Source organism: Pelecanus crispus, chromosome 3, assembly GCF_030463565.1.
Source record: "Pelecanus crispus isolate bPelCri1 chromosome 3, bPelCri1.pri, whole genome shotgun sequence".
In the NCBI taxonomy this organism is placed as follows: Eukaryota; Metazoa; Chordata; class Aves; order Pelecaniformes; family Pelecanidae; genus Pelecanus; species Pelecanus crispus.
In genome coordinates, this window is record NC_134645.1 from 28,785,105 (window position 1) to 28,857,193 (window position 72,089).

The window sequence follows — 72,089 nt, forward strand, 5'->3', positions numbered from 1 at the left end:
GAGATTATCTAAACACCAGGTTCTTAATCCAAAAAGCAAACTGGGAAGTTGAATATGCAAGAACCAGATGAATCAATGGGCTACTCTGAAGACTTGAATGGACTGCAGCAGATTCAGCTGTTGACGTGCTCCTTGTTGCATCATATCTGGTCACCTGCATGTAGAGAGCTGAGCACCCAAGTACCAGCTCACCCAGAAATCACTATTTACCCCTGTAAAAGTAGGACGGACCAGTGATTAAATCATCATAACTTGAACTCCCCGTATGCCTTTGATGAGTGACTTGGCTTCTAGATGCCTCAGCTCTTCATTTTCAGTAACACTGTCCTACGAAGAGGGATGCTTTAAGAACTGGAAAGTATTAGAAGTGCTAAATGTAAAAGCACTACGTAAAAGTTTGCTATTGTTTTTCCATCTATTTAGGCATTGGTGGTGTTGGATGTATCCCAACAGCATTGTGGAAACAGTAGCTCCACATTTGGAAGATCTGTTTTCAGGAACACCTTGCTGTTCTAGCTATGGAAATGGATCCTTACTGTCAGTCCCATAACTGCTGATTTGAATGGCAACAGGATCACAAATATAATTCAGAGACAGTGAGTGGTACAAATTATTAGAAGTTAGTTATTTGTATTTTACATCACGTCTTCACATTTCTGCCATGAGCATTTCTCAATCTTTGAAAAGCTAAACATACCGGCCCCAAGCCACAGAGTTTGTACTTTATTGTATGACTTTAGTGTTGATTAGCAGAGAAAGGACAGAGGAAATTAGGTATTGAATTTAGACCCCATTTTCATTTGCATGTACTATAACTGTCATGGGACTTAAAAAAATTCTCCCATTTCAGATAAACCTGTATCAAGTGCTGTTGATTTCAGTGAGAATGAACTATGCTTGGCATTTTTTTCGGGTGCCTCTCAGCACTCGCCACAGTCAGACCATGACTGGACATACAAGGAGTTACATCCTCCAGTCAGCCCACAGATTTGACCATAACTGCCATCTGTAATTACTTGTCATCTAAACTAACAATGTTCTTAGATGAAGTGGTCCTTTGAGAAATGGATCAGGTTAGGTCCACATTACCTGCATTTGAGACATGATAGATGGGTCTTCCCTTTGCACCTTTGGTATGTGGAACAAGTGAAATAATAGCACATTTGGGTCCCCTGTGCTGAGGTGCAGCTCTCCCATGACATCCCAAGGCATTAGGCAGAGTGGACGGGAGACTTTCAGACCTATCTTCCTCTCCCAAAGTAGCTTGTGCTTCTCTTCTGGAACACAGTTTCTGAAGCAAGACTGAGCATTTCCAAACCAGTGAAAACTTCCTGCTGTTCTTTTCCATTCTGCAAGTCATTTCTCACAAGCCACCTGCTTTGACTTTGGCATGTCTTTGGCATAAGGACAGTCTGGTTAGATGTGGGTTGGCACCAACCTTGTTGATTAAACCAGTGCTCTCTGAAAAAGGAACTGCTCAAAAGGAAGTTTCCTTGACCACCTATAGTTTAAACAGGTTTCTTTTGCACATCTAAATTGCACCAGTTATTACATAGTAGTAAAATCACATCTAGAGAGTGATGTATGACTACACCCTGGGACAAGTGCCACTCTGCCACTGCTGTGTGAACTTGGAGAAACTGAACTTAGAGAAATGGACTGGGTTATAAAAGTTGGATCTGACTGCTTTGTCTGGGGAGAGGTGAGGGACGGAAGATGAGAGATACACCCATCTTGTGCAACAGCTTCAGCAGCTATTTACTTCTTTAGCAGATCTTCACAAAACAGAAGCTATTACTTTATAGATCCACAGACACACAAGTAGCTGCACTTGCACCATTCGTCCCTTTAAACCCACTGGGATTAATATATACAACTAACTTCAGTCCCATCAGTGCGCTCAACTTGGTTTTTGTGAGATTGCTCACACCCATGCAATTTCAATAACTGAAAGACATCCCAGACATCAGGAATTAAAAAAAAAAGGCAATCACTTCTTGTTACAGTAGTCCTCTCTTAGCAAATACTCATAAATTTAAATAGTTTAGAATTGAAATCACTCCTATCCTTTAGTTTTTATTCATCACAAATTAAAATATTTGCATTTATTTTCATTCTGAGCCTCCTACTCACTTCAGCAGAATACAAATCTGTACAAAGGGCTCACGGATACATAAGCAATATTGAATGTTTTCTCCTTCTTTTAGGATTTGGTTAATCAATCAATCATTTATTTATTAAATAAAGCTCAAAGCACCAAAGCTTTTTTTTTTTTAAGAGACTATTCACTCTTCCCCCCCAGTTTCTCAGTTACTCATCTAAACAACACGCAACTCAAAAATAATGAGGAAAGGTGTGGAAAGGGACTATCTTGACCTCTACATTTTTCACAGACAAGATGTGTTGAACGAATTTCATCTGCAGGGCTGCAGCAATTATGTATGAACTCACAAGCAGTGCACTCCGTTCCTGTTTATTTTAACCCAAAGCAGTCAAAGTATAGGCTTAAAGCAACCAGCATCCCACACTGATATCACCTGGCCCCATATTCAGCAGCTGCACCAAGAAGGGCCCTCATGACAGCAAAGAAAGATTAGGATCCTGCGGCCAGCCTGCCCTTTGGAGGGGGCATAACACACCTGAGAAAGCAAGCAGAAAAAGGAAAGTAGGGAAAGCTCCATGAAATGTCTTTCTCATATTTCTCTCATCCATATTCTTCTGCTTCATTTTTTATCTGGAAAACGCTCGCCTCTCTGGCAGCCACGTGTATGGTCCAGCACATTCTGAGCCAAAAAGAACAAGGTGGAGACAGAAGAGTTGAGCCAAAGGGCACTTGCTGTGTGATCTGGGCATGCAGCAACTGCTGGCTGGCTAAGCCAGAGCCCTTTCCAGTTCCCCTTCACAGTGATGGACACTTCATCCGTGCAAGGGTGAGCCAGCAAGAGGCACAGCACGGCAGGACTGCATCAGACCTACAGCTGGTGCTGCCTCTGGCTTCTTGGACTTGCATGTGAAGGTAGAAGAAGGTAGGTGAGCATGGGCAGAGGAAGCTAATGCTGAAAGGAGTAAGAAAGGAAGCTGCGCAGGGCCTGGAAACAGTGAGAAAAAACCACCTATGGATGCCAGGGACATGGGGTAGGAATGCCTGCTTGCAGTCAGCCAGGCAGTGAGTGTACTGGGAGAGCCCCACTGGCCTTAGAGACCTGCTCTTCTGGGCATCTTGGGCTGGCAGGGCCAGGGGAGGAGCAACAGGACTGGACCAAGCTGAAGCATGCCAAGGCAAGCTTTGCTGGCACAAACACAAGGATTGCCTTTGTGGGGGAACAGTAACTTCTTACACTCAGAGGGGTCCAAGGAACAGAATCTGGAGCACATCAGAGAAGGCACACCTGAGAGGTTGTGCATGGGAGAAGAGAGATGGAGAAGGGCAGGGGGACATCCCAAATTAATATATAAAAGTAGACAACGAGGCCAAATCCAAACAAATAAATAATCAGAAATGCTGCACCAAGATGTCATCTGTGGCCCTTCCTTACTTCATTGGGCTTTGGTGGTGTGAGCCATTACCCAAGGACTCACTTTTATCCTCTTCTGGCTGGCATTTGAAGATGACTCTGGCTCTGATGAGCCTGAAAAAAAAACTTCCTTTCATCCACAGTAGGCTAAACTTAGTGGAAGAACAAGTAAGAGTGTAGCCTGATGAGAAAATAAGTAGTGAAGCACCTTGTGACTGGGTGGCATCTGCTGTGCCTGGGAGCGGGGTGGTGAATCCCATGGCCCAAGCATCCTCTAGTAGCATCCACCACCCTTCCAGCCTGGCACTCACCACCACCCCCTTCAAACACCAACATCAAGCAGTTTGCCCTAGCTTTCTAACAGACATCTAGTAAACACAAATATTTTGGGAATAGTACCAATGCCAGTAAAGAGCTATGTAAGGAGCTGTAACCATATTTCTCTATGGCTATAGCAAGCTTGTACCAGGAAAGTTTTGCCATTGCCTTCTGCAGGGTTGAGAATCGAAAACCATTTGGATGCGCATGCAGCACCTATCTGGCACACCATCTCCCTACTAATTAGGGAAGGCAATTATGTGAGGGCCATTCACAGAACATAGCCCTGGAGCAAGTGATCAAGCTCTCGTTTGGCACTAACCCAGAGGAAGGAACGAAGGTCCATACCAGAAGTCCTGAATTCCAAGTGTGCAAACTGAGAAGCTAAAGGAAACAGCGAAGTCAGCTGGAGAAGAAAGTGCAGGGATTTAAGTGGAAGCTTTTTTCACCCTTAAGTCAACAAATACCTGGAATTCCCATTTCAGCCACACAAAAAACTTGCAGTGTTCCAGGCATAACTGTGTGAATACATGTCTTAGAAGGACATTAGCAATAATAAATATAGAGAATGGTAATAACACCACATCAGGAAAGACTCCTCAGCTAATCTGAGTCAGAAATTATAGAGAAAAATAAGACTAGCCAAAAGTTACAGCAACTTAAACCACAGAAGAAAAATTACCTCTTACGTTCCTTTCTGCAAGGCAGCAGCTTACTGGTGCTCAAGTCCCAACCAGGAGCTGCACCACTCATTTGGAAGGTGGAAGACACAAATCCAAAAATCCCCTTCAAGCAGGAAAGGGGCCAAACCCAGTCTAGTCTCCCTTCCCTTCCCTTCCCTTCTTCTTTCCCCTCTTCTTTCCCTTCTTCTTTCCCCTCTTCTTTCCCCCGAGGAAACTCTCGAAAAAACAAGAACAAGCTTGCAAGGGTTTCTTCCTCCCAAGTGATTGATAGGGATTTCCAACTCCAGATCCTGAATGGATGCAGCTGTTTGCCTCCAGCAACCCCACTTTAGTGTGAGCTGGGCTTCATATTCACACCACTGCCCAGAGCTCCCTGGGTGGCTTTTTATACAGTTTGCATAATTTGGGATCGCTTCTTCTGGGTTGTGTAATTCCTTCCGTGAGCTTTACAAGAAGCTTACACACCAGACTTTGGAGATGGGTGCTGCTGTGGAGATCAGGTAGGTAAAAGCTAGGCAGAGAAGTTTGGTATTGGCTCCAGCTCTTCGCCCTCAGGTGATACTACTGACTTTTGCAAAAACAAATCACAGCTGAACCCAGGTAAGACATGGAAGAATTGAGGTCAGTCACCTTCTGGACCAGTTCCCAAGCATTACAGTAACTCCCTATCCACACCAGTGAAGCACTACTGAAAAAAAAAAAAAGAGGAGTATGAGGTTAATCACAAATAAACTGACAGTGCCTGTCATTCAGAACTTGATTCCGATCTCACTTCATGTTGGTGTAAATCAAAATGTCTTTCATTTTTCTTGTATCTCTGCCAGTAATCATTAAAAGGTTTTACAAAACAATCTTTCTTTAAGGCTACTAGGCACTGTATATTCAGGGAGGTAGTCTGTTTGTCAAGATGGTTGAAAACATTCATATTTCTGGATTTTGGCCTCACAATGCAACACACACATCTCCTCCAAAAACATAATGTCTGCTCTAGCTCATTACCTAAACAGCTGACAAGCTCCATTAATTTGGCATTGAGTGGGGGGAAAAAAAAAGCTGTATACTTTGTAAGTCGTATAAGGACAAGCAGAAAACATTCCTACATGCTTTATCAGTATTAAAGCATTTTCTGACCGATGGCCAATTACACAACGTCCTGCACCCTTGGAGAGAATCACCCTTGGAAATATTGACCTTGAAATAATGTAACCCTACTGGATGTCAGTGGGAGAAGTAAGAACGTGAACAAGCTGAGGATGGCTAACACTATTCCTTTTTGAAATGAACACTAAAATTTGAAATTATTGTTCCCTTGTAAGTCTACATATCTTTGGCTAATTCAAGAACTTCTACATTAATGAACTCCTAGAAAAAAATTATTAACTGCTTTCCAGTCCACTTCATAATGTTTACCAAAAAATACTATTTTTTTAATCAATATAGTATGGGCAGTTCTGATTTTTTATCAATAGATTGTGAGCTATCATTTTTATGTAATGAACTTGTATTAACTATTAAACCAATATTTAATTACTGAAATTACTGCAGTCTTTTGAGACTCTCCCCTATCCATCTCTGCATTGTCAAAATCACACAAGCTGGCCTGTGTTATGTAGCAAGTGAAACTCGATGTAATTGCAGCCCTTCTGAACCTGAAAAGTCCACAAAATACTTGAACCAAAATCTCAGGATTTAGGCAGCATGCCATTATTTTTTTCATGCACTATTCCAATATCATGGAAATGGCGAAGTGTAGAAACCCCAGTGGAATTTTACCAGTCTGGCCACATCTAGTGTTAGAATCAAAAATACCCATTTTGACTAGGACCATTAAAAAGAGATCAAATGTGCCATAGATTTTTTTTTTTCCAGGGCGACATGCCAAAGCACAGAGTCAGTAAGAGCATACACGTAGATAAAACGAACAAGGTCGGATGCAAAACTGCTTCTTACCTTATGAACTTCTGACGTCACATTTTGATCTCATTTGCAGCAATGTTAATCCAGAGTTCAATCAAATTCAAATTTATGCCATTATAAACGAGAGCAGAATTTGGCTCTTAAATTAACAGCAGCTAAGCACAACAGATCTGGTTTCGCTTGGAGTGTTTTTAAGCTCCTGATAGAAAGACAGCTTTTATGTCTTTAATAATCCCTTCTTCCTGAATTCAACGAGGTAAGCACCAAACACACACTTAGAAGTGCAGGGCTTCCTTCATTTCTCATGATGGCTTTAATATATTTTAAAATAGTTTCTAAATCAGTGCATAATACATGCTAGAAGTGACAGAGGAATCAGGCTCAGACCTGATTGCAAATGGCTGTACCACCCTCTTTTGACATTTTGAGACAACAGACAAAAGAAAAATAAGAATGTGAAAGAGTCTTTGGAAGAGGGACTGAAAAACTACACCGTACTTAATTATTGGATTTATGATCCAACTGACATACGGATTACTGGATCAAAGATCACGGGTGTTGATGCCTAGTGAATAACGCTTATTAAAACTCACCCTAATTCAAACTTTATGCAGCCTTTAGGCTTTTGCTGCATAATGTGTACACATATAAATTCACGGCCTGCCTTTTCAGCTCAGTGCCCCTTCCAGGCACTCAGACGTTCTTGCAAACGAGAAGCCCCACTAGCCTCATTTACACCTGCAAGTGTATGCTCATATACAGTTATAAATAAGTAAGACTTAACGGATGCATCAGTCAGAGAACTAATACTACTGCCCAAGTGAGAAAACTCCCCACTCCCCTCAACTTCCCTAGTTTACTTTGACCTTCCCCCGCAGCTCTGGTCCCACCGCTGAGACCCCAGGGTTAGCTCCCCACCACACTCACAGCATCCACATAAGGACACGTAATGCTCACAAGACGGTCACAGTCCTCTAATTCATAAAGACGCATGCACTAACCATATGACATCATATTCACGAAGAACCAACAGCTCTAGCACTGCGTTGAAAGCATGCACAGTGAAGCGCTGGGGCAGAGTTACGCTCGTATAAGCACCCGATGAGAGCCAGACTCTTTTCCAACTGCTTATGGAGGAGCCACGGGCTTCTTTCTCTCTCAGCATCCTTCCTCCGGGCTTTACTGGAGGTAAATCACAGGTTTATATGCCCTGGCCAAATCCCTTCGCAAAAATTTAAGATTTTTTTTTTTTGTCAGGAGCTGCCACAGATCGTAGCGCAAGACTGCCAAACGAACTGGGAAGAGAGAATCGATAATTAAGTAATTGGCTAAGTAACAGAGACCCGCTTTCTATAAACAAACTCTCCTATTAATCAGTACTTAGGAGGATGGATGCAGTCCAAAGGTAGTTACTACTTGCTGCTTTGCAACTACAGTGACATATTTTTCAATAATGTCTTTACAAACACATTTCTTTTTGGAGTTCTGGGCCTGGTTAAAGCAGAAGACAGTGAAACGTTAAAAATGTGGTAAAAAAATAAAGTAATAGAAAGGAGCAGAAGGTTTGTGTTAAATTTGAAGCAGTATTTGACTAAGCTGGCTCAGTCATTGTCAGGTCTAATTCAGCTGTAATTACCATAGTTCAGCACATTAAGCAATATATTAGCAGGACTACAACAACTATTCTGGGATGTTTTGGACAAGGCAAAGTTAATCTATAGGATAGAAAATAATGAGCCATTTTAGGCTTAGTTCACTAAACAGTACACAGAAAGGTACTTCAGCTTCCCAATACCACAGTGAAAAAAAACCCCATGCAGAAAGCAGTTGTTCATCTGTTTTATATGGTAATTCAGTGAACAACGGGAAGCACCTCAGAGCTGAGCACAAGCTCATGCGACGGCATACTGCCTGTTACCTCTACACCATCCTTGGTACAACACCTACCCTCAGGATGAAGCATGCACTCAGGAACGATGGGATATGAGTTACCATTGCATCATTATAAGTCTGTCTGCATGAAGGAGTCTGAAGCCAAGAAAGCATAATTCATCATGACAGATGTATGCAGCATCAGACATTTCTAACGGAGTTCGGGTGGAAGCAATACCGGAGCATCTGCGGGCTGCTCTGCTCTTCAGGCAGAAAGCACAATCCGTGGCAGTGTACATGCCCACTGTTATCTTCTGGAAACTAGAAAAGCATATGGTATAGCAGATGCTGCACTATCATTTCCCCCCTTGGACTCTGTTAAGGGCATTCAGCTAATTGTAACACCATAATTAGCTGTGTTCTGTATCTCAAAAGCAATTTTTTCTACACATGAGTATTCCACTGGCACTACTTCTCTGAGGAACTGTAAAAAGGCATGTTAAGGTTAACAAATGGAGAAAGAGAGGGAAAGACAGTAAATTAGAATAATTGGCCTAAACTGGGTCTACCACGAGTGCAAGTTACGGGTTGCTCCAGAGCGAAGCGGGCCGGCAGGTTCCAGCCCTGCTGTTACATGTCAAAGCGAGAAACCTTGTGCCAGCTCCTCTGAGCCAGATCTCTCAGTCCTTGCTCCGTCAACCCCACATTTCAGATCAGTGGGAGATCCAATGGAGTAAGGACTGCGGGGTTTTCCTGTTTACATTTTTCACCCGTGCAGAACAAACCTACAACCTACAGCTGCAGCCCTGGCGGCTGTTATCGCTCCTGCAATTTCTGCGTGCAGAAGGGCTCACGTACACTTCTGCACAGCGGCCTTGAGGCAAGGATTCAGGAAAGCACTCCAGCACGTGTAAAGCAATCCCTGCGTACGCCAGCGCTAGAGCAGGAGAATAACATCAGGCATATCTTTAATTCCCTGCAACTTCAGTCAAACTTCAACACATCAAAGTTAAGCTCCTGCTTAAGTACTGCCAGAATAAACACGGTTCCCTGAACTGTAAAATACATGTACTGCCACTCACTCTTATTATATAGCCATGGATGAATGTAGGTGTAAAACTATTTGTATGTGTAGTTACAGAGCCGTATAAGGCTCCTCCATATACAAACTGCTGTTACTCCTGCATATGTGAATTTAGGTTAACACCATGTGCATATATGCCTATACCTATGCATAATTACTACTTCATTTTGGACAGATACTAACTCACGACCAGATGTGCAAGTCTTCCTAATGACTGTGTCTTTCCATCAGAAATAAAGCTTTTTGCTTACAGTTCTAATTTAGGTATTGTAAAAATAATAGGGCATCAAAACCTTTGTATGTATATGGCTAACACCTCTTAATGATAGTTTCTGGGGAGGGAGTTTCAGGGACAGGTACACTTGGGGGGGTTAAATTTGCTTTTCCCTACAACATGTACAAGATTCCCTGTGACAGCTTAGGAGAATTAGTGGGCTGAATGCAGATCAGGGGGCTGAATGCAGTCCGGGATGTATGATTGTCACAGATTATTAAATGCTTTTTGCAGTTGATTGCAAGATATATACTCTGTACACACATGGGCATAAAAGCGCATAAATAACAAACTGTTTTATAATTACACGGCTAAGTGTGATGCTCTCCTGTCCCCTGACAAACTTGTTCGAAGGGGGAAGGGAAGGCTCAGAGATCTGATATGTTTTGTTATCAGCATAAATCTAGCCCTCAGTGAGCCTTAAGTCACAAAACACCTCACAGCCACTGACACTTTGCTTTGAGGACAAAATACTGAAGGTAAGGGTAGACAATTGCCCCGACAGCCTGCGGTATATTGGCATTACTGCCGAAGATGCAACTGCAGCTCATACCCAGACCAGCTTCAAGCCAGCCGGCTCTGGCAGGACGGCGGCAGCACCTATCTCAGCGCCCAGGCGTGACCAGCCACTTGCGTGTGGCACAGGCACAGCAGTGCCACCGCTCCGGCGCTCCTGGCAGGCACGGCACTGAGAAGAACAGTCGCGTCCTCAAACACCACACGCTGCTCTAACACCCTTCTTGATGATATCCTCAAAGGCGTCCGAGCGTCAGCGAAATTCTGCCAAGTGTTGCAGATAACGCGGGCAACCCACGGCACCTGCCAGGCAAAGAGTGACAACAGGTGTCACTCGGCGGTGCTGCTCCCCACGCTCTTCCAAGATGGCTTGTCAAACAAGTTTGGGGTTTTTTTTAAAGATGCACTCTTTTGCCTGGCTTTGGGAGTCAGCTTTGTGGACAGACAAGGTATCTGGCAGCAGGGAGTTTGCTTCCTGATGTAAAGTCTGCATGCAGCTGATTCAGGAACCAAATTGCTCCTTGGGAACCATCGTCTTAGCAGGAGGAGTCTCAAGAAGGGACTTCCTTGCTTGCCCTCTGGCTGTCTCCTTCCCAAACCAATGTATATGAGCACATGTAACTAACACGAGAATATAGACAGATTTTTCCTCACTGCTTGCTCTTCCTGTAGGAAACCAAGCTACAGGACCCCAGATGCCTGCTAACCGCTCATGAAACACCCAAGCTGAGTATTGGGAAAGGGTCAGCAGTACCATACGGACAGACCTCAAGGAAATTACACTTCACATAAGCAGGTCCTCCCAAGGGCACAATGTTATCCTACATTTGTCAGCTGGCACGGTTCAGTCGGCCTCTCTCTTTCATAACCCCACCACTTTCCTTCATTTCAAAGGTGGTGGGGAGGTTGGGAGCCGGAGGACAGATCAATATAAAGGCACATGCTAGTTGGAATTAGGTAGACCATCCGTCAGAATAACCCTGCTGTAGTGGTGGAGAAAAAGGGTATGCCAAGCACAGCAGAATAAAGTGATGGAGTGCACCTCATAACCATTGCAAGGTCAGAATAAAAGCTAACATCACTATCAGTTAAAGTAGAGCGGATGATGCTGAAGGAAGAAGGTTGAACGGATGGTAGCGCTCTCGAGAGGGACAACAAAGCAGGACTTTGTCACCCTACCCCCTGCGCAAGACTTGGTTCCAGTTCCCAATCCAGATGGACACAGGTCATGCTGTTGACACCAGACCACGGGAGTTGCTTAGCGCTTGCTATCTCCACCTCCAAGTCCCCACTGAGAACACAGGGCTGCGCCCGGACCCCACAGGTCTCACACGCTTCATTCCTGTCTCACATTTTAGTCCTGAACACTAAAACCTGTAAAAGGCTTTATTACTTGATTCCATGATTTTAAAGCAACAACTGGAAGAGTTGTCTCAGGCAAAACCCATGTCATGCTGGGTCATTTCCTCCTTTACTCTTTGACTTTTTCCTGGATACACTTGAAGACAGAGGTAGCTTTTGATGACGTACCCATACCCTTATACTTAGTTTGCAAATCCTGCTCTGGGGAGCAATTATCTTTTTTGGTCGTTTGCTCCATCACTCGCCATAAATAGGGTCCTGATTTCTAACTATAGCTTCTAGAAGCTATAGTTGTAGCAATAAATAATCATAACAACAACAGCAATAATGATAGTTATGTGGAAAACAGTCCCCTACAAAATGAATGGACCTTTGTGAAGATAAGTAGTCCTGAGAACATGATTACTTCTTCCATGCAAAGGGTATAATTGATCATAAAGTAACAAGGCACGCACCCTGAAATGCCTCTCTCTGATCAGTCAGCAGGCAAATTATAATCCTTCATCAGCGATACAGCAACTGTGCGTGGAGCCGTAAGAGAGCGTTTGACGGGGACATTTGTATCCCAACCATTCCCATCCACTGAGGCTGCTGTATCTGCACAACAAGCATTTACCCCGTTAAGGGAAACGCGATGTTTTTCCCCAGACGCAAACTCTCAAAGCAGTGGATAGCCAGACAAGCGGGAGTTTCCAGGGCCCGCACCTCCACCACCTCAGCTTTCACGCAACGCAGCCTGGCGCAGAGTTGAGCGCGCGCTCTGCGCCGACGCCGCCGGCCGAGTACCCCCTCTAGGAACGGAGAGCATCGCTTGTGCCCCCGATCCTCCAAAGAGGGGACCGTGGGGACTGAGCTGGCTACGGAACTCGGGGAAACCACAGGGAAGTTTCCGCTTGACGCCTGCAGGCTTTGCATCCAACTTCACCGCTAACAGCGCGCTCGGGGAGGGCTGTTGCTCCCCGGGGAAGCCCTCGGGGGCCGGCAGCGGCTCCCCCGCGGCGGAGGGCGGGGAGCCCGCCCCGGGGCGGGGGCGGGAGGAGCCGGGGGCGCCGGCCGCGTCCCGCGGGCTGCGGGCAGAGGCGAGAGGAGGCGAGAGGAGGCGAGGCGCCGCCGGCCATGGTGCCCGCGCTGCTGCCCCTCCTGCTGCTGCCGCCGCTGCTGCCCGCCGCGCCGGGCGCCCGCTGCCCGCACCGCTGCGCCTGCAGCCAGGGCGCCCTGCGCTGCCCGCCGCCGCCGCAGGGGGCGCTCCCCGCGCCCGCCCGCGCGTAAGTACCGCGGGGCGCGCTGGCCAGCGCGGGGGGGGGGGGGGGGCGGTGTTACCTGCGAGGGGGAGCGGGCGGGGCGCCGGGGGTCTCCGCGGCGGGGGTGAGCGCCTGCTCCGCGCCCGCTGCGCGGGTCGGGAGGGAGTACGCGCCCCGCGGAAGAGCCGTGCCTTTCCCGTGGCCCCTGCGCGTTGAGGCGCGCCGGCCCTGCGCTCTCGCCGGCGCGGCGGTGGGTTTGGAGCGTCACCCCGTCCCGCGGAGGTGGGAAGATTCGGGTGGGGTGCTTGCGGGCTGAAGTTTTAGGTGGGTTTTGAAGGGTGCCGTGCGCTGGATGGGCGCTGAAAGCCTGGCAGCAACCCGGGGGCGGCGGGTTTCTCCTTAGGAAGAAGATGCGCATCCTTTTGGGATGTCTTCTCAAGGGGCAAAACGTCGCGCTCTCAAAACCACGTGCCGTATGCCACCAGCCTCAGCGACACAGAGCACTTGTCTGAACTTTCTGCATTCTCCCGCCGTGGCAGGAGGCTAAAGCTGCCTTTCCGATTCCAAAACCAGCACCTCGTAGTGGCCTAGATAACTTGGAAGAAACCCAGTTGAAAGGTTGATATTTGGTCTTAAACCTGCCAGTTCTGGGGTTTGTTTTTTTTCTTTCGCAAATCTGATCAACTTCTCACAGCCTCTTCTCCCAAAGCTTGTGCAATTTAATGCCCCCTATATTAAAGCATCAAAATCCTCCTAGTGGCGCTCGTTGCCTCTTTTTGAGGTCCAACTCACTGACAAGTTAGTGGCCAATCTTTTTTTCCCCTCTCTGGTAGCAAAAAAGCTGCTGTGAGTTTTGACAGCTGTTTGGATCTCTGTAGGGTGGGCTGTCATATCTTTCTGCCTAATGCTCCTCTGGGAATTAGGATTAAATTATAACAACAGGGAATCACAGGCATTCCCTTACCCCGCTCCCGCACCATACTCCAAGCTCATGATGTAGTAGACCAAACCAAATACTTGATACACATAGGTATTCAAGTGGTGTTGTGTTGTTCACAGGCTCAATTACAGCACTGATGTAAACAGTCATGGTGTCAAAATACAGGATTAGACCACCAGCAGTTAGCACAGTTGCCGTTTCCAGGATCCCTTGGTTATCTGTGCATGAATTGAGCTGGGGTTTTCTTATTATGCCCCTGTTGGTAACAAAGCCTGTGTTTTCTATTTTCATCTGTTGTTTGTAAATTTAACATGCTCTTGAAATTCCCCAGGGATGATACTATCCCTGATCTCCTCTGTCCTTTCTGCCTAGCTCGAGAATTGATAGGAGCAAGAAATCCTGATTTGTATTAATCTAGAGCCATGTGAATCACTCCTCCAAAGTCAGTGTTTAGAAAAACCTCTGTCCTGAATTTGTTTCCTCCCCATTTCCCTGTGTTACCTTAGTGTCAGAGAAAGCAGAGCCCATGGATGCTGGAGAGACTCTCCATAGTTATTGGAACAAGCACGTTTCTTCCCCGGTGTTCATGCCGCACGCAGAGCAGGCAGTGGATTGGTCACATCGAGGATCCCTGCAGCAGTGGAAACAAATGGGGAGGTTAGTTTTTGCAGGGATCTAGCATGTTTATTAGGACGATGCCCATCGCAGCCCAGAGAGGTTATGAAAAGCTCTAAACTTAGGTGATTTTTTCTTTCTTTTTTGGTTTACTCTTTTGTTTTTGCTTTTTCTATCTATCACCCCAAGAAGAAACCACATCCCTACCTCAGTGATCAGGTTAAGACAGATAATGGGCTTATGGCTGCTGTCAATTTTGCTTCACTCAGATCAACAGGGCTAGATGATGGGCAAAATAAGATAAGAATTTTTCCCCTCAACCTTTAATATAACACTTCATCTTTACAATTGTACACAAAGTTCAGCTATTAGGCTGGTTGTACAAACCGACTTTACAGTCAGAAAAGAGTTTGATCAAGATTCTGCTCAATAGTCCTACAGAGAAAATATTTACACTTAGATGTCAAAAAAATCCCTGTCTTTCAGTCTGCATTTGCAGACATGTCCAGCTCCTTCTACTTCCAGGCCACATCCAACCTGATTTATATTGAACCTGGAACTATACTATTACATTTCCATGTCTTTGTATTTTTTGTTTAATAGCTTACATTCATCGTACAATTACAAAGCTGTACAGATGAATGTAGTCTCTAACCCTACAAGTGAACACATATTCTTGCTCTTTTTTTTAGTTCTTATTCAACCTCTTTTACTTTCCTTTCACCTCTTCCTTTGATTTTCATACTAGTGTCTTCTTATCCGCTTAGCTGTTGTCTTCCCTCTTTCTTGCTCTTCCCACTCTTACTCATATGGCTTTTCCAGCTTTGTTGGTACTGACTCTCTCTCTTTCCATACTTTACCAATCTTTTCAGCCGCCTTCTCCCCCTCTGTGTATGAGAGACAAAGCAAGAGAAAGTTACTTTTGTCCCCTTATAGTCACATCTGTACCTGTGTGCACAGGGGAACTGCAGTGCACTAATAATTTGGGAAAAAAATGCTTCTCCAGGTTGTTCCAACACAGCTTCTGGGGTGCCCACATCCTTCCATTGGTGCCACCATAACACAGAAACCAGACCTCAAAGAAGTTCTTCTTACTAGTATGGTCGGTCATGAAAATAGACACCAATATGTAACGCTAGCTATACCTGAGTAATTCAAGTCCTGATGCTGTAATGAGCTGTGCTTCCAAATGTATTTTTGATACTTTGTTATGTCCCAAGTATATATATCCTGTAGGGAATTTCAGCCATTTTTCTTTACCCGAGTTATTCTTGCCATGTCGTATTATTGCTGAAAGAGTTTTCAGAATGATTAGACTTCCAACAGATTGCAGAATGATGTGTTTTATACAGTCCTGAATTGACCATATTTTTCTCAGGCTCCTGTTTTTAATTTGGACATTACACAGACACTATGGAAACTCCGTTATCCAGACACCTTTGTATGTCATTTTGGCTGTAGCAGCTATGCGTCTTCGTAGTCTCAACAGAAACATCATCTTTAATACACCATTCTATTTTGAAACAAAACATGATTTTCCTTCTCTTGAAGTCTCATGTGTACTTTTGGCGTTTTTAGCAAGGTCTAAATGGATAGGCACCCAACTCCAGTTGTACAGTAATGGGCACTGGAAACCTAAAAACTTTCTGCCCCTTCAAAAACCTCATTTCATAGTGAGGTTCACTTTGCTGTGCCTGAGTGTGCCCCTGTATGCAGGGCTTCTGCAGTAGGGTGAGTGGCACGTGATTAGGCACCAAATTACCAGATACCAAATCCAAAACTTTGTGGCAAAAGCCTGAACAAGTAGACAGTTCTACTATGTCTTCACTAAAGGCATATTTGGCTCTTTTGGATTGACAGAGGAATTCAGTTTCAGGGCCAGTGTCTTTCATAGGAGATAATGTATCACCCATCATCACCTAGCAGAAAGTATTCTTTGGCTGCTTCTGTGATATATCCAGCATCACAGTTCACATGTCAGGTAGATAATGCCAGATATACAGGGCTTTAAAAATCAATGCCAACACTTTACATTGCCCCCAGAAACTGATAAAAATCCTAGGAAAATGTTGGGTTTTCAGTCTTAGTTTCAATCAGTATTCAAAATCCTTCCAAGTTAAGTCCAAGAACACCACAGAATAAAATGTTTGCCACTCCCAGCAAGAGTCTACCTTATGCATTCACCTTTTGGGCATTAGAAATATGAGTAATCCTATAAAATAGAGACACTAAAATATAAGAGCCAACCCACCTACAGTAAAACGTTCATACCTATTGCTATAGGGCCTGTAGGGCTTGTGTTTTTTTTTAATTTATTATCAGTTCAACTGATCACTTTTTGCAAAAGGTGAATTCTGTAATACAGAGATTTTCTCCAGAGGTGTGAGGGGGCTTGGGCTTTGATTCGTCATCAACAGGACTGCAAGCGGTCCTGAGGTCTTTGGGCATCTAGACCACTCAAAAGCTTCTCTTAGAACTTGAGTGTATGTGGTAGCACAGGAGCAGAAGATTATCTTTTAGCGGATAAAAATTGTTGTCAAGTTGAGTCGAGTTGCCTCTGCTATATCCCAGAAGCAAAAAAAGGACGATAGTGGGCTTATGCCACTGTGTCCTTGGGATAGAGTGCCCTATGAACATTTTCTGAAGAGCTCTTACTGCTCCATCTATACATTCACAGCAGGGGAAGCAGAAGGTGGTTTGCTCTCGTGGTGCCTACTGGTCCCGGTATTCCTAGTAACAGGAAGATAACAATCCCTGTGAAAAATCCACTCTAAATTTATGACTTCAAAACAAAAATACAGGAAACAAATGCCAGCTGAAGAGAGAAGGACAGTATTTTAGCTATCAGGCAAGGACAGGATTTGGTCAATCTAGGTGCTGTTCCTGTCTCTCCAGATGTTCTTGGATAGTCTTACACGTATTTAGCCTGGCCATTTCAAACCTTACTGCCTAGAATGATGTACCTTGAAAACCAATCTTGATTTACAGAACCGCTAAGGGTTGGTGAATGCCAAGAAGGCTGGCTGGCTCCCCACTCCTTTCTGTCCATCCTTTCTCCAAAGGATGAAAAGTCCTGCAATTATCTGGAGCCGCAGTATTGTCAGCTGCTGAATGGCAGGAATGAGTACAAGCATACAAGTTGTGATTAACTATGAAAGAAACATTACAGTTTTTCTTAAAAGTGCAAAAGTTCATCCTTTAACTAACAACACTCTTTCAAACTGGTGTTGGTAACTTGTATTAAAGATGGATGTGTCCCTCCTTGCATGAGCTATAGAAGTCAGGCTAGTAGCATGGGCAAGTTAGATGTATAAAAGCTTTGTAGCTTTGTAAAACCCAGTTTGTTCTTTCTTTTTTTGTCAAAAGCTTCCTCAGCTCTGAGAGATGAATAAATGGTCACATCTAAGCATCACAATCTGAGTGCTATCAGAAAGAAATCAATATTTAATTCCTGCCAGTACCTGCTTGAATTTCATTGTGTGCTATCAAAGGCATCAGTCATGTTCAATAGCAGAGACTTCAACACATGAGATAAGGCCTCGCTTTACTCTGCGCTTTGGAAAGAATTAAGCCTGCAACAAGCAGTTCAAAACTCTATTAACCTAAATGCTTATACATATACATAGGCTGGACTGTGCTCAGCAAGCTAAAGGATCTTCTTCAAAATGTTTTTGAGTATAGAAAGACATCTAAATGAACATGTTTCCCTTTAACATAGGCAGGGTTTGAGATACAAACCACAAAGGTAAAGTGGACAAGAATAGGGATGGGAATATTCACCTTTTTGGTGAATTTAAGACATCTTTAGCAATGTGGAAGTGTCTGTGCGTGCTGCACCAGTATTTCAAGGATTAAGAGAGAAGGCTGATTATGAATTGTCATTTTCCTTTGTTCTTGCTGTTTTGTGAGATGCTTAATGGGATGAGGTAATGTCAATGCAGATGAGTTCACAGTTCCAGCTATCAAGGTGAACTCATGAGATTTAAAAACCAAAAACCAATGAAGTTGAAATACAGAATGGATTAAGTGCCGTCATGCAGTTTAACTACAGTATGTATTAAAAGTGCTGGGTCATCCCACTTAAATTTAATAGCGTAGCTGAGGTGGCTAAGCTCAGAGCACCGTTGCCAAAGGCTTTCTGCAGGCAGGGGGGGCGGGTCACTCTGAGCCACGCATTAAGGGACTTTACAGCCACCACGCTGCTCACCGACACGTCGCAGGGAGGTAGGAGGCTCTTGGGCTGAAGATTTTGATGTAATTAAGAGGCAATACCTGGTTTTATGTTTTGCGCTTTCAGTCACGTTTCTATTTCTTTTGTAAATGGCAACATTTTTTTGCAGTTGAACAAAAGGTATGTTTTATTTTGCAAGCAGCTTCAGCTGATGGTGCAGTTATGAAGAGGTTCCTGCTGCCAGGGTTATAGAACAGTAATTTCTCAGCTTCTACTTTTTACTACTTCCTGAAGTTGTTTTCCTTTTGGCTCACAGTATCAAGCCCTACTGCAGAATTACCTCTACCTGTCTGTCCCCTCAGGGGAAAATACATTTTTCAAGACACATAACTTAATTTAACCAAACCTCACGCACAACACAACATGGCAGCATCCATCTAGAGACAGGTATGACCCAACCACAGTGGCGTTAAAAACATATATATCCTTACAAGATCCCTATTAGGTAAGAAAGCATTGTTATTCCCAGTTTACTGACAGGGAGTCAAGGTGCAAGGAAACTAAATTATTTGCCCGAGGTCATACAGACTATTTGGAACGTAGCTAGGAATTGACTGCCAGGCTCCTTAGTACATCTAGATTTGTAACGCCAAGACACACGTATATGTGACAGCACCATTATATTGTGTGGGCATGACATATGTGTGTATATATATAAAAGATACATATATATCTATTAAAAAGTTGATAAACATTCTAATTGTCTTCATATAAAGGATTATGCCAACAAAGAAAAAAAAGCAAGTGTCCTGGTTTCAGCAAGTTATATGAATAGCACAGAAACATTTCAGTCAGCAAACCTTGACGGGGGGTTTTAAGGATGGGAAACAAATGTCTCTGACTAGATATTTGTAATTATAAAGCAAAATGGAGCAATTATCTGTTTGCACAGAGATAACGTCTTGAAATATGTTAAATATTTTCCTATGGACATTATCAGGGAGAGCATGGTCATAGCTAGACAAATTGGCTGGTAAAAGTACTGTGATTCAGATGTGGAGTAGAATGGTAAAATACAGATCTGTCTCCCACATCATTAGTAACTTCTCAGTCAGAGTAGTTAAAAAACTAAAAAGGAAAATTTACAGTTGCTTTTTATCAACTAACCACACTGATGCAATTTGTTTAAAAAAAAAACAACACAAACCCAAAAATCCACCACATCAGGCCTGATTTGGATCTTTTCGACACTTGCACATAGCCAGAACATTGCCAGTGAATTCAGGGTGCCGCACTGCAACGCTACAGGGATGCTGCCGAGAGAAGAACATGGTCCAGAGAATGCAAAGATACTGGTTTATAGAGAAAAAGCTTTACATGAAAGCCACTTTTTCTGAGGAACTAACTTTAAATAGCCTATAGCTTCCTTTGACTGTGAATGTAGCAGACCAGTTCCATCGGGCTATTAATTTACTTAATAGGTTATGATTATTATTGATTTGACAGTGATTAGTCTCAAAATTATGCTGTTGAGGAACTGACCCAATATCCTTTGAATTCCATTTAGCTGAGATCAATGGTAAATAGATCAGGCCCCAGAGGTACAGAGAACTGCAGGCAAAATAAAGTAGCTTTATGCTTTATTGTTTTCCTGCCCACCATAATGGTACAATCTGTAAACAAGGAATCCCCATGCCTTACAATCCTTTCCTCCCTCTCTTCTTTTTTCAGGTCATTTACTCACCTGCCTATAAAAGTAATCCCATCGCACGCATTTGAAGGACTTAGAGATGCCTTCATCATGTAAGTTGACAACATTTTCCACAGGCTTTTCCTTAATGTTTTGCTAGAAATTCTATCATAAGACTCCATCCCAAATAACATCTTTTTACAATAATGTGAAAATGTGTTGCTAAAACATACTATTGGTGAAAAAACCCCACTGGAGAAGGATAAACATAGCATTTCTTTTCTTATAAGCAGTTCATAAAAGATTCTTTGAAAAGGTATGATTTTCAACAGTTGTTTAACAGATCACATAATGAAATATTAACCATGTTGGAGAGAATTGGATACAGCTTAATAACTGATGATAGGTGCTTTTTGATTGGCAGAGGAGATAGATTTCTGTCATAAAATGTTATCACTCCCGTGATAGCTACGGCATTCTGTGATTATACATTTATGTAGTACCCAAATAAGATATTTCTTTGGCATTTTGGACCAAGAGATAAGCTTGGCAAGGGATCAGTAGGACTGAACCTTTTCTTGGAGCTTTCGGTTTACAAGCGCTGTAATTTTGCACACCAGGTCCGTGTTGCTTTCCCTCCCTTGGCTTTGCACCTATTTTCTGTCAAGGACTCAGACCATAAGGCTCGTCTGACCACTATTCTCCTTATTTCTGTTGTTATTCCAGCTGAAAGATGGCAGGCTTGAGTCACCTTTTTTTTTTTTTTTATATTTTGTCTGCATTGAGTGCTCTCTAAAGGACAAAGTTGATGACACACTAGTGCAATGCAAAACAGGGGAGTGACCTCTCCCAGAACCTAAGCAGCAGCACCAATGATGACACTTTTCTTTTCAAGGTGCACTTTTTATACTTCTCTTCACCGATGAAAAACACAGAGTACATCAGACATTAAAATATATATTAGATGTTACATAATTTATTTTCAAGGAAACAAAAAGAGAAAGTAGGAAACCCTTTCACGGTGCATTCTTGAAGGCAAAGACTCAAAGGATGAAGATAATGCAAATGCCTGAATAGACTCAACTGGACTAGTTCAGCTTTTAATGCTCATTGGTTAAACAATTTTGGCCAACATATGTGTTCCTGTAGCTCTAACAAGCACAAAATAAGCTACACTGCTGCATGTGTTCCACTGCAGTAAAGTATTATAGTACAATCCAATGGCACTTTATTCTTGCATTCACGTGCATCTGAACCATTAATGAGAACCTACCATTTTCAGATGGGAGACCAACCTAAATCTACAAAGTTTCTCCTACCTGTATGACTTGAGGCTTAACTTTCCCAAACGGTATGCATATCCCGTTCTTCACAGCGAATGTTTTGTTCATTGACATTTTCCTTTCCATAAAGAGAATTTAATTGATTACTTTGTGTCCTTTTAATGTGTCTCTCCAAATTAACAGTGTGGAAATCAATGTATTTGTCTGAAGTAAATCTATAGAACACTTCATAATTTTATTGAGATTCAGTGTTACTTTGAAGAATGCGTATTTTTAAATTATAAATCTCTAAATCATCTATTTGACAACTCATCACCATCTGCAAATCAGATGATAAATTATTCTCACTGCCATAAGTCATTCCAACATATGTAAATGGTAAGCCAGTGGCAGACAGGAGGGATCCCACAGAAGGACCATATTTCAGACCCAAGACTTTAAAAGAGTGCGAGCAGGCACTGATCCCTCCCAGCCCGCAAGTCTCTGAGGATCAGGTGCCCAGCAGGCTACTTGTTCTACATCCATCTTTCATTTCTGAGTAACTAGTGCAATACCAAAAATAACAATTCCACCGAATTCTGATTATGGAAAAGATCATTAATATTTCTGTAGGAAATACATACATGTTTAATATATGATTTCTAGTGTGCATCCCCCTTTGCCACTGCAAATGAAAAAAAACAATTCATTCTGGTCTAAGGGTTTCTGTATCAACATCAATAGGAATTGTTTTCTCGTAATTATAATAGAAATGAGATAACTCTCAGGACTGTAACAATACTGACTCTGATTTTGTAGATGCGTTCCAGTTGTTAGAAAATATTTTTTTCTTGACAGTGTATAATCTTACGTTTAGTTTGTGTGCCCTTCCAGTCAATTCTGTCAAGAGAAAAACACTGTTTTGAAGACTTTTCCCCTACATATGCATCAATATACACCATTTACTTTCAGGAGTCAATTTTGTGTAGCCCCGTAAATAATAATCTAGCAGGCATTTAGCAAGCATCAAAAAAGTGGATTTTTCTTTCTCTATATTCAGCACTGGCTATTATTAACTACATGCGTGGAATAGGAGCAGCAGTACATCAAAATCCGACAGTGCCTACAAAAACAGTCGTGTTGGTCGGTGTAATGATGAGAAAGAGCCACTTCCTTTCAGTTTGCATGCGTGTAATGAAAATGGCATTTAAATCCAAAATTATTCATAAAGTGCGCTGAATACATATTTGTGTATTTCTGCATCTGTGAATTAGATGACCATCACCCTGATTTAATAATAGTGTAGGAAGCACTGTAAACATTCTCTGCATCCTTGCGCATGCAAATAAATTCACTACGCAGGACCGATGATAGGAGTGAAAGGTTCACAGGCTTGGGCTTGCTCTGTTTACATTAGTTCTGGCCCTGAGTCACTACCTTACCTACAATTTACTGAGAAAATGGAGACTGTGTGTTATGGAGATACTTATCCCAAAGGGTTGGCATACCCCTTTGCCAAGACAGCAAAAGGCTGGTCTCTCTCAAACCCTACTGGCACCCGCGCTCAAGATGTCTAACATGAGGCATAGACACTGCTGCCAAACAAGAATTGGTTTGGGGGGTTGAACAACTATGTATAAAAGAAGGAATGACAAAGTGGAAAGCTGATTTCTGGTATCTTTTCCGTTAATGTATTGCTTTGTGGCTGCCTTTTTCATTATAGTGAAATCTCTCAGAGCGACTCCCTGGAGAGAATAGAAGCGAGCGCATTTGACGGCCTTCCCACTCTGTCTGAAATGTAAGCATCAGTTAAAAAAAAGGCATCCATGTCGTGATTTAGGATCATCAAGGAGTAAACAGTCTGCAGAGAAGTATTCTTGGACCAAATCTTCCTCTGTTACTTCAGCTGGCTTTGGATTACATCTACGATGAGAAACATTTCTCTCCAAATTATCATATAAAATAGCGAGCACTCTGTAAGGTCTAGCTGCAGAGATCTAAATTATGCAAAGACATCCATGTGTAGAAAGTCCCAGTGCTTTCAGTGAGCTCAATGACAGGAGCGGAGCTCTGTGTCTACTTCTGCCGGCACTGTCGAGCTTTCTAAGCGAGGAAATAATTCGAAATGACAACAGATGAGAAAAATCTTCCTTTTTGAAGATGCGGTTTTCAAAGCTGTACAGTATTTAAATACAGCTGCTTAGTATGCACAGCTCTTCTTTTGAGTGCTAAAATATTGCTCAAACACAACATGTACTGATTTTAAACTTGACCTGCGTAGCACAGGCATTAGAGAGAGAGTGAGTTAAAGCAATGACTAGGAGAATGCTCTGAAATATTTAGTGAAATTTGAAACTACAAATCTGATTCAATATCTCATTACTGCCTTTTTCACACAGCATGATCAGCAAGTGGCTTAAAAATGGTGCAACTGAGTGAGGACAAATAAGTCTGGTTTGGGCTTGGTTTTTTTTTTCCCTTGTATGTGAACTCCATTGAAACCGGTTACTTGTTCACACAAGCAAGAGATACAGAGTTATCCACCTCTGATTGGGTCCAACTTCCACTAGACTCAGTGGTGGGTTTAGGGAAGGAATAAAGGATTTGATTATGGATAGCTTGTCATTTGCCTGTCATTTGCCGAAACCAAAGAGCTAAGCAAGACTATTAAAGAGCTACAGGAGGCTAGCAAGAAAACCTGTTTGAATCTTGAATGCTCTACATCCCTCACATTGCATGATGTCCCAAGCTGCACTCACAGCCACTTCTAATGGATGATCAGGGTAGGTGGGTTCAATGTAGTTCTTGAACTCTTGTTGCAATTTCATATGCTAAAACCTTTAAATTTTGTAAATCATGCATAGGGAGGGAGCTGGGCTAGAGCTATTGGGCTTTTATGCAAACATACAGGTTTACCACATAGTGTAGCTGCAGAAAGTACTCCTTTATTGAGAGGATCTCTCCCATTTTTTGAGCAACCACTAGCAAACAGTATTTCTCTCACACTTATCTCCATCTCCCAGTTTCTGCAGATCTAAGCAGGTATCTGGTGCTACTCGCCACTGCCCTAATAAAGACCATGGTGCTCTAAGAGATTAAACCATCTGCGGAACTGCCTTTCCTGGCTAGGCAAAGCATCCGTAATATCATGGAAACAAGGGGTGATGCAAAGGGATCTGATTGCAGGGCAAGGACCAGGAATGCACACACAGGTGCATAGCTCAGGTTCCTTGCTCAGCTCCACCTCCAAGACCACCTGTTGGAGGCACAGTCACCGCGATGGTAGCACGCTCATGCCTCCGAGCCCCTGTGGTAAAGCAGCAGCTCAGTGCACTAGGCACGCCCCGAGCCCGGAACCAGCAGACGGCAGCAAAATGCTAACTCCCACCAGTAACCAGGATATCCAAAACAGATCATCTCAGCTCAGTGAACTGTGAGAACTCAGGAGCTGTTATCTTTTCTCAGCCACCTAACAATTAGAGGCCATTTTTATTACCAATAGTGCTTCAAAATGTACTCATGGTATATTTTTACAAAGTTTGTTCACAGCAGGAGACCCTTCTGCCATATTCTGCACTTGACTGTTTTCTGACAAGGCCAATCACTAGCAAAATTCAGGACCCTCCCAAATGTATAATGATTATAATACTGAGATACTTTTCCCTCATTACAGATTAATCCTGAACACAAAAAATCTGTTGCACATCGAGGATGGAGCATTCAGAAACCTTCCAAGGCTAAAATACTTGTAAGAAAGATTTCTGTTTCTTTTCTGTTTGCCTTCTCCACCCCCCCGGCCCCACAAAGGAGTCCACAAATTACAGAAAGGAGTATAAGCAAAAAAGAAGTTTTTCGCGCATTACAGTACACTAAAAGTATATATATCATTTACGATAGCTTTAATGTGCAGTTAACCAATAGTGAGGTCTTTCAATAGGCAAGAAAATAAAAGTAACCCAGGGCAAGGCAGCAATGGACAAAACAGTAGTAAAGTCTGCAAATTAGTTCTGCTAAGTGCTTATTTCTAGAATAAAGCTTTCAGGTAGACAAGGTGCTATGCAAAAGGGGTAACTAAAATCTCTTTCTTGTGCTTAATGTAGAGAGAACATATGCTGCTTCTCCAGGACACTGCTTGAGGATGCTACAAAACTTAGTTTTTACAGGTCTTACAAACACAATTGGAGACTACCTAAAAATTATTATATTTGTCACTCACCTTTTAATAAGTTATTAAACTTGTACCTACCGAGTTGGCTTCTTGTTGCATCCACTCTGGTAATCTTTTCTCCTGTAAATAGGAATTATGCTTTTCTCTAGGAGCATTTGTAACACCGGAATAAGGCATTTTCCAGATCTGACACAGATCTTCTCATTAGAAGCTCATTTTATTTTGTAAGTAGAGACCCAACCTAACCCAGCTATGAGCCTTTTCCATCGCGTTCCTGGATCACTGACAAAAATACCCTTTTCTTTTTTCCTCCCAAAGGGAGCTCTGTGATAACTTGCGTATGACAACTATACCACAAAATGCTTTCCAGGGGATGAACAATGAATCGCTGACACTGTGAGTAAAATAATCCTAGTTCCAGTTCCTTCTGTGAGGATAACACTTCCGCATGAGGAAAGCACGTTGACTTTATAAAAATCTTGAAATTAAGCTCCATACAATATATGTCTGTATTGTGAGTTAAATTTGAAACGCTTAGGAAATAGAGGGGTGTTCTTCAAGCTGAAGAGCAGGGTTTTATCCAAAAGCTAACTTCACTTAGAAAAGAAAATAGGAGGAGGAATCCAAATCCTTGTCTTCCATGCAACATTGTTTTTAAAATTCAACCAACAGGACATAAACTCCAAAAGCTGCGCTGGAGGCCAGAGTCTGTCTCTTCCGCTCACGGATAAGGTTTCTTCAACTCGTGTTTTCAGGGTACTCGTACCAGGCTGACACTACTGATCTAACGCTGCTGAGCTTCAGCTGCACAGGGTCCCTCTGAAGAGGAGGAAGGGGGAGGACAAATTGGTACAAAGTAGTGATGTTTGTTCTTACCCTGATTTCTCTTGACTCAATTTACATTGATTCCCACAAGTCTCCACACACCAAGACTTTTCCCTTTAACAAACTGTAGATTCATTGCTACAGCCACCTGTGAGATGGGTAGGCTTGATTGCAAGTGAGATGCCCCACCCAAGGAGCACAAAAAGCAGCAGAAAGCCAAGGCAACATGTCATCTGCCAGCACAGCAAGAACCGTGTGTGGATTTTGCAGCGCCCTTGTCCTGACAGAAACTTCCACAAGGAAGTGCTGAAATAGGAAAAAAATCACAGACTGAGCCTCTCTGCAGGACATGGCTGAAATTGAGGTCTCCTGAGGAAGGACCAGCTGAGCAACAGAGTGCAGCAGCAGGCCACCTACTTTGTGTTGTAGCCACAAACACCAATTTGGATGCCCATAAAGCCAGCCTTTGTGGACCAGGCTGACATTTAAAAGGTAGTACACATCCAAATAGGGAGCCTTGTCTTGACACAAGTGTGTACCAAAACCCCCACACAAAACACCATGCATATTTGCACCCACAAATGAGCTGTGCACACAAGCAAGTACTGCAGTTGGCTGGATTGGGCCCTTCACCAGGCTGTTGTGCTGGCATGACAGTAATTTTGATACAGATTTTATGTATTGACCAATACCTTCTGAAACCATTAGAGGAACTGAGCATAAATGTGACTGAAGACTGCTACTATGTGATGTTAAAGAGGAGCAATCGCTTAGATTAGGGCATCATTTCATCTTATGAGCCTCTTTCCTACTGGCAAATTCTCAAAATAACCAGCAAAATTATGATTTTGTTAATGGTGCAAGAAAATGAACATACAAGAGATGGAGAACGGTGCTTACAATTTTTAGTCTAACTCCAAAAGTGTATTAAATGGGAGGGAGTCTAACTCAGGAAACAGCCAAGGATCATTTTTCTCCCATCCTTTTGTGATAGGGAGCTTGCCACAAGAAGAAAAGAATTACCTTATCAGCAGCTTCCTAATTGTAGAGCTACACATTAACTCCACCCCATGCAGTTAACTGTAATTAGCTGAAGTAATTCCAATTGTTGCAGCGTGGTGAAACAAGTAATCTATGAAGGTGTAACGTCAGCCTGCAGTAATGCTTTGCACTACAAATAGCTAATTCAGTCTTTCCAACAGTTAGTGTTTCATGTGGATGGGGAAATCGATCCTATGTATCACTGTGGTTTTTAAGAAAATCACTGATTTCAGCATAGTGCTGAGAAAGACCCTTTCTTGTATCAATTGTATCCAGGCGCTCCCCACATTTGCAGCTTTTCTTGGGAGCAGGTTCCATAGCCCCAGTTTCCAGTCTCCAAAAAACAAATGGAAAAGCAATAACAGAAATCTTCTTTAATTTATAAACGGCACCAAATTTTCTACTAGGGTTTAATATTAGAGAAAAAATACTATATACAAATTATTATATTGAAATTGTATTGGAAACATGAACTTAATATCACAAAGAGATTTTTCTCAGTGAAATCAGACCAGTAGGTTAGATCTCCTAATGAAGAAAAAGAGCTGGACTTCAGGTGCAGCCTTTACGTATCTGGCCCCAGGGTGGGGAATCAAGAACCCAGGGTGGCACCAACAGTCCCTGTGCAGCACAGGGCACAGGGAGGTTTCCACGGCACAGATCAAGCGTGGCAGCAGTACTTTGGAGGAGCTGATAGCTCACTGTGATGCACGACTCACCCCTGCCTCTCTGCAAAACCGTCTCTTGGGCTGCTGGAAGATTTGTCTGTCTGCAGAGGATCTACAATCCAGCAGCACCCTCTGGGCTTTAGAGTTGCTTTCCTCTTCTCTAGCCCTTGCAGTCTTCCATTTACATGTGCTGACACCACAAAATCCAGGTCTTCTGCCTCCAGGTTGTTGTCTGCGTGCCAGGAGCTTACCTGGAATAATGTCTTGTTTCTGGATCCCAGCCCAAGGTAGGCACAGGGGAACCCCTCAGAGGAGGGAGGATCTGTATGTAAGCAGAAGTTCTCTTCAACAGCTAAATAGAAAGGTGCTTAGCAAATTTAAGCTGCAATTTTATCTCAGAGTTAACGTAAGTTGTGCAATAGTTACCTATGTTCTTTAGAAGCCAGACCCTCTAATCATTAAAATGAATGCAGCATAAAGATTTGAAACCTGTAGTACGTAACATAATCGTCTTTTCCAAATCTTTTTCCCCTACATGTTTTTTTTTAATCCCCAGCAAATTATATAAAAACGGATTCGAAGATATCCACAGCCATGCCTTCAATGGGACAAAGCTGAATCAACTGTGAGTATGTTTCCCCTCCCCAGTGTTTTTTTTAAACAGTAAATAATAGTTCAAATACAGTCAAAGGCTCTTCCTTCAGCTTAACTGGCTGTGTCTTGCATTTCCTGATATCCATTAGAAAACTACGTATTTCAGTGTCATTGCAACTCAGTTGTTAATCCTGCAGCACTTACTGCTTTTCCTGAAATACCGTCCCTTAGAATGCTCCAGTTTTCATGAGAAAAGCTCATAATTTTTAATAAAATCGAATAAATTGTTGAACGTAGCAGCAGTAGCAGAAAGCTTGAAACCGTAGCCCAAATGGAGGAACCTACATTTTACATCGGGAAACGTCAATAGTTTTATCACTCACACACTCTGAGACTAGCCTCTTGGTTTGGGCAAAACTTCTGCTGCATTTTTGTACACTGCTACTGCAGTGAAGGAACCAGACTGGTTGGTCCTGGTTTAAGCCAAAAGAAATTGGAAATGATCCAAATTAAGTATAGATGGTAATGGTCTGATGGCATACATGGAGGGAAAGGTCGCATGAGAAGTACGAGCACTCTCAGGCCAGATATTGGAACAGCAGCCACTATGGTGGAAGAGGGGATCAAGAGGAAATAGATGGGAAGAAGAAACCAAAAAAGGGTTATTTTAAAATAGAGATGTAAAGAGTTAATGTTTGATTCCACAGAATCCTGAAGGACAATAAAAACCTCAGGTGGATACACAACGACGCCCTGAGAGGAGCCACAGGGCCAGACGTCCTGTAAGTATCCACCGCTCCGTTACCTGGGCTTATAGGTGTCCCACGGGAACTGTGCTGTGCTACGTGGGCTGCATCATCTCTGCAAACGCGGGCTTTGAGTCTGGAAGGAGACTTGATCTCTTGCCCTCTGCTTGTAAAATGGAAACATGTCAACGAGATGCCATGAAATTACAAGGCAGAAGGCTCAGTTTGCACCATGACGAATGCCTATCAGCCAGTTCTAGCGTTGGCATTCACCTTGCCCCTTAGATACTTCGTCCTTTGCTTTATTTGTGTCAGATCCTCCTGGTCCTGCCCCCGTGCCTTATACTCTGACATTACCAAGTAACTTGTCTTTTGGTAGGATGACTGTTTTTACAATACATTATTCTAGAATTTCATTATAATAGTGAACTAGCTGATTGCATGCTATAAGCCTGTGCTGAATAAAACACATTATTATCATCCTTATGCTTTATTAATCAAGTACTTACTGGAGGGCTGCACTGGCTGTAACTCCATGCAATAAAACACAATGGGTGACTCTGTAAATAGCACTCTGTGCCGCATGTGCCATTTCATTCCTTTTATTGGTGCTTTACAGTACACGCATTAGTAGCATCACTTTCACAATTGTAGCCTTTTTTCCCCTGTTTAATGGCCTCACTCTGAAAATCCTTGGTCATGTTGATGGCCTTTCCTCACACAAACAGCCCCCCTGAAGCTACTCTCAAGCCAAACCGCTTAAGTTTGTCTTGGCAAGAATGATGGATTATTTTATGTGTTTTAATTAATAACCATTAATTAAAAGATTCCTGGCCAAGAGAGCCAGGAGGGTGTCCTACCTGTTAAGCTGGCTGTCGAGTCACATTTGCCCACTTTCTCTCCCTTTCCCTGACCTAAAGATCCATCCTTGCTCCATGCACGGTGGCTTTCAAACAGAGAGATCAGTGCACAACCCCTGGCACGGCGGATTTTGATTTTTCCAGGACAAAGCAAGCTTCTTGCCACACTGGGGTTCTTGGGCCGTGGGGATGCTCTTACCCCGCTGCTGTGTACTTTTGCAGACCACGTTTCTGAGCTGGGTATCAGGTGCTGAAGTGGCTTTGCAGATTTAGACCTTTGTGAAAAACCAAGTCGCTGTTACCTGCCGTCATGCTTTGGTGATATTTTTATATGTATGAAAAGAAAAGAGAATGCTCTTTTTATTTTGCAGGGATATTTCTTCAACAGCGCTGGAGTCCCTGCCTAGTTACGGGCTTGAGGCCATTCAAGTCTTAAACGCAACGTCATCTTACTCATTAAAGAGACTGCCACCGCTGGATAAATTCAGCAGTCTTCTGGAAGCCGTTCTAACATATCCTAGCCACTGCTGTGCTTTTCGAAACCTAAGGACAGAAAAGTAAGTCCGAATAGCACATTATTGTATTGCAGTACTTCAGAAGCTCCAAAATGGCAATTCTGCTTTATTCAGCTCACGAGGTTTGATTATCCTTATTCTGGTTACAGGGAAGCTGTGGTACGTAGCAAGGCCTCGCACAAAACAACAGATCTCTGCTAAAGCCAGGAAAATTATTTCTATTTATTTTAGAACAGAAACGGATCTCATCCTGTGCCCAGGATCTGCCAGCAGGAACATTATTCTAAGCTTGCTTGGAGCTTACGTATTTCTTGGTATCTCAATAAAAAAAAGTCTACTAGCACATGGAAGATATATCTCCATCAATAGCACATTGTCCCAGAAAAAAAAGGCAGCCCTTGTAGCCTTTAGCAATGTAGCTTATTTAATGTAGGTCATATGATGACCTTATAGAAAAGGCAAGCTTTCAATTACCCACCGAAATAAGGACCTGACACAAGCCTACAGAAAGAGGTTGCTCAGTTTAGTTGCAGTGCTTTCAGATAACAAGTCAGTATTATTCTTCCTAGAATTGGAAATCATGGTGCAGAGAGCGCTTCGCATCTGCTAATTTGGGGCAGTCACTCTGAGACAACTGGAGCTAATTTTTCAGCATTTTTCTTTCGAAGAGATCAACTCTCAGTTGGCTTTATGCAGCCAAAGCAACTCCAAATGAGTTTAGTTGAAGCTCTGAGGATGCACGCTTCTCATCTGTCTCAAATGAAGGCTACAGAAAAGATGTACTGAGCAGTCATTTGTGGGAAGCCTGATCTGTGTGACTTGCATGCCATCGCATCAGGGCTGCATTGCAAAGGCAGGAGTAGAATCCAGTTCTTTAGGGTAAAATTAGGGGTGATGCTATGCTTTTTCTGCCTCATTTTACTAAGTGGTTCCTGCTCCTCCAAGAGTAGAGCAAAGATCCTCCAGTCAAGGGTTTCCATTGCTACTGAACTCTGATTCAGTCCCAGATCAAGTCTCTGAGTGTATTAAATGCAGAAGCAACTCTGGGACAAAAAAAAAAAAAAAAAGTTTTATTCATTCTGATTAACATAACTATGTTTCTGATATTATATTAATTTTCAGGTGCTTGACTTTGCAACATGATCATGCTCTAAAAAAAAAAACAGAGGTGCTTTAGTAACTCACTTTCCTATATTTAGTGACTGTTTTCTTAGTAAACTGGAAAAAAGAAACCCTGAAAATTGAGAAACTAGACTGCCCTCCTAACTGGGACATCAGCAGGGTTCAGAGCAGTGCTGATGCAGTACCTATCTGCACAGCCCTGGCCGCTGGAAAAACCTGTACAAGCAACAGGCTGTCATCTTCTACGTGACCAGCTACTACAAAGGAACGAGAGACAGATCTCTGGCTGTTTTCCTTGTCATCTACTGATGACAGGAGAAGACCACGGAGACTGAGGCCTCCGAAGACCTTCCCAGGTTACACAGGGAAAAGTCTTCATGTGGTTACAAATTCTCATGGTCACACAGCTGCAGCCTGTTTCTGTCTCCTTCTACCCCCTTCTGTTGCCCTGTACTCTACATACAGTCATCCCACCCAGTGTTTACTACCCCTGTCCCATATCCCCTTCCTTAGCACCTATGGACTGCACTCTCTGATCAGCGAGATCTGGTGACAAGGCCTTTAACATATATCTGACCTAGCAAGCAGGTTCACTTAAGTTGGCATCACAGACATTAGGGAAATAAAATCCTCAGACCAAATATTCTTGAAATTTCTGGGGTACAATTGTGGTGTACTCATTCCCTGAGCCATGTAAGAGAGGTAGAAGGTAGCATTCAGTTCCCTAGACTTTCTTCGACTGGCCTGAATGTGGCAGGGGGGAAAAAAAGCAGGTTATACCAAATCTTCAAAAAATTACAAGAAAAAACAACTTCTGTTGCAATCCCATTATTTATAAGCATCATATAGAGCCTTAGATTGGTATCTTATTTCTCTCATTATACATAAAACTTTCTATAAGCTTCCAGGTGTCTGATCCTCTTAAGAGTACACAAAAGAGAGCTCAGTGATTTTGCCAGCTCTTTCTACTGTCGCAGCAATAAGGTCAGACAAAGCCATTTCCATTCCCACTGGTAGAGTGTCTGGCTCATACTTTCAAAGCCTCAAAACCAGAGATTTTGCCCAATACATTGTCTTTCAACTTGTACTTTTCAAACTGCTTTACTTCCAGCATGTAAAGTCTACCCAAACGGTTTTTAAAATAGAGTATCAGGCCAGCTTCCCAGCATTTGTTAACATGCACTTCTCTAAAAGCCAGCATAACTGCTACCATTCATACTGGTGGGGAATCTGGCCCACTTCAATATTTCATAAGGCAAAGCAGACCTTTTAATTCCAGCTCAAGTTATTTCACTATAAAAAAAATATCACAAACAGTAACCAAGCTAAAAGATCATACTTATACATGCCAAGAGGTACTTACTGCCTGCTGTCACAGTATTTGAAGCCTTCTCCTCCCCACTTCCAGAGGTGTATGTGAACGTTCACACTGCCATGAGGCCAACTCTAGGTTCCCTTACGTGTCTGTGAAGATCACTTGCAGAGAAGATGAGAATTGGGCCAAAATCCAGACTGAAACTCAACTTTTTTTTCATCCTTCTTTCAGACAAAATTCCTTGCTTTCCATTTTTGACAACTTCTCCAAAGAGTGTGAAAGCACCATGAGAAAACCACCTAATGAAATACTGTAAGTACCTCTCTGCATACAGATGCTGGAAGCAGCAAATACGGACCTCACCCTCCTGCTGTTCATGTGTTTTTTCTAGAACAGCATGTCTTTTGCTGCCAATACAGTCACCCTTACAAGTTGCACAGTGGTAATTTTACTATCATTAAACAGGATTTGTGATTTTCAAAAGGAAAGGAAGAAAAACGTACTTTCATGAGCTTTACTTATGCCAGCTTCTCTTCTGAATTCTTGAAGGACTTTCAAAACAGTGATTAAATATTTAAGAAAGTTAATGGCCTACATGGAGACTTGTCATGCCCCGAGATAATTGCAGTTGTTTGTGTGATTCTAAGAAGAACTGCTACTGTTAATATTTTTTTTTTTTTTTGCCTATAGAAAGGATAATTAAAAGTCTGCATGTCAGTAGCTTTCCATGGTAGAAATACAGTCTGGAGATGAGGAGGCTGAGGGGAGACCTTATCGCTCTCTACAACTACCTGAAAGGAGGTTGTAGTGAGGTGGGTGTTGGTCTCTTCTCCCACGTAGTTAGATATAGGACAAGAGGAAATGGCCTCAAGCTGCATCAGGGGAGGTTTAGATTGGATATTAGGAAAAATTTCTTCACAGAAAGAGTGGTCAGGCATTGGAACAGGCTGCCCAGAGAGGTGGTGGAGTCGCCATCCCTGGAGGTGTTCAATAAATGTGTAGATGTGGCACTTTGGGACATGGTTTAGTAGGCATGGTGGTGCTGGGTTGATGGTTGGACTGATGATCTGAGATATCCTTTCCAACCTTAATGATTCCTAGTTTTTACTTCCATTAAAAAATAATCCAGCCACCAAGCCAGGAAACATGAAATTATTACTCTACCCTTAATTGGTTTAGTGGTGGACTTGGTAGTGTTAAGTTAATGGTTGGACTGGATGATCTTAAAGGTCTTTTCCAACTTAAACAATTCTATGATTCTACAGTCCCCGAGTTAGAAGTTTGATGACCCCATGCAACTGGTTTACCTCTTCTAAATGTGTCTTTCCATATCATCACAGTTCTGTTTGACAGTGTTCAGTGGGACAATGAGAAAGGCTAACATCAAAACTGTTGGCCATGCTGGATGACACAGGCTCTAAAACAGTATTTAATGGAGAACTCTAAGGATTTCCTACTATCCATCCCTCTACAGCTAAATGGGAGACCTTGGGACTTCTCTTCAGCCCTGAGGTGGGGTCAGGGCATGGCAAACTCTAGAAAAACGAGATTACGGTCACAAATTCCAACAGCTAAATACAGCTGAAATGTGATTGATCAATTAGGAGACTGACTTCCTTGGACATTATCTCGTTTGCTGGTTGGCAAGGCCTCCTACACTTGCCATTTGGTTTATTCAGCCTTTTGTAAAGCAACAGCTGCCTTGATTCTCTTGTCACCACTTCTCATTCGCTTCCTGCCTGCAGCATCTTTGAGTGCCTCACTTAGTCAGTCCTGTCCAGTCCACTCCTAACTGCAAAAGTGAAGCACTTCAGGACTAGAAAAAGGCAAAGTCCAGGCAGTCAACAAGACCAAGAATATATTGCCTCTGTCAGGGTGGCTTTGGGGAGAAGCAAGGTGAAGCAAGGAGGTAAACACATAGATCACGTTATAAAGGCAAGTGAAGTGACACTCCAGTGAGGAATATGATCACGCAAAGCACCAGTGCCTATGCCAGAGTAATCCCCCTGCTTTGGATTAGCATCTATTGCACTCCTACTGTGCATTAAATAGTCTGCCCAGTCTACTGGCTCCTGAAGCTTTTTGCTTTGGTAAGTCCCAATCCCAGCAATTCTCTGAGCAGACATTATATTAACCAAATGGAAGTAAGGTCATGATTCATGGGCTGAAAGGCTGCAAGTTGAAAAGTTTAGGAACCACAGCAGAAATTGGCCGAAAGTCTCTAGCTCTTATTAGAAAAAAAACCAGCTCGCATATGGCCATGTTTACATGGCGTCTCAGAAAATCACCATCATTTTTTATTAATAAATAGAGTCAAACATATTCCCTGCTCTTCCAGTTTAAGCCAGGCAAGTAAAAGCAAGACACCGGGCAGTTTTTCATGTAAGGAGAGAAGAGTTAGGATAACAAAATTGGGAAGTTATTTGCCCAACACGGATAGCTGAAATGCAGCTCAGCCAGTTAGGATCCTGCTCCAGAAAAATAGTTAATACACATGCTTCAGTAGATACGGAAGTTTAAGCATGTATTTAAGTTATCCCAAAGCTACCAATTTTCTCAAGAGCGGTCCTCAATACAGATGCTTTCCAGGTCTCACACCACAGATTGAGTGTTTGCCCACCAAACATTCACAGTTGGCATGACTGGATAGTTGTGCAATAGTACCTGTTCTGGCAGGGAATCGTAAGGGACAGTGCTTGTTTTTAAAATGTTTCTTCTTTGGTAGGCTTATCCCCACACTATTGATGACCTGGAGACAGATCTATTTTAAGCATCTAGAAACATTTATAATTAGGCATTGGGTCCAGTCGAAACTTAATTTATTCCAAGCCATCAACATTATCTAGTTAACCATGCACTTCTACTCCTCACTTTATAATACCATGAACATCAAATTCCTCAGCACTTCCCAAGTCATACGTAGGCTCAGGACTTTGTTTGGTAAGTGCGTTTCCTAAGGGAGGTAAGGGTGCACAGTTAAAATCCTTAGGTTATTTTAGTTTGGCTTCTGTAACTGTCTGATAAACCTATCCGATAAACCTATATGCATCAAACCAAGTGATCCATCAATTCAAGTGTTACTGTAGTTTGAACTGCAGTCTACTGGCAGCATGAGAAAGATGGCTCACTTACAAAGCAATCAAGATAAAGTACTTACAAATAAGTAAGTTGTGTAAGAAAGCATTCCTGTGGATGTGACTGTGACCTCTGCTGCTCTCCGAGGCTGCTACCCAAACAAAAGGCATCCTGACAAGGCTTCATTGTATGTAAACACCCTGTAGAAACACATCTAGGAAGTAACTGTTTTGAAACAACTGTTATCTGTTGTATTTTACAAAAGAGTGCAAGAAGCATGTAACAAATAGCTCACTTCTATTTGTGGGGGGTTGGTTTTTGTTGTGTTTTTGGGTTTTTTTAATAGTTACAGAGATTACTCTTTCAACACATCACTGTGGTCAGCAGAAAAGAACACGTACCTGTTTGTGACAGATGAAGAAACCTCTCCTTACAGCTACTCAGCCATTTTCGATGACAGCGAAATGACTGGCTTCGACTTTGAGTATGACTTTTGTCAGCCTAAGATACTCACATGCACTCCAGAACCAGATGCATTTAATCCCTGTGAAGACATCCTGGGATACAGCTTTCTCAGGGTCCTGATCTGGTTTATAAACATCCTTGCCATTGCTGGCAATTTCACTGTACTCCTCGTTCTCATAACTAGCCATTACAAGCTCACCGTTCCTCGCTTCCTCATGTGCAACCTCTCCTTTGCCGATTTTTGCATGGGACTTTATCTACTGCTCATTGCTTCTGTTGACGCCCAGACAAGCGGTCAGTACTACAACCACGCAATAGACTGGCAAACAGGCAGCGGCTGCAGCACTGCCGGCTTTTTCACCGTGTTTGCCAGCGAGCTCTCAGTGTACACGCTAACGGTGATCACTATAGAAAGGTGGCATACGATAACCTACGCCATGCAGCTGGATCGAAAGCTACGACTGAGGCATGCCGTACCGATCATGCTCGGTGGATGGATATTCTCCATTTTGATAGCAGTGCTGCCTCTCCTAGGGGTCAGCAGTTACATGAAGGTCAGCATTTGTTTACCCATGGATATTGAAACGGGTCTTTCTCAAGCCTACATACTGCTGATCTTAGTGCTGAATGTTGTTGCCTTCATTGTCATTTGTGCTTGCTACGTTAAGATTTACATAGCTGTTCAGAATCCAGAGCTGGTAGCTGCTAATAAAGATACCAAGATTGCCAAGAGAATGGCAATACTGATCTTCACAGATTTTACCTGCATGGCCCCCATCTCCTTTTTTGCCATATCCGCTGCCTTTAAAGTACCTCTCATCACAGTGACAAACTCCAAGATCTTGCTGGTTTTATTTTACCCTGTCAACTCCTGCGCAAACCCATTTCTCTACGCAATTTTCACCAAAGCATTTCGAAGGGATTTCTTTCTGCTGATGAGCAAGCTTGGTTGCTGTAAGAGCCGAGCAGAGCTTTACAGGATGAACTACTTCTCTGCTTATACCTCCAACTGCAAGAACAGCAGCTCAGCCCCAGGCCCCAGCAAAGCCTCACGAGCGTTGCTGCTCTTGTCGGCGTTAGAGAAGCCGTATCCTGCAGTACGAGACACGATGTCTTGCAACAAAAATTAAACCGGAGCGCCAGTAGATGCGGCACTTCGCAAAGCCAGCTGTAATTATTCTAGTGACTAGGGATTATTTTATAATATCTTGAACATTTCACAGTAAATAAAAATGCCAATCGATAATTCTTATGCAATGTAACTGTTCTGACGTTCAAAGTGATATTTTCCCCTCTTCTTCTTTTATAATGGTACGCATGGAAGGTGACTATCAGGCAAAACTCTTCTTTGGGGGGCACCAGGGAAGCCCAGGAGTAGTCAAGGTGCTCTTGAAGTTAACAGGTACTGCAGCGACTGCAGTCTGGCTCCTTTTTCTCCAGATCTGCTTCCCTGGGGCATTTAAAGCCTGTCTGCTACCTTTCATGCCTTCTTTCTCCATTCTTATCAGCTGTGCTGGAATTGCTGGGTTAAAGAAAGGGGCACTAAACTAGATGCCTCCCTTCATTTCATCAACAGAAACTTCCAATTACACAGCCACCTACACCCGGTTGAAGAACAGTGTTCAAGCAGTAGGTTGTAAAGATATCACCAAGGAGAGAAGCTGACCTGGTGAACCTTTGTTAATAGCAATTTCACAGTTTACATTAGATCTCAGTCTGAGCTGGTAGGTAATTTACTTAAAAAAAATTAACCCATACACAACCATGTATGTTCTGGAAATCACAAGAGATACAATAGCTGTAAAACCCCACCTGCTGCACACAGGACTGTATTTTGTGTATCATACATGCACACAACACGTGTCACATAAGCTGTAAAGGCTCCCTCTCAGCAGCAGGGTAGCTGCTGCCTGCACAGGCAGATAAGTGCTGCCTTGTTTTCTCCCCAGGGACAGTCTGATGATTTTCATCTGCCCACTCTCTGGCATCACCAGAGCCTCTGGCATTTGGGATGCGCTGGGGACTCCTCAGCACTCGCAGTCCAACTCTTGTTCCCAGCTGATGAAGCAGAATAGTTACTTTTTAGTGACTCTGTTTTCCCATAAAAATCTTTTTCTTTCACCATGCATTGCCTAATGCTAGAGAGATCTATATTTGTGGCTGCATTCCTAATTTAAGTAAGAATTGAGCATTCCTTTGTTATTGCAGTGCATTTACTCTGTCCGCATAAAACAAACTGTCACCCTTACGCAGTTCATTTGCTGTGCGCCAACACCACACTGTATTAAAGTTGGAGATTCAGATGTGTAAGCTCTTACATGCATCATATGGGCCAATCAACCTGTACTGGGTGACAAGCTGCAGACTGCATTGAATACTAGGCAGGAGCCCTGCGGGAGTTCACCCCAGGCACGTCCTAAGGAGGCCACGTTCTGCACTGCCTGGTCTCTTGAAAATGCGGGGCTTAGTTATTGCAAAGTTCACAGTCCTGTGGGCAAAAACAGATGCAAAAGCTTCAGACTGCAGATCAAGCCTCTTCTTAGGTTGCTTATTCTTGACAGGTTGGTTATGTTGCCTCTGATGGGAGGAACACGAGTGTTTACATTTCATCAATATGGTAGTGCGAGACCCACACATGGCAGTTTATGGTTCACAGAAGGTAAAGCAAATGCGTTTTATTTGGGCTGGTAGTCAAATTTTTACCATTTTAGATCACGTTCTGTAGATGATACGGTATCTGAAGGCAGATCCTCAGCTGGTATAATCCGCACCTCCCCTGCAGTCAGCGGAGCAATACAGCTGTGTAAGATCTGTGCTTACTCCAGAACATTCACAGCCTAACAGTTCTTGATGGCCACCAAAAGCGCAGACTCCAATACATAAGAAAATGGTATTACTGCAGTCACTTCAAACCTCTTACATTTTCCGTCTCAACTGAGTCCTTTGCCTTCAAGTCTGACAGCAACAGAGTAAAAATCTGTGTTCCAAAGCTCACCTCTTGTTGCTGAAACACTGCACTACAAATTAAGTTTGCTTCACATTAATGAAAGTGATTCTTTGTACTAGAGACTGCTTTATCATTAGTTTACAATTGTGTTAATTAGAAATAACATCTCTGACCCTCTCGTACCTTCAGCTTAATGCCGTGATTTCAATGAGTGTAAAAGCTCTGTATGTAAGCATAGCTTGTACTCACAAGCAGTTGGCACACACGTAGGGAACAAAGCAGGACTGAGAACAAAGGAGACTGTTAAAACTCTACAGTTTAGCAATCAGTAAAAATCCTGTATGATACACCTCTTTATACACACGAGCTCCTGAGCTTAGCAAACAGGACTACTATAGGATATTTAACTATAATAGAAACTAAAGACACTGCTTAAAAAAAAAAAAAACCCTCGCCTAAGGCTTCTTCCTTGCCTATCTCAAAAAATATTTTCGAGACTCATTTCTTTGGACAGCACATGGAAGAGTCCTGCACATGATTTAGGACATGGCAAAACAATGTCTTGAGTGGGCAATAACTGATTTACTTACATTATGTTTCAACAGGACAAGAGCTTGCAAGCACACCCTTGCTGTCCACCTACCACATAACATTATCAGGAAACTACATGCAAGAGAAATGAGATAGAAATAGCAACAACCAGTAGTACCTGCCTTACAATGCTGCTTAGGTAATAGCAAAGAAGTATGAGAGCTGTGGGCATTTTTATTTTTGTACCTACTGTAAGTTGAGAGAAACCTACCATTTAGTAAATAATTGCTGTTTAAAAAAAAAAAAGCCATCCCAGACAGGAAACAACACACCAACAGAAGTAGTTTTTATACTTCAAATTTCTCTACCCACAAAAGTGAGCAAATAAGTAAAAGCAACACTTTAATAAAGATTTAGATTCATGCTAAAGCTTCTCATACAAGTTACAGTTTTTATTCTATCTCAGTAGTTTTGGTAAACTTACCTTCTTTCTGGTGTAAAGTTTTAGACAGCCATTTACTGAAGTCTCTTCAATAGCCACAACTGGTATTACACACCTTTTCCCATGCCACCTGCAGCCAACGTGTAAGTAGCAGCAATCAAAAGCATTAATACAGTAAACTATTCAGATCAAAAACATTCTGACTGACTACTGCTGCAGTCATAGGCTACAGTAATTAGCTAACTGAGCTTACCTTTTAATAAGAAACATTTTTTCCCAGTATAAACATTCCTGACTTCAGATATTTTTAGTTGTAAATATTTTATTCTAAGCTGTAAGTCTTTGCCAATCTTCATTCAAGAACACCGGAAACAAAATGTAGGGAAATTCTTGTATGCTTAGACAGTCCTTTGAGATTTTAATTGTTGGGCATTGGTGGTATTTTTCATCCTCTTTTGTAAGATGTAAGAGGATGAAAAATACCACCAATGCCCAACCCATAAAACTTACAAGAAGTTTGGGAAGTAAGAGACCAGTGGTTAAAAATACTTCCAATCCCAGATGTGCAGTCTGTATAATCAGTATCATACTTGGGCTGCACAGAGGTTGCAGTAAGCTGTCATAAAAATTAACTTGCAAAACTTCAAAGCATAAGCGTTTCAAGAATGGAATAAACAGGCAGATGAAGCTAACAGGTAGAAGGTATGTAGTAAGTATGAACTGGTAAAGCTTAGAGGGGGGGTGGGAGGGGGGAATTCCTACTCTAGTACTTTTATCCCACACATCTCGGCATCCATTCACAGAGGAACAAGGTCTGAAAACGGACAGGGAAAGAGGAGATGGGCAGTCACAAGGATGCTCAGAGCTCTGACTCCTCACCTTCATGTAGAGGGAGTCTTTTAACACCAGAAGCAGAAAGATGCAACGAAGAGGCAAAAGCTGCCCATCTTTAAAACTAGCTAAAAATTGGGTACTCTTTAGCCACTTCATTTTATAGTGACTAGCAGAAACAGATCGTGTTCTCAGAAGCAACGTTCAAAGATGACATGGTGCTTAGTGAAGGGTGCATATCCAGTCATGTCCCATGGATTTCTGTGCTGCACTACCTCTGCTTCCAGTCTTTTCTGAAGCATCACTACGCTGCCCAAGTTGAAGATGGTCCCACAGTTCATAATGTACACCTTTATGGAGCATGAACACCTCAGAGCCTGCAAGAGAGTGCTGAAATCTAAAAGCATCTATCATATGGCAAGAGCTGCACATTGTGTGCATTTATGGGTCTGAAGTATAGCATCAGTGCAGCTACAAGTCAGCTGAATGGGGAAGAAGAAATCGTACACTGTAATATTTTAACTGTCTCTGAATACACAGTCCTTCACACCTCAGCAGCCGTATCTACAAAAGACAAGAGAAATGCCACATTCAGGCCTTCTAGTTCAGTGTCCTGTCTTAGATACTGGACAGCAGCAGATATGTCAAAAAGAGCATGTAAAACTCAAGAAGTAGTTAAAAACCTGCCTCCCGAAGGAAGCATCTCTATTGTTTATGCCATCAGGCACAAGGGTTTGGTACGGTTATGAACAAGGGTTGGGTTTTTTTCCCCCCATTTCTTCTACACATTCCTTCTCTTCTCAAGGCCTCTACATCCTCCCAGGGAGCAGAGATAACGAAGATGCCTCATGTCTTCTTTCAGCAGATGTAAAGGAAGCAGCCAGGAGGAAGGGGTGCCATACCCTTGCATGTAGCACTGCCCTTCTAGCAGGATTACGCTGTTCTGAGTCAGCCTGGCTGAGGCTTTACCATTTAGTTTCCAGTATTGCCCTACAAGGAACAGGAGCGAGCCAGGTGAAAGCTGCAGCTCTGAAGAGCTAGGGCCTGGACCCATGGGCACAGAACTGTCTTTTACCTCTATTTCTAGAGGAACAAACAAAAAGCTAATGTTGAAGACTGCTGGGAATGCAGTTCTCCTGGCAGGGTGAGCTGCTGTCACATGCATGGCTTGTACACATTTCTCTAAGCAAAGTTTGTATTTAGGGAACACAAAACCAGAAGTTTATATGCTAGAAATGTATATGAGATGACATTTTATTATTATGCATAATTTGTATCATTCACAGCTTACTGGTCTGTAGTCCTAGGATGTAGTGGATATATACAGAAGCAAACTTAAATGACTTTGTATTGACAGTGAAAATAAATCACATTTTATTGTTAAATCAGACTATTCATTGCATCTCAGTAGACATAGATGGTATAGAATAAACAGTAATTCTCATATATTTAGAGCTCAAGGGTCTTCCACTCACATTTCCTGACTTACATTTAAAGTGCCTGCCTTTAACCTGAAGCCAAAAACCCACAAAGCAACAACAAAAAAGCAAGGGAGAGGAAGGAAAGGGGAGAGAGAAGTACACAGCTGAAACAGCCACAGGTTTCAAACTTGCACAGATGTTGCTTTTTTTTTTTCCTTTTTTAAACTAAGCAGCCTTTGAAAAGAAATACAGTATCACCAACAACTGTGTAGCTTTATCTTTCAAGTCATACTTTAGCTCTCATTTTTAAAAGAAAAACAACATAACTGAAGTTTACTCAAATACAGTCACTTAGCATTCCATTTCTTTCTTGAATTAGTAACAGATTCAACATTTTAGTCTTTAAAGCTATTCATTCCAATGATGTTTCTTGGGTGGAAAAGTAATGAAATAATCAGAAAAGAACAGCAAAGACAGCTGAGGAGCCAACAATACAGTGTTTTAATTTGCATGTATTAACTACACAGATTTTGCATATTTTTATCACAGCTTTGTTGTTGGCTTTTTGGGGGTTTGCTTTGTTGTTCCGGGGTTTTTTAATGGCAAAAAATAGAAAGTCTAGTAGTTTCACAGAAAGTTCATAAGGGAATAATGCCACAGTCTAAAAGTACATACTTCAGTGAGGTTTCACCATTCCGCATCTCCAATGGCTTTTGCAAAAACATGGTCTTTACCCTCAAAGGACATCACTCCGTCTTTTAAGTAGAACTTCCATTTGTTCTTACTTCGATGTATCTGAGTAAAGAAATAAACCCATGCCCCCTTCAAAATATGTATTAGACCATTGATTAAAAAAATGTGTTTTTAACCATAGCTTGGTTTACAAAACTTGTTTTCTTTTAAAATCCCAATAGCCCAAAACCTGTGAAACACTTCACTGAACACAGCACAAATAATCAATAGAGGCAGTAGATTTCAGCCCTCTCAAGGGAACAACCTCCTGAATCTTAGTGCACTACCTCCTCCACCCCCCCAAAAAAAGAGTACTTGCGTGAAAGCTCAACACTGGCAGGAAAACAAAAAAATAATGGAGCAATTTCATTAGCGTATCAGTCCCAAAGTATACTGCACCTTGCAAACAAGTATGGCTTAACCAAAATGCAGTGGGATTTTTTTCCCCATACACATGGCAAAGCAATGTTGCATGCACAGGGACATTAGGATAAGATTAAAAGCAGAAAAACTGCTCAAAAGCAAATACTGCCATATAAAACAATAAGAAAGAATTTGCATATTCTGTTTCTTTTTAAAGGCCTACAAAACGACCTATACTGCAGAAAGTTTGTGTTTAATACTAAAAGAAGGAATTTTAAACATCTTTAGAAAATTTCTTGGATTTTAAGCATCAGTCTATTTTCAAGTCCAGAAAGAAAAAGGAGGGAAAACCCAAAACAGGACAGTCATTTTGCCCACAGCATTCTTTTATACATAACAAGGTAATTTAATAGATAACTGTTTCCATCTCCTTCCTACTAGACCTATTGTGTTTTATTAAATGTGTATAGGAAAGGGGGAAGTTGCCATCAAACTGTTAATTTCTAATAACATCTGATCTTAAATTTCCTATAGACATGTCCAATGCTAAACATCATAGCAGTTTTAAAAAATGTTCAACAATTTTTCAACTCAGTACAGACAAGACTTGCTATAGATAACAATAGCCACTACCCATAGCATCTGTAACATCAAATTAAGTTATGAAGCTTCAAAACTTTGTGTTCCTTTTCAGTACAATACACTGTGGCTCAATTTCAGATGCATTTTCAACACATATCCCTGTATTTTCCAAAACAACTTCAGATGCATTTTCAACACATATCCCTATATTTTCCAAAACAACTAGTTTCAGAAACAATCTGTTGCACTTTAGTAACAACAATTTTCTTAGAAGCTCTTCCCTAAAACACAGAGACCATTAAGGCAGACCCAGTTGAACACACACATGAAGTTATCATTAGTCACTTTTGAAAGAATAAACGCCAAAGCGCATTCTTAAGCAAACTGTAGATGTATTTTTCCATATTTGTTTCAAAATAAGATGCACATTTTGTTTTGTCAACTTTTAAACTACTGACATGTCCAAAACTACACCAGAGTTAGAAGTACCTAATTTGATCTCTAAGAGTTCAAAACAAGGCTGAATTTTAAACAGTAAAATGAAGGAGGACAAAACCGCCCTTAACAACTGTTTTGTTTTTCACACACAACAGAATTCTGGTAGGAAAATCTCTTGGGAAGCACTTCAAAGACCAAAAAAATATGAAAGAAAGTACAACGCACTCCTCTTTCTGTTATCCATTTCAAAAGTCTTATTTCATGGCTGAAAATGCATATATACATCCATGGAGCTGTTGACATTACTTAACTTCTAAGTAAACACATAAGCTTTTGCAGTTTTACAAATCTTAATTTTGCAAGATTCGGTCCTCTTTCCTTTTCCTTTAATAGGCCATTATGAACCCATTGATACTCATTTCAGAAAACAGCAGGTAAGGCTTCAGACTACTGTCAGCTAAACATGCAGTTTAAACACTCAATTATTACAGCATTAGATTTTCTTTAAAAGGTACTGACTAATATTTTCAGCAAATCCATGTCTGGTCTATATTTAGAATGATTAAGGAACAAAGATCAAACTATATACTGTACCTTGTCATACTGACAAACTATCACATTGTCGGTGTCAAACAAGTCTGGAGTGTCCTGTTCACTGACATCATCACCAGAATTTAAGGGGTCCTAGAGATTAAAATTGTAGTTTACACAGTCTTTCAGAATAGCATGGAATATACTTGACATTAAACACACCTAGAACAACAAAGGTTACCAGTGCAAAAAAATCAAGACCTAGAGGCCATGAAGACCATGTTGCACTAAGCTCATTTATAAGCGTATTTACATGCTTATGTTCTCAAAAACAAACACACCCTAAACAAAACACAAGTAAAAAAGCAAGACTGCTAACTGACAAAGCTGACCCCAGTAACTGGAATACTGATCAACTGGTATTTATTTGAAGTCCAGATGCTACGAGTTGATTCTCTTGTGAACCTCTAGGACCCAAAATCTCACATCTTTAAGAAAAACCTTTTCCTAGGAAACATACGTACTTGTATCACACTGTTCTCTTCTCCAATTCCCTTTGGTCCTTCAGAAGGAAAAGAAACCTAGATTTGTTTCCCGATCTTATGTAAATAAAAAGCAGAACTCCATTCCACTGAGGCCAGGGTTTCACCATAGAACTTTAATTCTGGTAATTAAGCATTTTAATTCATCCAATAAACAAATAACTTCTCAACATCTCTTTCATTTGTTCACACTCCTCATAATGAACTCTCGAGTAATTTCTCAATAGTACCTCCTATCTCAAGAGGTATGTAACTTAACTACGCATTCTCTGCATTAAACTTACCAGGAATTGTTCTGGGTCCAACAATTCAACAGTCAACATAGATAAACTATTCTAATGTGCTTCACAAGACTTAAAAGTAAATTACCTCCTCAACTATATCTAGTTGGGGCTCTTCATTATCACCACCACTGCTGCTAGACTCTGTATCTGAAATACTGTCACATTCTTCATCATCATCTTCCTCATCCTCCAGAACTCTTAGATCCTCTGATTCAATAATGCCAATGAATTCATTCTCTTCACTATCTTTTGTATGTGGTTCTTCTTCCTTGGGAGAAACATCACCAGTTCCATCTAGCTGAATTATGCTTTCAGTGTCACTGCAGATATCCTTCTCTGATCGTAAATTAGATTCCATCTGCTCAGTAGGTTCCATCTGACAGGAATAAAAGAGACCAGAGACAGCTTGTGAATTAACACCACAGAGCTTTCATTGTTCAGTACAAAGCCTAAGATTTTTGTTTAATAAAGCAACAAGACTGGGACACTAAAATGAGAGTTTCAAGTCCTGGCCTACTTGCAAACCCTGAGTTCATTTGCAAATCTAGTTCTTAAACCTCACCTTAAATGGAATCCATGCCAAATATTCCTCAGCAATATAGAAATGCATTCTCTTGGACTTTTCTTTAAACACTATTATACTCATACAACTTCTTAAGATGATCATGTTGGCCTTCAAAATTTCTACTGCGAAGAAAACTCCAAAAACAAAACAAAAACAAACAAAAAAAGGGAACAAGCTACTCCCCCACCCCCCAAAATAGCATTATTCATTATTGAAATAAAAGCCAAGATTAATTCATCCCTTTCCCTCAACTCAATCAAAATGCTTTGTTTAAATAAGATGTAAAAAGCTGAGACAGTAAATATTTCAGTAGGTCAAGTTACTGTTCATAAAAGTGCTGAATTCCTAGACTGAGCGCTCATAGGAGCATAAAATGGCTTTAAGCTTTCAGCCATCTTCAGTTGCTCATTAAATCTTTATTGTAGCACTTAATTCACATCCACATACACTTTCTAGTTCAAGAAAATAACACTTTGTTTTGACCTTCCATTCTTACTACGGACAGTCTTCACCATCCTGCCATCAAAGTCCAGATGAGCAACATAACATGCTTTCTATTTATAGGCATTTGTCATTACTGTCATTAAATTTGCATTTAATAAATTTGCCTCAATCACATACAGGCACTACAACTCAAAGTCAGCAAGCCAGCCTGAACTTAAAACATCTGCAAATAATTCTGGAACAAAAATTAAATGAGGTCAGGAAAGTGGCTTGTTAATTAAAATCATTCAGGTTTTCCACACAGCTCTAGCTGAATGCTAGTTTGTTCAGGATTTTTTCCCAAGGAAATACATTTCCTTCCAGCACATTTTCACTTCCCAAATCTGGCTTTTCATACTCATATGCATTCTCAATGCAAGTTAAATGCTCTTCACACATTACAAGTTAAAACTAATCCCAGCTGACATTGCAAAAGCAATTTGCCCACAACTAGCCAGTATCCACATGCAGATTCAGTGTGAGAATGACATGAAAGTTCTCAAAGGGTCATTCATGTCTGCTCAGCTGCAGTAAGTCAAGAAGTCTAAGAATACATTATATCTATCCATTACACTTTCAGCATTTTTCAGACTGACATTCTTTTCAGTCCAGGCATTTCAGCAATATTTGTAACAAATTCCTAATGTAAAAATAAGCAGTCAGCTACTGCTATTCAAAACAAGCTCAAAAATGAACTTCAAAATTATAATAACTTTTATTATTATAATTTAGAGGTGTTGCTTGTCACTTACAGATGCGTTTCATCACATTTCGTATGATACTTCAAACAACCATCTCCAGTGGATGTATTTTCACCAGCTGAGAAATAAAAGGCCTTACCTTGTGAGAGGAAGCAATGCTGTCCTGATCTTTCAGAACAGCATTATCATCCACATTTTTGCCTGCGATAATCAGGTCAATGATATCATCAAACACTTGCTGTTGCACTGACTGCTGAAGCTCAATGTCTAACTGCCCCTCCACATCCAGCAGTACACTGCTTGAGTTGTTTGCCAAGGATTCAGCAGGAGAAAACCCTTCAAAGGATTCTGGAGTAAACACAGCTGTATGAAGATTGCCATGCTGGGATTTTTCTGTTGAGTCTGCATGCTGAGTCAACGCTCCATTAGCTGCAAGTTGCTGCTGCCTCACAGAAGGCTGCTGGACCAATGTAGTATTGGCAGAGTTCTCCAGGTGTGTTTTTTCCATGGCATTCGGTTGAGATACCATGGTCTGTTGGACAGCAGTCTCCTGGGGTTGCAATGTTTCAGCAGCTGCCTGGGCAGAAGATGCATTCACCTGTGCAACACTGGCAACGTTGGTTTGCAGAACTGATGGTTGCCCAAGGGCCCGAAATATCTGCTGAACGGGACGATGTAAAATACTTGCATCTCCTGGGGCCTGCATAACCATAACTGGCACATTTACCTTATAAAGGTGTCCTACAAAGAGAAGAGTTAAAAACTGTCTCAGCAGATTAAACTAAAGGTTCATCCAGGCCACTGTACCGTTACAACCAACAGCAAATACTCAGGGCAAACTATGAGAAACAGGATGTTTACAAAGCAGTACTCTCCCCAAGCACAATTTTAGCCTTGGAAAATTAAGCATTCAGAGGCTTTTTGAGTCAGAGCTTCCATCCAAACCATCATGCTTAATACCCATTTTTGGTTTTGGAATTTTTTTTAAAAAACAAAAAACAACAAACAAACCTGTTTTAAATTTGTTTCCATGTCAATTCAGAAACTAGGGAATACAAGATGAAACAGTAAACTACTCCATATCTACAGGACAGTTCACTCCTTTAAGAACATTCAGGTATCCCTTCTAAGAAAAAAAAAAAAAAAACCAAACAAAACACTCCTAGTTTAGTTAAAAAAAAAAAAAAAAAAAAAAAAAGACCCCTAGTTTATCTACCCTCTCATTGTAAGAAAACCACTCCAAACACTGAATCCTTCAAGTTATTATTATCAGTGTTAGAATTAAGATGCCAGAGCTAAGTTCCCAATTCAATGTCACTATTCTTTTCCCCACACACATGCTTACACGCACAGAGTCACTGATACCAGCCTATGGGTCTCAAAACCTTAGGAATGATACCCAAAACAGATATCTAGTGACATTAATTCTCATCAAAGAACAGCTGTTTGAGGAAAGAGTCAATCTATGACTGAAATAAGCCTTCCACTTATTGCACCATAAGCGGTACAAGCACATTTTTGTACAAGCAGTACAGGCAGTTTTATCAGCAAAAGAGTGTAAGCAAAAAGGTTAATGGATGGTTGGATTTTATTTGAATAAGAAATCAATTTGATTCTGAAGCACCAGAATGTCTTTACGTTTTTAAAACATGGAAGACTGTCATATAGGAGAACGAGACACCTATGTCTGGACTAACAAAGGAAAATATTTGCGAGCAGTTGTAGAACAAAAAAAGGCATCACCTGGCAACCCATGTTAACTGATCTTGCAAGTGCACACTACTGACACACTAACTAATCAATGTAATTACTTCCCCCATGCAGCAATTGCAAACACAAACTACAAAAGAAGAGGAGGATAACTGATTCTACCCACCTAGACTTTAAACTTCACACTTATCTACTGTACTTGGGACCATCTTTCAATATCCACATACAGTCAATGCACTGTAACATTTTACATCTCCTCTTTAATCTTACCAGATGCTGTCTGTAGAGTCACTCCAGCTGGTACATGTATAGGATAAGCAATACTGGAAGGGAGAGTAAGACTTGTGCCCGCTCGTGAAGCACCCTGGATACACAACAGCTTTATTAAGAAATAGTGCATACTTTATCTCCTAGGGTCTTAAATGTCACACATAACATATCCAGATGAAATATGAATGAGGGCCTTTTTGTGATCATCTTTTCTGAAGAGTTGCTTCAGACTTTTGAGATTTAGACAGATAAAAGAGTATTCTGTATTGACAGGATAATGACTTGCCCTAAGTGTTTCTTATTTTCCAGTTATCACGTTCCCTTTTTGTTAGCAAAACACTTTTCTGTACCTCATCAACGTACACACCATCCAGAAAGGTATTTTTCCACTCAGAGCCACTTTAACCTAAGCTTATGTATAACTCAACAAAGCACAGACTCCTAGCCTAGACCTATGAAGTCACTTCACATTCTTTTTCTCCCAGAAAGCAAAGAGTTGGAGATATGGCTCCCTTTCAAACTAGCTGTTCTGGGGAAATCCAAATTGAAAATCAGGAAGCTTGCATGTTACACAAACACCTTCCCAACATTATATTTCAGTTTGGCAACCTAGTTAGCTTGAGACTCAGGAGGCACTCAGTAAGTTCATCAACCTCTGACAATTAATACCCCCTCCCCTCACGAAACAAGTTTTGCCATACCAGAGTTCAGAACCTGTCAACTCCAAAAAAACCTTCTTGGGGATGTTTTCTACTCTTTGCAGATAATTCTGCTCCCAGTTTCACTAGTGCTAGCATTTCCCAAGCATGCATTATTTTAACACCCAGTGATTAAAAAGAAAAAAAAAAAAAAAAAGGATATGCAGATGTGTATTTCCACTACACTTCCATCCTATGGGCTAAATAGGTGCAGCCGTGTCTTCCAACATGCTTCTGGCTGCATTGCTTGCAAAACTACCTGGTAGATGCCCATCCTTTTTCACTGCTCAGACAGAAGCAGCAGTTACAGCTCTCCCTCTACACTCTTCTGTATGGTTTTCAAAAAAAACAAGACACTGAGTTTCTTCAGCTGTTGATTCTCTCTCAGCAGAATTCCTGCTCCCTTGCCTACTATACCATATTAGACAGATAATACAGTCATAAGAAATGCTCCTTTTTTGGTCCCTAAATGCTGTCCTGAAGAATCTATATGTGGAAAATATTTAATATTTGCCTCCCTTAAGCCTATTAACAACTGACAAACTTAATCATTTAGAATTCAGAATAATCAAAAAGGAAATAAAATGTCGCTACAGCTACATACCAGGTCTGCTGCTGTGTAATGCTGAAAGCCTCTACCACTTGGGATGACTAAAGAAGCTATTAAAAAAAAAAAAAACACGCCACTTTACAAAAAACATTAATCTCTCGGACACAGTAGATCTTCCAGTAATTTACAGCAAGCACTGATGAAACTAAAGCAATCTAACGTCAGTTCATACTCATTAGACTACACAAACAAGTGAGCACATCTAGATAAGGGTCTTGAATATACTTCCCTCTTACGTTGCTTCAAGCTTATGCTGTACTCGGGGGGGGTTATACATTTAATTTATAAAACTTACATTTTGCTAAAAGCTGGTCTTGGAGATTTTTGTTTGTTTTAGTAATATTTCTATTTAACTATTTCATCTGTTTAAGTTGCATTTGTAAAAAATAAGCATGCCACTTCTATTTATTACATCAACTAGAAGGACAGCTGTGCAATGCTACTATTTTAACACGACCAAGAACATATAAGTAAAATGTATTGCCTTGCCAACATGAGGAAAACGTGCAAGTATCTTTCTGCACCACAGTAAATCCAACGGCGCTCATAGTGGGAACAATAGGTTGGGATTTTCAAAAGCACTCAATACTGACCTCAGTGGGAGAAGATAAGCCAAAGGGAAAACTTTCACAGGCTTCAAGAAGCAGACAATTTAGGTAGCCCTAACTACTTTGAAAATCTCTAGCTATAAAACAATTCTAATCCCATTTAAAAAAAAAAAAAAATTCACTGGCTTCAACAGATTGTTTTGCCTTAGTATTGCCCTTGCAAAAATTAGGAGTTACAAGGTAAAGCTCATTAAATATAAAGCCTCCAATAGCAAACAAACCCAACAGTATATTCCCTTTAACCACATGGAATAAATAAAACATCTGTCTCCAAAACCAGTCCATTCAACTATGTAGATTGTAAAAAAACAGATGAAGAGTGCCTGCCCAAATTTGAAGTGCACTATGACACAGATTTACATGAAATCATCTCATAATGTTTTTTGTCCTTTGTGGGGAAAGGTCCTAATGGCCTCTCACATTGGGAAAAGCCTCAGCTGAGCATTACACTCTACCATAACGTTACAACAGTGGCCAGCTGGATTTAATTTGGAAGAATAGGTCCTGATGTCAGAGCCTGTGTGAAAGTCAAGTACTTCTGTGCAACAGGAGTATTGCTTTTAGGAAAACTAGACAAACCAAAAAACCTCCCACAAAACTTCCACTCTTCTGTTTGAGCAAGGCATTACATTTCAACAAGGGCAGAACCAGAGTAAACTCCAACATGGGAGCAGAGCTGCATGGCACAAACATGCCATATAACCTCAGCACACATCATGCCACACATTAAAAGGGGAAGTGAAAGCTTAACCCTACTGGTAAATTTGCAACTGAAGGGCTACACGTCTGGACTACAGGCAAGAAGGCTAAAATTCTCTTCACGTTTTGCTACTGGAAATAAGCAGCAGATCAAGAGCATATAGATGTAATTGCATTAGTTTATCAAAGTTTAATTTGTCCTTTATTGGTCAAATTCTGCTTTCAAATAATTACTGTTCCCCATCATGCTAAATATATACAAAAGCATCACAAACCAAAATTATCACAGCACCTTCAAGTCTTCCAAAAAGATTCTTGAATCCCTGAACTATTCTTAAATTGCATCTGTTGTGTTCAACAACATCTGACCTGCTGAAGCCTGCAGAACATGGTGAAAATTGTGCGGCAACTGCAGGGTAAACTGTGGACAATGGTGGCTACGTCTGAAGACGCCTTCTGTTGCTTTAGACTGCATCACCTTGGTTTCCCAAAGCTGCAGAAAGATTATTAAGGTCAACAGATATCAGTTTTAAAAATAAACCAAATCTAAAATTATAATCAGGTACCCCTAGTTTTTCCAAGACTAAACTGACCAATTGTATCCAATAAACATGGTAACAATCACTACTGAATTTTGACTTGCAGCAGCCCAATACATCATTGGCAGGGTATTTGTAACTCTTAAGTCAGGGCAAAAATTTGCATGTTTTGGAAGGCAAAGAAATGGACAGGTACATCATCTCAGAAGGAAAAAAAATACACAACTTCTATTAATGCAGGGGAACCCAACAAACCTGCTTCAAGTCTTTCAGAACCTGTTCCTCTAAACCTTCTTCTGTAAAGAGCTCCCGTACACCTTCAATCACGTCTTCGATAACGGACTTGTACAGTTTAGGCTACATTAAAAAAACCCAAAATATTTTCACATTGAGATGAACATTAAGTAATTTGAAATGATAGCACAAAGTCTAATCTCACTGCATAAACTACTGTAACAAACTGAACAGCATGAAGAGATCAGTGTAATAAACTGAATACTCTGTCAAGTGCAAAGGCCTGCAAGTCCACTCATTCTTTTAAATCTGACACCCCTGGGAACAGACATGCCTGGAAAAATACTGGATTCCAGCCTCCAATTATTGGTTTCTGCAGACGACAGAAATACTTTAGAAAATCCTAGAAACATTACAAAAACAATTCCTGTGCTGTATTTTCAAACAAGCATGTCTAAAATGTCAGTTTAAAACTGATGTTTACCACTTAGCATCATTCTAGGGTCATTGCCCCTAACTTAAAGACCAACCAACAATACAAGCTACTAAAAACAAGATGTGCCAGTTCTATCAGAAGCATAATGTAAGTAACCTGCAAGAAATAACAGAGATTTGTTGTTTTTTTTTTTCTTTGTGGTAATAGTCTGATGCTGTAGTTTAGCTATGGAAAGTTTAACACTACAGTTATCAATACATATCATTCATCTTGTATAACAATAGGCCTCCAACACAACATTTTATTCCTTCTTCTGCCCATGTCAGTGATTAAATCTTAATCCTACAGTCAGACCTGGAAAACAGACACACCTACGCTTCAAGATGCATCCATTCAGATGCAAATGTAAAATAATAAGCTTTTAGCAATTTAAAGCTTATTAATCTTGACTATCATTACCACCAGAATAGCCTACACAAGGTGAAAGATGAAGTTGAGATTTTTAGGAAACCTTGTAAGTTAAGATTCTGGGATATTAATTTACATTTTTCTAACTTAACATCAAGTTATTATTTTACTGCTCTAAAGGTGTTTGAAACTGCAGACAATAAACAATTTGTTTTAAAAAAAAACCTAGAAGTTATGAAGGAGTAACATGCTACACTTTTTGCAAAAAGCTATCAGCACAACGTAGCACTACTTTAAAATAACCATACTTGTGTATGATTTCTTATGGGAGGTTAGAGATCTCCAAGAATTCCCCCAGCACATTTCAGGACACTAGGAAGACAACGGAGGGGGGAAAAAAACCAAAACCATCAACTCATGTACCACTACACTAAACGATGTTGTCTAGCCCATACGTCAAATGCTTTGCTTTCATTGTTAATCCAGAAGAGAAACTGAATTTAAGTCTTTCAATGGGCCTATTCCTCTCCCCAGGATTGCCAAGCTACGTTGCACTGAGTTTTACAGTCAGTGCAAATATTTATTATGCTATATAAAAACGGCAGCTGTAAAATTCAAGCGCTGCTTTTCCAAATTAGAGAAGAACGGTTACAGTGCAGACATTACGGTACTCCATTTTTATCCCTTTGCGCACAGGCGCTCCTCTGCCAGAACCAGCCCATCCGTATCGGGAACGCCCGGTGCCATGAACGAAGAAACTCTGGTCTTGGCCTACAGTGGGGTGGCAGGGGGGGCCTGACCAACGCCCCATTCCGGCACAGCCAAAAGCACGCCTTGAAGTGAAGCCTCCAGGGCTTCCCTGGGGTTACTGTCATCGGAAGGACCACCTGAAGGCCCAGGTAAGGAGAGGCAGCAGCAGACGAAAGCCAGAGGGGAGTAAAAGCCGCCCCCTTCCTCCCTGCCCCGCTGAGCTTGCAGGGCGTCCCTCCGCGCCCTGAAGCTACCCAGTGGCTCACGCCCACCCCCGCCACGATACTTCTCCCCACAAAACGCTTTTTTTTTAACAACTCCCGCCCCCCTCCCCTCCAAAAAAAACCCAAAATAACGGCTTTCGAAGTCACCCCTGGGCTTCCCGCGCCGGGGAAGGGCCGGCGGCTCCCGCACCGCGTCCCGCCGAGCCCGGGAAGGGGAGGCGATTTCCCCGGCCCTCGCCCGGCCCCATCCCCTCCCTCCCGCGCGGAGGGGCGGCCAGACCCCGCCGGGCCGCTCGCAGCCCCCAAGCACGGCTACGTGCCGCGGGACCGGGACCGGGACCGGGACCCGGAGCGGCCCGGCCTCGCCGCCACAGCCCCTCACCACGGGGTTCGCGTCAGCCATGGCGGCAGCCGCCATTCGCGCGCCCTCCCGCCTTAAGGCGCCGCTGCCATGGCAACGCGGCCTGCCCGCCGCCGGCTCCGCCCAGGCCCTCCTCCGCCGCCCGCCCGGGGGCTCCCGCTTTTCCGTCCTATCCCCGAAACACCCCCCGCCGTGCCGCACGCCGGGGCGTAACGGGGCGCTGATGCTAAACCCGGGTTTGTTCTTTTCAGCTCCCGAGACCGAGAGGAGGGAGCCGCCGCCGCACAAAGCGCAAGGCCGCCGAGGGGCCCGCTTTGCTGCGGGGACCCGCAGCTCCAGCCTGGAACATCAGCTTGCGAGCCTCGGGGAGAGGCGGCTTCGTCTGGAGAACCACAGTTGCCCCGCAGTGCTACAATTCACCTGGGAAAGCTGGCTAGAAAAGCATATTATTTTGCTCTAATAAACTCAGAAGTCATTATTACCTCATAAACAGGGAGATAGCTGAAGCTACCAGTTAAGTAGCGGCAATCTGGCATAACTACTCAAATTATTGCTTACATTTGCAGCAATCTGTTCATATGTTAATACAGAGGTTTACCAATTTAGCAGTTACTCATCTGGAAAAATGTTCATTAATCTCATATATGTAGGAGAATATATACTTTGGTCTTTCTACGCCTTCTGTCCGTACATGGATCGGTGTTACCCTGATGATTCTGAGAGCCTAGAAACATCATCTTCTCTTTTTCCTTTCTTCTTCCTTTCTTTTTCTACTTTTAGGTAGCTATGCAGTTACAGTGCTGTTTGACTTGTGAAGAGGAGACTCACCCATTAAGATTTAATTTTTAAGGCTGACTTACACATCCTGAAAAATGAAAAGATTTTAATGAAAATACTGACAGACCCTTAATTATATAGCTAGACTAACACCTACGACAACAACAAAAAAAGAAGCAACATCCTTGAGATGCAATTTGCTATTGAAGTAATTTTGCTCTGCAACAAAATATGTTTTATGACACTGTCTGGGTCTTGAATTAAACAGCAGTTGCATATTCAGCTGTTCTGTATGCCCTGCATCATCACAAGGAAAAGGCGAGCCATGTTGCTTTGCTTATAGAATGATTTAAATAATAAAACATATTTTTTTAAAGCACAGTGCTCATTTGAAAGTGTCTGGGATAGTGCATACCAAGAACATCATTATTCTTCTCCTGTCTGGTTAGTCCTGTCGTGTTAGCAGAGATAGCGGGACGAAATTGCACCCTTTAGGATCTCAGTGGGCCCTGAAGGGTGCAGATGGTGATCCTGCAGCTGGCTGCGACTTGTTCGTGAGACAGATAAACCTGATGCAGAGCCATCTATCTGCCAGCATACTGTACAGCAGCTTTAGAAAGGTGGAATTGGAGAAAAGTTTATAAATTAGTTCCCTGCTTTCTACCACCCTTTGTTTATCTAGGGATTACAAAGTGTCTTGAAATTGGAACAATTTGTATGCCTAACTTCAAAAAGAGAAGTTGGGGAGCTTGACACCAAAGGACTTCTCAGCTGTCTCATAGTGGTTGGGTTACTTTGGCTATGACCACATGAAAATTTGCAGACCAAAGTAAATGATCTTCACTTGCACTTCAGGTTGACAGCGTGTCTCTGTATTTGCGTACACCTAGCACATCCCACCAGCACAAGGCACTGTGGGCATACCCTGTGTGTTCTAAATTATACCCTTTGTATTGCCAGTGAATACCAAAGCTCCGTCATCAAGGTCAACGCGTCAGCTCCCATCGTGCAAGGGACAGCAGACTAAGCCTGCTGATAGTACCCAGCTCTCACTGGGGAGAAAGTAAAAACGGGGAATGGGAATACAACTTTCCAAGCTGCACAGGGAGGTTGCAGAGGGCACTTCCTGCTAGCCAGAGGACTTACGCTTTCATCTGAGGTCTTTTACAAATTTCTAGAGAAGGTGTCTTTTCATCCAAGCACTGCGAGCAGTATGTCCACTAAACAGCACAAGAAAGCCTGGTATACACTGAAAAAATTAAATCATCTCTGAGCAAGAAAAAAAATATAAAAATATTTGTGAATAGCATTACTCATACTGACTGGCTAGCTTTGATATTGGTGGTCTTAACCTAATGTCAGTGTCCTGCAGTATAAAGTACAACCCTGTAGTGATTTTTCATGCTTATGGTTTTTGTTAACATTTAACCCCACTTTTAAGAGAAGAAACTGAGGCACAGACACCATGTATCTTGCCCAAGCTCACAAAATGTCAGTCAGAAACAGCATCCAGGTTTCATCAGTCTTGGTTCAACTTCTGATCCAGCTCTCCCCGTTGTGGTCTCTTTAACAGCTCACAAGAGTTTTAGAAGTCAGGCTATCGAAAAGATTAGCATGCTGTTCAAACCCTCCTGATTTTTCAGGGTTTTGTCAGCATTTGGGATAGTGCTGCTTAAGGGCACCTCAAATATTCGCTTACTGGACAGGTTTTAATTTGTAATTATTTATACTCCTCTCGGTACATGATGTCTAGAGAAGATTTATTTTTGGATGATGAACGTTTATTAATCATTTAAAGAAAAAAAACCATTTTCAAATGCCTTTCCTCTAGAAATGGAGAGCCCTCAGCAAACTCAGATGCTTGGTAATGAATGCCCTCTTCTGTTTAAATCCAGCATTGCTGCTGTAGAGGAACACGGTTGGTCAACCGCAGGACTGCAGAATTCTTTCTCAAGACATATTTTATAAATACCATCTTGCTCTTCTTTCCAAGTAAAAGTAATGATTCTTAGGAGGAAACAGTTGCAGAATCCAGGCAGTGGATGGAGATGCCTTGACACAGGCAGAACTGTAATTTCATTTTAAATATATTCTCTAAGGTGCTCCCTTTGTTTTCAGCCATTGACTCGTAGATATACAGCACTCTAGTCTCATAACCAGCGTCTCATAAACAGCGTGATTTCGTTACAAGCTCCATCATTTTCGTTGGAGTTCTGAGGCAGATAACACTGGGACCTGTGATTTGTTCCTCTTTCATTTATCATGTGAGATTCCTGTTTCTTCAAGGGCCTCTCCTTTTTTGCCTGATTTAAACGACTTTATCAGAGGAACCGTAGAAAGAGCTGTCCCTTAATTCAATTTACTGACAAATTTTCAGGACATCAGGTGGCGTAAGAAGGGTTCTGACCTGTACAAACTGCTATATGAAAACGGCAGTCCTGATGGATTGAATACACTGAATAGTACTGTATTTCTCAGCTCCTTGATAAGGCCAGAGACTTGCGTAGTACGAGGAAGCCTAAATAAGGATGAAATAAGCCTTACGTCTCCTTAAATACTCACCCTGAAACATATGCTTTATGTGGAGAGAAAGCCTCAAAGGGAAAACGCAGCCACTCCACTGTCCTTATTCTTGTCCCTGCTTTCTACCACACTCCTGCTGGTGCCCAGCTCAGCGCTTGTCTCCTGTTCCTCCCCTCCTTTGCTCTCTGCCTTCTTTCCCTGGGTATGGCGTACAGATGTTTATAGCACCCTCTTCCCCCAGAGAGACCCCAACCTCCTGCCCTGTGTCCCCACGAAAAGCCCCAGTCCGGTTCCCTCCCCTTTTGTCTACTGCCTTTGCCTTCATTGCTCTCTAAGCCCCTTCCCCGCCATCCTGTTTTACCCCCCTTCATCAGTGGTTGAAATCCCACCCCTTCCTTGCCTGTCCGTAATTGCCAATTAACCTGCTCCTGGGCTCCCAGGCTCCAGTGGAGAGGGACTAGCTACAGGGGCATGCAGAACCGCACAGAGGCAGGGTGCAGCAGGAGGGTAAATGCCAGAAACAGCATTCCTCCTTAGTTGAATTAGGTGCTGGAAGTTCATAGTCAAGCAGACGATTGCTGAAGTCCAGCAGTTTTAGCGTGAAGTTAAATAAGAGCCGAGCAGCATGTTTTGGTCAAAGCCAATTTGCTCCATCTAACTTTGCATTTGGCAATTTGGAGAGGAACGAAGGTGAGCGACCACAGTAGTCCCTTTCACCAGCAGTGGGTTTTGCAGCCCCAACCATACCACTAAAATCATCCGGCAAGAGACTCTGAGAGACAGGTTGAAGCACAGCTTAGCAGTCAGGTTCTCCTTTTTATTGCCTAATTGATACCAGTTTAACTCTACTAAAGAATGACTCGGACATATGGAGACTAGCCTGCATTGCCATATTGGGTCTTGGAAGCATTGATGTGAGGACCCCAATATTGGTTCAAGGTCATCTTCCTGAGCTTCCATTTCTGAGCAAACATGGTTGGGCTCCTGCTGTCCTAATACTTGGCTATACACATCTTTTCACTCTTCTTTTTTTTTTTCCCCATCTCTACTTTGGAGTACACCAACCACACACCCCTTTTGACAATATTAACCACACAATTAGCAGAAAAAATACTCAGTAACTTGTTCCCATGGCTCTGTGAAAACAGTTTCAAAACAGTTTCAATTAGCATGCTGTGGCTTTCCATGAAGGGGACTAAAACAGCCTTTCATCTTTTCTCTCCAGGTAGCGGATGGCTCCCTTCATTTCAGATGAACAGCCACCTAAATCCTGGTGTCAGTACTTTTATTTAGACAGTAAAATCTACTCAGCATTACAGATGACTTGACAGATAAAGGTCCCTCCCTAGAGAGCAGTCCAACAAGGTTACAGCAATAGCTTACCTCTAGGTACCATCAGGGTAATACCTATGTTCTTGCTTTAAATCCTCCCTGTTCCACTGCTGGGTTTTATTTGATATTTTCATTGCATCTCCTATAGCACGACTGTGTCATTGGTGCCTAACATAAGCAAGATCTTCCTGTCCAGGAAGATAGATTACCATTACCAGCAGCTGTACAGATGTGACGCAGGGATGCCCAAGACAGATTGAGCGAGTTGTTCTGCTTGGCACGTAACGGCAGCACATACTATAAGAAAGCAGGGAGAGCTGCATGGCGCGGCGCTGCCCTGAGCTGTGGCATGCCACGAGCAGTCACCAGCTCGGCTTGTCCCGGTGGGGCACCTCTCACTCTGCCCCATCAGTCTCACAGCCACCTTGCTTGTCTCTGCTGGCTCTGCCCGTGTCCCCCCTTCTTCAGCTGCTCCCAACTCCTCCTCCTCCCCACCCCAGGAGAGCATTCGGTTCATTTTTCCCCTCGCAGCTCCTTGCAACTTCATTCTCAAGAGCTTCCCTTGAAGGCATTTATCTGCATGGGTTCCTCGCTACTTTTCTATTTCAGTCCCTTTTACAGGTAAACTTTTCCCCTTGACTTAGAGAGGCAACAGCTCTCCTTAGCCCTTGCAAACAAGCTCTGCCCGCTGCCCTTTCCTTCTGCCAACTACTGGTCACTCAGGTGTGGGTGCCTTCCACTCCCAACGTGTCCCCGCTTCTGATTTTTTCCCCCTGGACTGTCACTGTTGAATATGGAAATGGAAGTGAAAGTTATTCTATATTAAACTGAAAAGGCCATCACAATGCAATGTAATGCTAGACTGTACCTACCCACAACCAGGAATATATAATCCCACCGGGTTTTGCGGGATGGCAAAGCAGAGTCTGAGCCAATGCTTTTTTTCTTTTATTTCTATCAATAAAGACTGAGCAGGGAGTGTGAACATCACTTACAACATGTTATGATTGTTATTGTAAAAAATTACAGGTTGTTTTTACTAAGGAAGGAACAGGGCTATAAAATAGCACATACTAGGTATAGCACATACTAGGAAACTGTCCCCAAAATAAATGTTTTCATGTTTTTACTTGTGTTCTAGCAATTTACCATCTCACTTTTTCACATACCTGGATCATATTGTTCACTGATACTTTTAAACATTGCAAACTGTTTAAGCTCTGGAAGGGGACTATACTTCTGCTAGACACCTGCTTTCCATTTGCAGGTGCTCACTGAAGGATCAAACACCAATGAAGCGAAAATGGATGCTAACCGTATTTCCCAGTGTTTCCCAGAATAGCCGACTGGTTTGCTACAGAGACAGCAACATAGGACAAGTGGCATGGTTATTTTATACTTTAAGCCCATTCTTTGAATGCTGCCCCACAAACCTCTGCCTTATTCCCGTATTTCCCCACAGAGGTTTCACTATTTCCCTAGTAACAGCTCATTTCAAGAACAGACTTTGAAATTTGTGAAAGTCTTAAACAGTTTTCGCTACATTATATTCAAATATCCCAGAGAGATCAGAGGAAGTACTCAATAGGAAAAAACACAGTATTCTTTGGCTTACTATTGTTATGCAAATAAGGCAGGAAAAGGGCCTGCCATAAATCATCATTAATGGAATATAGTGCATCGTTCAGCTTTCTGCAACTAGCTTTATCTAAGATGAGGAGCGATGTCTCCCACTCACACGCAGAGTAGAACTGCTCTTTCTAATAAACTGCAATACCTGATGACACAAGATCCACCAGTTAATTATAGTAAATGTAAAACAAGCTTGATAAATTTCTAGTGAGGGGACAAGAAACTGCTAGTTTGAAATACAACTTTATTTTTTTAATCAGTATGCATTCTACAAAATGTTATTACAAGATTATCGGCATGATCTGTTTATACTTATACTGACAGAAGACCCAAATAAAATTATATTTTCCATTAAGAATAACAGCACTGCTTCAGAGTTATCAATATTATAGCTAAGAACTACTAACTGCAGCAGTTAGTTACTGTGTTTAGTCAACAAAAAGACAAATAAATGTAAAATAGAGGTGTGGACACCAATACTGCAGCTAAGAAGTCTGTCAAGTAAAATAAATGCAACTAAAAGCAACATGTGAAAACATTTTCAGATGTAAAGTAATTTTGGACAATTAATACAGAATCTGGAGGAAAAAAAGCAAGGATCATAAGGATGACAGCAGCTTGGCATCATGTTCAATGGAGTGCTCCATCGTCCTCATTTCTCGAGAGCTGCTACACAGGGGCAGCTGGACCATCATTCCCGATCACTGCAAAGCTTCAGCTTTGACACCCAATAACACCTTTTTTCCTCTCTTTTGTGCTCTTTTCTGGTTGGAATAAGCAAGCATTGCAGGTTGCTTACTTACTAGCATCAAGAATCTTCTACTGCATTTTTTTTTTCTGCCCATTACCACTATTCCTTCCTTCCTTTTTTTTTTTTGCCTCTCCTTTATTCTTAGAGACTTTGAGGCAGATCCCATTTTGTCAGTTAAAAGACTTCCATTGACTTCAATGGGTGTTTGAATCCAAAATTACATCAAGTACCATTTACCTACAGTAACAGAATTAGTATGAGAAAGATGAATGCAAAGATAAAGTTTGTCAGTTTCAGCAAATACGACACTTTGTAAATAAGGCAAACACACTACAAAAATAGCTGTTCTCATTGATTTCTGTTTAAAATATAAAATATTCCAAACCCTGCTGATCCTTTGTGAAGGAAACACAGATAATATCTAAATACTGCCCTGTAGTAAATGTTAGCAAAGTGTCAGCATCTTAAGTGACCCAAACAGTTGGAAGCATTTCAGTGACTGCAGGCGCTAGCTGTGAGCAAGCAGAGATCAGACACGTGTGAAACCTGGTTCCTTGCACAATGCCAGTGCACCTCATGGGTTATTTAAAGCTCCAGTCCTTCTGCTAGCTGGACACTGGACACAACAGCCTATAGCGTCTCCATTGCCCTCCCAAAATACAGCTAGACTACTTACAACCCAGATTTCTAAAGAATCAAACCCAGTATGCTTACTCACTATTGCCTGCCGTAATCTTCATAGAAAATGTCAGCAAATGAGTCTTAAACATTGAGAATGTTTATTGAGTAGGTTATACTCAAAGGACATCGGTCAATGCAGAAGAAATATCAGAAAGGGGAAGCCAGGGTGTTTCTGCTTTGGCATGCTGTAGTAGAATAGGAAGTTAGGATTTGATGGGGCGGGGGAAAAAAGTCAGACAACCCAAACTTTCTTTCATTAAATTGCAGCCTATTTTTAAATATTCTGACAGCAAGGCATACAAACATCAGTTCGAGACTGAACAGGGTAATTATTCAGCCTTAGGCTGTGCTAATTGTCCAGTTTAAACTGAAAGCCATGCATTAAACAGAGTAACTTCCTATCAGTGTGGCAATATTTCTGTGGAATTAATTCCCTGTGATCCTGATCCAATTCCTATTAAAGTTAATGGTGAGTCTTGCAGGCCTCAGATGGAAATCCAGGAGTCTGCAACAGAGATAAAGCTGTAGCTTGACCTTTTTATGTTAACGAGTTCAGTAAGGCTGAACGATCATTTGCACCATACCAGATATAATACAGACTCACTAGCAGGCAAGAGGACTTGTAATGTGGCTGTTCATCACTTAGGCCATTCAAAACAATAGCTCATATCTTGAGGGGTCAACGCTACGTGGGCTTCTTAAACACATCCTGAGATACAGCAGACACCTGACAGAAGAAAAGCAGCCGTTGCTTCTGCAGGACCCCTAACACCACCAGCTACCAAATGCCCAGGAGATGAGCGCTGTGAATGGAGATCCTAGGGTGAAAGAGTCCCAGAACAGCCTGGCTGTCCCTCCTTCTTAAAAACAGAAAAATAGGGGCCCGCTGGGCAAGACAGGCTTTGGACAATAACCACTGCTAACAGATTTACTGAATTAGCTGTATTAATGCCAATCAAAAGAAGTCAGCTTCAGAGAAAGGTTAGTGCAGGTATCTGCAACATGTATTTTACTTCCTTTACCTTACCGAGCAAAGAGGTTAATAAGATACTGTAGCTCTAGTATAACCATGGACTTCAGCAAACTGCAGAGCTCTGCCGTGATGCTGACTATAAACACTTCGCCCTAGCGCACACTGTGCCCCTTAGTTCAGCTGAGAAGTATATAAACCAAAATTAAATATGAATAAAACAAACCAAAGATGACTTGAAGGTGCTAATGGCTTCTCAAGTCAAAACACGGACGGAGGATGCAACAGCTGAGACATATTTGGATCACTACTACATTCAAATGCTTGCTTAGATTTATAATAATATAATCTGCTAATAAAAAGGGATATATAGAGAAGCCAAAATACCGTAATAGTCTATTTGGAGCTTTGGCAATGCAATACCCATAAAAAACCTGCCCTCAGGACTTACTATAGAACCCATTACCCATTTCATTCTCAGCTTCCAAATGGGGGGAAAAGATTATTGTGATGAACTAGGTTCATATTATGGCCTTCTGTTTCCTCAGACTGGTAATTTTCTCAGTGCATATCCCACATATTTCTACTTTTGGGGAATAACATTTATCTGTATTTTTACACAGTGTTCATATAAACAGTTACAAGCTGTGACAAAATATAAAGTGAGACTTAGTGCATTACTATATTTTTGTTCTCTGCTAATTTCAGTTTGAAGTAAGGATAATTTTAGGAAAACTGCAGCAAGGGGCGGCGGGGGGAAGTATCAGGAGCATTTTTTTTAATTTATCAGATTTTTTTCAGACCTAGAATTACAGCCTGCAGAAAATGACAAAGGGGATAATGGCTGAGAGGAAGCATTAAAACCTTTCCCCTAAATGCCAGTAATTTGCTCAAAACACAGTTAACACATTGGTATGGGGTTAGTAGCTCAAGCTGGCTGCTGAAGGATCACAGCTACACTTCTCTTGCAATAGCCCATTCCTGCATTGTTTCCCCACAGAAAACATCTTTAGAGCCAGCAGCATGAAAACATCTCTCTTCCCATACATGGAAAGACATGCTCTCTGTCTTAAAATTTACTCAAAGCAACAGCTCCTGCAGTTTCCAAACCAACATCTGGAACTTGCATCCTAAAGGAGACCCACAGCAAATGGCAGCAACCTGCCATTTCTTCAGCTTATGGGGAAAACCCTCCACTGGTGTAAATTCTCAAAGCTTCACCAAATGAAATGGGCCCTTGTCTCGCTGCAGTAGTGAAAAAGATTTGCCTAATGCTGCCACACAAACTTCAGTCACATCTGCCATATGTTTTTTTTGCCCAAGAGATTACTTCGAGTGAACCTGTAAAGTGCTGAGAAGGAAATGCTCGCAGCCACAGAAAAATGAAGAATATTATTGCGGAGGAACTTTTCCCATTTTACCAATGAAATCACCCGGTTTCCAACTCATTAATTGAGGCTCTTGTCGAGAATAATATTACGACTTGTTCTGTTCACATGTATCGAGGGGAGCAGAAACATGGGGGACTTTGGCTCTTAAACACCACTAAAAACTGTAATTGCTCCTGCTGGACCTGATGCAGATGCTGGTCTGCACATAAGCACTCCGGCAGTTTTTATTGCTGAATATTTTATGTCCAAGTGACATGAACTCTTTCGAGTAGTACCATTAGGTTTCAATATGGCGTATGAGATCATTCCCAAGTCATAGATACGCAACAGGAACATAATGTACCACCATCAGTCAATTAAGTGCTCACATCCTGCAACTCTTCACAAGGAGACCTTACTCATACCACTATTCCCATGACAGGAAGTTTACTTGAATGCAGGCCAAACCAGTACTGATTTGCAGAATCAAACCCAATAGCACTAAAAAAAAAAAAGAAAAATTCAACAGCCTTGTTTATCCTAAACTAGGTCACTGCGCTGCTTCTAACAACAGAATTTCCTATGTAAATTGATTCCTACTAATATCCTATGACGGTGCCTCCTGTCCTCTTTTACTGCATTAGGCACTTGCCAGCCTTATCTGGATCTTCTCCATCAAGCCTAATCCACTTCTTTTCAATCTCAACCTGTAGTTAGAAAACAAAAAAACAGGTAGAATTACCAAGTAATTGGGCACTGAAAGTGTGAACTGCAGCAACGGCATGAATAAAAGCTTTGACACAGTATCAAAACATTTCCAGACCCAACAGATTTCAAAACTACTACTCCCAAAAATAGCTCAACTGAGGAAAAACGATGCTGCATTTGCAGTTGTTTTTCAGCATCCTGTCTGATCAGACACAGAATTATTTTTTAATGATTCTTTTGCTCAAAGTCATTATCACAAGTGCATGCAAGATATGTTTAGAATACAAAGCACATTCACCTTGCAAATACTGTATGGAGGAGTGGGGAGGAAGAAGAGGAGGAAAACACTGAAAACATAGCCCTGAAAATACCTGGTAATTGTAAAAAGCTTTCTGAACCACATGTTTCTGGGGCTGCACATCGCTCTCTATGCCCAGTGACTTGACTTCGGTTCCTGAGGCACAGGTATCATGAATGACAAACTGGACAGTAGCAAAAGGATACCAGTCAGACGGGATCTCCTGGTCTGATCCAAGTTCCAGTTTGTAAGACAGGCTGTGTGGATGATCTGAACCTTGGAAAAGAAAAAAAAAAAAACAAAACAAAACAACCCACACCATCAGTTAATTATCTTTTCTTTGTTTACAGTGCAAGGTGAATCTGCTAGCATGATTATCTTTTATTAATGCATACCTGTTGTTATGATACAAGATTATTCTATGGATAATCTTTTGCTACTTGGGCATAAGCTGGCCCCTTACTCATTTCTTCTCTGCTTCAGCACACTTTTCACAATTGTTGCAGTTTTACAAATTAATTTGCACAAGATTTACCAGATCCTCCCAGCTTCTGATTAGGAGAAGAGTATTACAAACTTAGGGATAGGTTGCTAAATTCAGACTATTAGGAAAGAATCTCAGTTTTCACTTAAAAATACATTTCTTACTCTCATAGAAAAATGAAAAGGAGCTTAGCCAAGGCACACAGGAACACTGGGGTGGAAAGCCTGCTTTCCAAAGAAACCGAGGTCAGCAGGCTCACTACGTGCATAAAAGCAGTATAATATAATATAATATAATATAATGAAAAGAATCATTTATGTCGCAGCTGCCTCTCCAAATTCTTCAAGGCAAAAAGCAGTAATTCTCCATTTCCCCTCCTCTCCAGGATTTTAAGCATCAGCATAGACAACTAACTACCATTCGGCTGCAGGCAAAAAAAAAAAAAAAAAAAAAGCAGAGGAAAGATTGGCCATATTTTGTCAAAGGCAGGCCTGGCAGTGTATATTTGTTTTTCATCCATTATACTGAACAGCATCTCAAAGTTTAGGCAAAAATGTGCCATTCTTTATGCCCTTGCTTTCTCCGGTGGCAGGAATCAATTTTGTATCGGAATGAAGGAAATACTGAAGATGGAGTTAACATACACTGAGCTTTATCCATCCTGTGGGAAAAAATCACTATAACACTCCATATCCACAGGCTCACAGGCATTTCGTAAGGCAAAAATAAATAAAAAAAGCTACATCTCTGTTGCTCCTGGGAGCCTTGGGCTGAATGCATCCTCTGGTCTGTGCTGCAGGCTTTCCCTGCAACCCACCTCACAGCCTGCCCAAGCCAGTTCTGATTTTAGGAGATAATTTACATTTGAACAGTTTGATGGGCAGAGTTCTGTCAAATACATGTGTGTCAAACTTCACTAGAACAAAGTCTAATTCAATAAACCATCCTCCAAATTTCATTCCAAGTCCAGCATAAAGTCAATAGGTCCCCAAACATCAAGGCTTAAAGCATGGAATTCATGCTTGTCTTAATCGTACTCACTAGAACATTTAACATTTTGTTTTCCTTTTGACTAATTATATAATTAGTATAATTAATAATTCCCTCCCTCTTCCTTGCTGTTACACTCAACAGCACAGTTAAAACTTGACTGCCTGGAAGAAAAGGTGAGGGAAGCGGGGAAAGGAATAGGAAGCGTCCTTTGGATTATCATCCCCTAAACTCCAGATGGGGGAGGTCTCCAACTCTTTTCTCTCCCCCCTTATTTTTTCCATGTTTAATAACAACAACAATAATCAGTAGCTTAAAAAGCTGTTTGCTGACTCCAAGTGTTCGTCTCTGTTCGGTTGACCCCAAAGGCACGCACACAGAAACAGAGCAGCATTTACAGCCACCACTTTGGACAAGGGGCATGTCACTGGACAAGTGCAGTCCTTCACCATCTTGACTCCATACATGTCTGAGTTACAAGAATCCCCTGCAGGCTTGCTTCCAGCAGTACATCACAATCGATCCTTATCCTAAATGCCGCTTTTTTACATAACTACTTGTAACATTCAAAGAAAACCTGAACTGGATTTCAGAAAATAATGCTATATACACACCAACTAGAGTCCTGCACTGTGGAAGAATATCAGCTACTGGCCATGAAATCTCCCAGGCATCTTTAAAGAAACATGTATGTCGTGGTTCAACCCCAGTTAGCAACGAAGCACCACACAGCTGCTTGCTCACCCTCCCCCACTGCAGTGGGATGGGGGAGAGAATCAGGAAAAAAAAAATAAAGTAAAACCCACGGGTTGAGATAAAGGCAGTTTAATAGGACAGCAGAGGAAGAGAAAGTAATAATAATAATGATAAAAGAATATACAAAGCAAGTGATGCACAATGCAATTGCTCACCACCCGCCGACCGATGCCTAGCCAGTTCCTGAGCAGCGATTGCTGTTCCCCAGCCAACTCCCCCCAGTTTGTATACTGAGCATGACGTCATATGGTATGGAATAGCCCTTTGGTCAGTTTGGATCAACTACTCTGGCTGTGCCCCCTCCCAGTTTCTTGTGCACCTGGCAGAGCATGGGAAGCTGAAAAGTCCTTGACTAGCATAAGCAGTACTTAACAACAACTAAAACATCAGTGTGTTATCAACATTATTCTCATGCTAAATCCAAAATACAGCACTATGCCAGCTACGAGGAAGAAAATTAACTCTATCCCAGCTGAAACCAGGACAGTGTATCACAATGGACAGCCAGCAACCATTCCCCAAATGGGACTAGCTGCTTGTTTCTACCAAAGCATGGCTCTAATACAGGCTCATAAGGAACTGGTTACAGAAATTGTAGGAAGAGGTAATACAACTTGCACTCATAAATGCAAGGGCAGATCCATAAAAGAGACCAGTAGGGATCACTGCAACACAAAATGTGTAGGTCCTGAGTTTTGGGAATGAAGCTCCCCAAATTATGTCTACTACAATAGCACCTTTAAGGTGAGCAGGGAGAAGTAGGTGCCCAGCAATGGCCATCACCAAAGCCAGCAGAGAGGGAAGGAAACCTAACTGAGCAGGACAGGCTGGAGAGATCAGATGGAAAAACCTCACCCCTCCTTGCACTTTGCAACCTACCTGCCACACCAAACAAGGCACAACGCTTTACAACCCACACACAGTTAAAAAAATGACAACCACCACCCAAGCCATGGCCTGTGACCAAAAGCAGCAGTAGTCACCTCCTTTTTATGTACAAGCCTACCACTTAGTTCACTTGCGCATGAATCGGGCTCGGTCACCCACGCAGCTATATGGCAAGGCTGGTATGGGGGTGGAGTAGGAGGTACTGACTGCGATTTGTGCTAAATCAGTGTTACTGGCATGTGCGAGACGTTACTCACACCTCGGAACACACTACAGGGCAGGGTCCTTCAAGGCACTAAAGCACAAAGATACCCAGCTTGCAAGCTCGTAAAGGTCTTAGGCAAAGGAGTGCAACACCAGGGGCACGCAGCGTGTGGCTAAAGTCTCAGGACAATAATACGGTACACAGAGACAGGTAAAACTATAACATTGGGGACTTTATTACTGAAATAGAGGAGTGAACAAAGTCAGAAACAAGTATTACAACCATCCTAAAGAAGGAGGTTGGAGGAGGACTAAACAAGTGTGAGGAAGAGATGGCACTTCGTCACTCACGTACACAGTGACAGGCAGACCTGTATAGCTCTGTGACGTGGGCCTTTTCCACGATCTGCTGCTGGCCATCTCTTGCTGTCTCCAAGCCATTTCTCCCACACTAACGCTTTCTTCGTCTACGGTGCCTCTTCTGGACTGCTTGGCCATGGTGGAATGAGCCCCCTGTTGGGGTGAGCCTCTCCAACCTTGAATCTGCCATTGTCCCAGCAACAGCTGTGGTGACAGCAACACCAGTGGTGAAGGGGACCAGAAGCAGCACCCCATTCCACAGCCAAACTGCGAGATGTCACCCCATCGGTACCACAACCCACCTAAGCTGTGCTCCTCTTGGCTCCAGGACCTGCTCCACTCTCCAGTGGCGGTGCTGGGATGCAGCTTAGCAACACACTTACTTGACCTAGTCTTTGTGCTGTTTGCTGGGTTGGGATGCGCAGACTGCACAATGTCAGCCACAAGTGAAGGGTCCTTCATAGCGGCAGTTGCAACACTAAGATGGCATATCATGCCCTGGCCAGGAAAGAAGCACGATCTGCCTCTGGGGCTATGGCTGACCAAGGATCTGAGGAGAAAGGGTTTGTCCAAGAGCAGTAGTATCTTGTTTGGAGTAGTGGTAGTAGGAAAAGGGTGTAGATCTAAGGGCTTTTGGAGATCAAATGCAGCATCTTCCTGTTGTGGAAGGGAGGCCTATGGAGAAACAAGTAGCAATGGGAATTGTCTGGAAAATTATTTTGTCTTCTGAGAAAGGGAATCCAGAAATAACCACTGCTTGGAATTTTCCTGGACAGGTATGGTAAATGTCGGATGGTAGATATTCACTTGAGCCTAGGCATAAATGGGCCATTCCTCTTGGCCTGCTGCTAAAGGCTCCTACGTTAGACATGGCAGAGTTGTGGTTCAGTACCATATTAGCACTCAAAAATCTCTGGGCTTATATTCCACCTAACCCACACCCATGCAGTGGTTTTGGTGTTGGGATGTGATGAGTTCTGGGGTCCTTTCTTTCCCCTAGGTGGTAACCTGCAAAGGCAGAGATGATAGTTTTGGGATCTGGGTAAGGCTACTGGGTCCTCTGGAGCAGCCTCCACTGGACCATTTTGCCTGCTCCCAAAACACAAGGCTCCCACCAGTCCATCCGTCTCCTGTACCAACCTCAATGTCAGGAGGTACTCACCACTTCACTTGCAGAGAAGTTCCTCTGCTCACAGCTGGGCTGTGGTAGGAGCATGGAGCAACTTCTTCCCATCAGCTGTCAGACAACAAAGCAATTGACCAACAGTTCGGAAGATGGTGAACATTGCCTTAGTTTTCACGTAAAACTAGCCAGTCCTTGTCATCTCTGCTCCATTAAACTATTGTTTCCCAGGCCTTGTATTACACTGGAGTTAGAAGAAAGAGAGGCTGCATGTACAGGATCCTTTTTCAAAAAAACCTGTCATGCTGAATAAGCAAGATGTCAGCCAGAAAAGAGAAGAGGTAGTGGTGTGGAAAGACAAGTTGGATGAAGCCGGCATGGGGTAAGTCTGTACAGTTCCCCAGTGGAAGGTAAGACAACATATTCAGATGCAAGCCCAGCTATCCAA

At 42.1% G+C, this 72,089-nt stretch overlaps 3 protein-coding genes across 3 annotated transcripts in view; 1 reads left to right on the forward strand and 2 right to left on the reverse strand.

Annotated features, from left to right (window-relative positions):
* The first annotated feature begins 12,657 nt into the window (after positions 1-12,657).
* On the forward strand, positions 12,658-37,984 carry LOC104033932 (lutropin-choriogonadotropic hormone receptor). The gene is made up of 11 exons (XM_075707552.1): positions 12,658-12,806; positions 20,240-20,311; positions 23,184-23,258; positions 25,134-25,208; positions 25,778-25,852; positions 25,947-26,024; positions 28,719-28,787; positions 29,464-29,538; positions 30,734-30,919; positions 33,546-33,626; positions 36,736-37,984. The coding sequence occupies exons 1-11, from the start codon at positions 12,658-12,660 to the stop codon at positions 37,982-37,984; spliced, it is 2,184 nt and encodes a 727-aa protein (XP_075563667.1).
* Positions 37,985-43,713: 5,729 nt separating this feature from the next.
* GTF2A1L (general transcription factor IIA subunit 1 like) lies at positions 43,714-55,851 on the reverse strand. The gene is made up of 9 exons (XM_075707316.1): positions 55,816-55,851; positions 53,637-53,738; positions 53,212-53,335; positions 51,530-51,585; positions 50,228-50,321; positions 48,387-48,988; positions 46,584-46,874; positions 45,736-45,825; positions 43,714-43,821 (listed from the first exon to the last, which is right to left on the reverse strand). The coding sequence occupies exons 1-9, from the start codon at positions 55,849-55,851 to the stop codon at positions 43,714-43,716; spliced, it is 1,503 nt and encodes a 500-aa protein (XP_075563431.1).
* A 10,424-nt stretch (positions 55,852-66,275) lies between these two features.
* Positions 66,276-72,089, reverse strand: part of STON1 (stonin 1) — a 12,132-nt gene continuing 6,318 nt past the window's right edge. Inside the window, exons 2-3 of the mRNA XM_009486754.2 lie at positions 66,910-67,112; positions 66,276-66,537 (exon numbers count right to left, since the gene is read on the reverse strand). Of these exons, the coding sequence (XP_009485029.1) occupies positions 66,463-66,537; positions 66,910-67,112 (278 nt within the window). The 3' untranslated portion in view covers positions 66,276-66,462. The remainder of the gene's footprint in view (positions 66,538-66,909; positions 67,113-72,089) is intronic.

Excerpts from the sequence above, each read along its gene's own strand:
- GTF2A1L (XM_075707316.1), bottom strand. The coding sequence starts at position 55,851 with ATGGCGGCTGCCGCCATGGCTGACGCGAACCCCGTG. Across the intron at positions 50,322-51,529 it reads ATTACACAGCAGCAGACCTG|GGTGCTTCACGAGCGGGCAC; the intron begins GTATGTAGCTGT and ends TTGTGTATCCAG. Across the intron at positions 45,826-46,583 it reads AACTAGATATAGTTGAGGAG|GACCCCTTAAATTCTGGTGA; the intron begins GTAATTTACTTT and ends TTTAATCTCTAG.
- LOC104033932 (XM_075707552.1), top strand. The coding sequence starts at position 12,658 with ATGGTGCCCGCGCTGCTGCCCCTCCTGCTGCTGCCGCCGCTGCTGCCC. Across the intron at positions 12,807-20,239 it reads CTCCCCGCGCCCGCCCGCGC|GTCATTTACTCACCTGCCTA; the intron begins GTAAGTACCGCG and ends TTCTTTTTTCAG. Across the intron at positions 29,539-30,733 it reads GCCACAGGGCCAGACGTCCT|GGATATTTCTTCAACAGCGC; the intron begins GTAAGTATCCAC and ends TTTATTTTGCAG.